Source organism: Triticum aestivum, chromosome 2B, assembly GCF_018294505.1.
Source record: "Triticum aestivum cultivar Chinese Spring chromosome 2B, IWGSC CS RefSeq v2.1, whole genome shotgun sequence".
Classification (NCBI taxonomy): Eukaryota; Viridiplantae; Streptophyta; class Magnoliopsida; order Poales; family Poaceae; genus Triticum; species Triticum aestivum.
Genome location: NC_057798.1, coordinates 367377496 through 367449584, shown reverse-complemented (window position 1 = coordinate 367449584; position 72089 = coordinate 367377496).

Below are 72089 nucleotides of genomic sequence, written 5' to 3'. Positions count from 1 at the left end.
TAGTTGTGACGCCCCCGATTCGATCGTACACTAATCATGCACGCAAATGTGTACGATCAACATCAGAACTCACGGGAAGATATCACAACATAACTCTAAAAGTAAAATAAGTCATACACGCATCATATTACAAGCCAGGGGCCTTGAGGGCTCGAATACAAGTGCTCGAACATAAATGAGTCAATGGAAGCAACAATATCTGAGTATAGACATAAGTTAAGCAAGTTGCCGCAAGATGGCTAGCACAAACTGGGATACAGATCGAAAGAGGTGCATGCCTCCTGCCTGGGATCCTCCTAAACTACTCCTAGTCATCGTCAGCGACCTGCACGTAGTAGTAGGCACCTTTAGTGTAGTAGGAGTCATCGTCGACGGTGGTGTCTAGCTCCTGGGTTCCAACGTCTGGTTGCGACATCCAAGAAGAAGTGGAAAAATGGGGAAAAGAGGGAGCAAAGCAACAGAGTACTCATCCAAAGTACTCGCAAGCAAGGATCTACACTACATATGCATGGGTATATGTGTAAAGAGGCAATATCGGTGGACTAAACTGCAAAATGCCAGAATAAGAGAGGGATAGCTAGTCCTATCGAAGACTACACTTTTGGCAACCTCCATCTTGCAGCATGTAGAAGAGAGTAGTTTGAAGCCCACCAGGTATCATCGCATAGCATAATCCTACCCAGCGATCCTCCCCTCGTCGCCCTGTGGGAAAGCGATCACCGATTGTCTCTGGAACTTGTATGGGTGTGTTTTATTAAGTATCTGGTTCTAGTTGTCATAAGGTTAAGGTACAACTCCAGGTCGTCGTATTATAGAGGGACACGGCTATTCGAATAGATAAACTTCCCTGCAAGGGTGCACCACATTTCCCAACATGCTCGATCCCTCTGGCCAGACACACTTTCCTGGGTCATGCCCGGCCTTGGAAGATCAACACGTAGCCACTCTACCTAGGCACAACAGAGAGGTCAGCACGCTGGTCTAAGTCCTATGCGCGCAGGGGTCTGGGCCCATCGCCCATTGCACACCTGCACGTTGCGTACGCGAACGGTGAGCAGACCTAGCAACCTCCATTACAAAGGAAGTTGCGTTACACGGTCCAACCCGGCGCGCCCCCCTCAATCACTGACGTCAACAAGGTTTCGGCTGATACCATGACGTCGAGTGCCGATAACTGTTTCCGCATAGTTGGTTAGTGCGTATAGGCCAGTGGCCAGACTCAGATCAAATACCAAGATCTCGTTAAGCTTGTTATTATGAAGTAACCGCGAGTGCCGACCAGGGCCAGTCCTACCTCTCGCCTAGGTGGTCTCAACCTGCCCTATCACTCCACCACAAAGATCCACACAGAGGGTTGTCGGGACAAATGTCCTTTCAGCCCCCAATCTGTGAATCACTCACGGGTACTCTATGAGCTGACCCAACTTTAGTCACCATCTGTATAGTATGTATGTATGTATAGTACATACCTGTGATCACCTCCGGAGTGATCACGGCCCGATAGTATAGCAAGGCGGACGGACAAGAATGTAGGGCCACAGATGATAAACTAGCATCCTATACTAAGCATTTAGGATTGCAGGTAAGGTGTCAACAACTGTAGCAACAATGACAGGCTATGCAATAGAATAAGATTAACCGAAACAGTAACATGCTACACTACTCTAATGCAAGTAGTAGGGGGAAGAATAGGCGATATCTGGTGATCAAGGGGGGGGGGGGGGTGAGGGAGTCCTGGATTAGGGGGTGTCCGGATGGCCGGACTATGACCTTTGGCCGGACTCCCAGACTATGAAGATACAAGATTGAAGACTCCGTCCCGTGTCCGGATGGGACTTTCCTTGGCGTGGAAGGCAAGCTTGGCGATATGACATGAAGATCTCCTCCCATTGTAACCGACTCTGTGTAACCCTAGCCCTCTCCGGTGTCTATATAAACCGGAGAGTTCTAGTCCGTAGGACGAACAACAATCATACCATAGGATAGATTCTAGGGTTTAGCCACTCCGATCTCGTGGTAGATCTACTCTTGTATTACCCATATCATCAATATTAATCAAGCAGGAGTAAGGTTTTACCTCCATCGAGAGGGCCCGAACCTGGGTAAAAACATCGTGTCCCTTGTCTCCTGTTACCATCCGCCTAGACGCACAGTTCAGGACCCCCTACCCGAGATCCGCCGGTTTTGACACCGACATTGGTGCTTTCATTGTGAGTTCCTTTGTGTCGTCGCCTTTTAGGCACGATGGCTTCTTCGCTCATCAATCGCGATGCGGTCCGGGATGAGACTTTTCTCCTCGGACAGATCTTCGTATTCGGCGGCTTCGCACTGCGGGCTGACTCGTTCGGCCATCTGGAGCAGATTGAGGGCTACGCCCCTGGCCATCAGGTCAGGTTTGGAAGCTTGAACTACACGGCCGACATCCGCGGGGACTTGATCTTCGATGGATTCGAGCCCCAACCAGGCACGCCGCACTGTCATGATGGGCACGATTTAGCTCTGTCATCGGACAAATGCCCAGAGCGTTGCTCAGGTGTCCACTCCGACCATTAGCTCGGAGCCCACTATGCCAGTCGGGGACGGACGGTTAGACGCCACCCCGAAAACTGCAATCTCTACGGCGATAGAGCCGGATACCAGCCTAGTCCCCCGCAGGGCCCGTGACTCCGAGGTGCCGGACTCCGATTCGGACTCCGTAAATCCCGCACCTCTCCCGGTTAAGCCCGATTGGGCTCCGGTTATGGAGTTCACCGCCGCGGATGTCTTTCAGCACTCACTTTTCGGCAACATCCTGAATTCGTTAAAGTCTCTCTCTTTGTCAGGAGAGCCCTGGCCGGACTACGGCCAACACGGTTGGGATACGGACGACGAAGAAATTCACAGCCGACCCACCACCCACTTCGTAGCCACTGTCGATGATTTAACCGACATGCTCGACTTTGACTCCGAAGACATCGACGGCATGGACGCCGATGAAGGAGACGATCAAGAACCAGTACATATATGGAACTGGAAAGCCACCTCGTCATATGACATGTACATGGTGGACACCCCTAAAGCGGGGGATGGCGAGGAGAGAACGGAGGATGACCCCTCCAAGAAGCAACCCAAGCGCCGACGTCAAGGGCGCTGCTCTAAGTCCCGCCAAAGCAAAAACGGCAATTCCGGCACCGGAGATAACAATATGCCGGACAGTGCCGAAGACAACCCCCTCCAGCAGGATTCAGTACAGAAGGACGAAGGAGCCAGCCCTCATGAGAGAGCGGCCGACAAAGAGGATGAGGATGACAATTACATGCCTCCCTCTGAAGACGAGGCAAGCCTCGACGACGATGAATTCATCGTGCCAGAGGATCCCGTCGAGCAAGAGCATTTCAAACGCAGACTCGTAGCCACGACAAGCAGCCTCAAGAAGAAATAGCAACAGCTTAGAGCTGACCAAGACTTGCTAGCCGACAGATGGACCGAAGTCTTGGCTGCCGAAGAGTATAAACTATAATGCCCATCCAAGAGCTACCCAAAGCGCAGGCTGCTTCCCCAATTTGAGGAGGAAGCAACTAAACCTACATCACCAGCGTACGATGCGCCCGATCGGCCACCCCGTGGCCGCGATAGAGAGGCCTTCAGGCCCTCGACCCAAGCCGCACCCCAACACCACTCAAAACATACCAGAGTACGGGGAGACGCAACAGACCTGCGAGACATCTTGGAGAATAAGGCAAGGCAAGCAAGATCGATCTACGGATCGCATGGGCGCCCCACTTCACGTGACGCTAGCCGTCACGCCGGACATAATAAGTATGGCCCGACCTGATACAACAGACCAAGCTCGTCCGAGCTGCGTCGCGATATTGCTCAGTACAGGGGCGCCGCACACCCACTATGCTTCACACACGAAGTAATGGATCATCAAATCCCCGAGGGCTTCAAACCCGTAAACATCGAATCATACGATGGCACAACAGATCCTGCGATATGGATCGAGGATTATCTCCTTCACATCCACATGGCCCGTGGCGATGATCTACACGCCATCAAATACCTCCCGCTCAAGCTTAAAGGACCAGCACGGCATTGGCTTAATAGCCTGCCAGCAGAGTCAATCAGTTGTTGGGAGGACCCGGAATCCGCATTTCTTGACAACTTCCAGGGCACATATGTGCGACCACCAGACGCCGATGACCTAAGCCACATAATCCAGCAACCAGAGGAATCGGCCAGACAATTCTGGACACGGTTCCTGACAAAGAAAAACCAAATAGTCGATTGTCCGGACGCCGAGGCCCTCGCAGCCTTCAGGCACAACATCCGAGATGAATGGCTTGCCCGGCACCTAGGACAGGAAAAGCCGAAGTCTATGGCAGCCCTCACGACACTCATGACCCGCTTCTGCGCGGGAGAAGACATCTAGCTAGCTTGTAGCAATAACATAAGCAAGAGCCCCGGCAATTCGGATACCAAGGATAACAACGGCAGGTCACACTACAACAAGCATAAGCGCCACATTAACGGTGACAATACTGAAGATATGACAGTCAATGCCGGATTCAGAGGCTCTAAACCGGGTCAGCGGAAGAAGCCATTCAAACGAAACCCTCAGGGCCCATCCAGCTTAGACTGGATACTTGATCGCTCGTGCCAGATACAAGGCACCCCCGAACAGCCAGCCAATCACACCAACAAGGATTGTTGGGTGTTCAAGCAGGCAGGCAAGATAAGCGCCGAGACCAGAGACAAGGGGCTACATAGCGATGACGAGGAGGGGCCCCGGCCGCCGAACAACAAAGGACAGAAGGGATTTCCCCCGCAAGTTCGGACGGTGAATATGATATACGCAACCCACATCCCCAAAAGGGAGCGGAAGCGTGCTCTCAAGGACGTCTATGCGCTGGAGCCAGTCGCCCCAAAGTTCAACCCATGGTCCTCCTGCCCGATCACTTTCGATCGACGGGACCATCCCACCAGCATCCGTCACGGCGGATTCGCCGCACTGGTCCTAGACCCAATTATCAACGGATTTCACCTTACTAGAGCCCTAATGGACGGCGACAGTAGCCTGAACCTGCTTTACCAAGACACAGTGCGAAAAATGGGCATCGATCCTTCAAGGATTAAACCCACAAAGACAACCTTCAAAGGTGTAATACCAGGGGTAGAAGCCAGCTGTACAGGCTCGGTCACACTCGAGGTGGTCTTTGGATCACTGGATAATTTCCGGAGCGAGGAGTTAATCTTCGACATAGTCCCATTCCGCAGCGGCTATCACGCCCTGCACGGACGAACCGCATTTGCAAAATTCAATGCGGTGCCGCACTATGCATATCTCAAGCTCAAGATGCCAGGACCTCGCGGAGTCATCACGGTAAACGGAAACACCGAAAACTCTCTCTGAACGGAGGAGCACACGGCGGCCCTGGCGGCGGAAGTACAGAGTAACTTCTCAAGGCAGTTCTCCAATCCAGGCGCCAAACGTCCGACAACGTCAAGCGAGCCCGAAGTAACTTACAAAAAATCCAGCTGGCATGTTCCGAGCAAGCATAGCAATGCGGCCCCAACCCTAGCCCCTGCCAAACGGCAATACTGGTACCACACGTACATAATTACGCCTTAAAGATACGATGGGCATAAGGGGAGGGGCACAACAACGGCATGCCTAGAATGCGGCTCAACCGCACTAGGGGGCTCCCTATTTCGCCGTTTTCCTTTTTCACACACTTTCAGGACCCAACTATTCGGAAGGCCTGTCCGGCAATACTCTCGCCGAACCAACGATGCAATAGCCAGGGAGGAAGCAAGCCACGTCAAAAGTCCAGGTGGTCTCTCTAACGAGTTTAATACATGTTTCTCTTGCAATCCTGCAGCTTGCCCCTGAAGGGGAATATGTCAAATACTCCCATCTCTTGCTTACCGCACTTTTTGTATCGTTCTGCTTTCGCAGCAGCCCTTTTTTTAATGAACAATATATAGCTCTTACCTATTATTGTATTTATATATTTTTATATATGCAAATATGTTCAGTCATGACACTATGCAACAGTACACTCTGGTACGGATAATACACCAGGGGCTTACAACACCCCATAACATGGTGTGAGAAGACCGAACACTCTAACAACTGCGGCACCCCGAACTTATAGCACTATATGCATCGGCTCCGAATCATGTCTTTGGTCAATAGTTGGGTTTGCCCGGCTCCCATGTTTTGGTACCTTACGTTCCGCATTGTTGGCTAAGGTAGCGCTGGGAGAACTACTGCGATTGTGCCCCAGTTGAGCTGGGTTAACACCTCAGTAGAGAAAGCTAAAACTGACTGTCATGATAGTGCGAGAGACCGGTCGCTGTTCGCGAGGTTTTTTCGAGTCCTTAAAGACTTATGCCGCTTCAAGCAAAGAACCGGACTTATCCGGCCTAGGCGTGGATAGCGCCCCGAACTTGGTCTTCCGAATACTAGGGGCTTCGCCGAAATTTAAAATTATAGAATTCTATGGCTAAGTGAGAGTGATAAAGCATTATAAGTCCGACGGCCTGGTTCATTGTGCTGAATGCCTCCCTAGACGGACCCAAGAATGGGAACAAGAGCGCTCAGGTTTATCCCGAACACCCCAACACTCGTGGCATGGGGGTCGAAGCCGACGACTTGCATCTCTCAGATTTGATAAACGGCCGCACAGAAGGTAATATTTAAAATTAACAAGCGTTGCTTAACGCATATGAACAAAGCTTCAGCATACAGGATAACAAATGCGAGTTTACTCATAAATTACATCTTTGGAACACTCATCCGCTATGCGGCGGGCACCCTTCAGAACGCCATTATAATACATCTCGGGCGTACGATACTCCTTGCCCGGCGGTGGTGCGTCCGTCAACAGCCTCTCCGCGTCTAGCTTGCCCCAGTGCACCTTAGCACGGGCAAGGGCCCAACGGGCACCTTCAATGCAAACGGAGTGCTTGACGACCTCAATCCACGGACACGCGTCCACCATCCGCCGCACCAGACCGAAGTAGCTCCCAGGCATGACTTCTCCAGGCCACAGCCGAGCTATGAGGCCCTTCATGGCCTGTTCGGCCACCTTGTGGAGCTCAACCAGCTGCTTCAGCTGGTCGCTCAGGGGCACCGGATGTTCGGCCTCAGCATACTGAGACCAGAACACTTTTTTCGTCGAGCTCCCCTCTTCGGCTCGGTAGTATGCGGCGGCATCAGACACACTACGGGGCAGATCGGCGAACGCTCCTGGAGAGCTCCGGATTCGGGTAAGTAGCAGATAATTAACTTTTATATTTTTGCTTTGCATAACGAATGCCTTACCCTCCGTTATATTCTTCATCGCCTCGATCTCCTGAAGGGCCTTCTGGGCTTCGGCCTTAGCGGTCTTGGCACTCTCAAGAGCCAAGGCAAGCTCGGACTCTCGAGTCTTCGAGTCACGCTCCAAACTCTCATGTTTTTCCACGAGAGCCTGGAGCTCTTGCCGCACCTCCGCCACCCGCGCCTCCTGCTTCTCTCGCTCGGCGCGCTCCAAGGCCACACTCTTTTCGGCCTTGGAGACCGCCTCTTTCAGGGTCGCTACCTAGGTCGTGGATCCTGCAACATTAAGGTTGGTCCTGTTATTATTATTATGCAACCAAGTATTTTTATATACATTTACAGGAGGTACTACGTACCCTCTTTATCCTCGAGCTGCTTCTTGGCACGGCCGAGCTTGCTCTCGGACCGCTTGAGGCTTTCCTTCAAGGCATTGACCTCCGCAGTCAGTGCGGCAGAGGTCAGCAGCGCAGCCTGCATTCCCATATTGACATATTTCTATTAGACTCCTGCGTATATCTTTTAAGATACTCAGTTCGGCTTTTCTTTCCGAACACCGAACTAAGCATCAGGGGCTACTGTCTATGCGGTAACATTTTTTATATATGCTTCTGAACACATACCTCAAAGCCCGTTAACAGGCTTGTGCAGGCTTCCGTCAGCCCGCTCTTGGCGGACTGAACCTTCTGAATCACCGCACTCATAATAGTGCGGTGTTCTTCGTTGATAGAGGCGCCGTTGAGCGCCTCCAGCAAATTGTCCGGCGCCTCCGGGTGGACGGAAGTCGCCGGTGTCGCGAACTTGCCCTTCTTGTTAAGGCGCCGCCTGTCGGGCTCTGGAACCACTGATGGTTCCGGAGCAGTGTCCGGCCCAGGGCCGGACTTAGATCCCTCCGGGGCTTTACCCCCTTTGGGCTGGGAGTCCGGAAGGTCGCCTTGCGGCGCTTCCAGGACCACCTCCTCCTGGTTTTGTCCCCTACGGGACTCCGCCTCAGCATCGTCTGTAGGGAGAGGGGAGGAGGCCGTCGGAAGTGAAGTGCTATTCACATCCGACGAATTCAGAGATCCGCTCGACGAATCGCCAAGCTGAGCTCTGGGCGGACTGCATGATTAGCTTCGGTGTTAGAAGCTATCAAATAATAAAGGAGTGCAATAATTCATTCGGGTAGCCGGACACTTACGACTTTGCCAGGGGCTTGACCCTGGATGGCCAGTCCTCCTCGCCGTCTTCGACGTCGGGGTCGTAGTCCGGCAGAAGGGGCTTCCCCTTCTTGGACCCTCCGGCTTCCCCAGTTGGGGCGGCCTTTCTCTTCTTTCCTCCCCCCACTGGAGGGGGAGAGGCATCTTCTTCTTCCTCCTCCTTATCTTCGGAGGCGGAGGGCACGTTGGGGCCGTCGGGCAAATCCGACGACACCGGGCGCCGGGAACTCCTTCGGGTCCCCGTGGCCTTCTCCTTGGCCTTCTTCTCCGGCACCACATGGGGTGCCAGAACCAGTAGCTTTGCTAAGTGTGCGTCTACTGGGCCTTCGGGCAAAGGGGCCGGACAGTCAAACTGTCCGGATGTCCTCTTCCAATCCTGTCAAAGGAACGGGAGTTTAGATCCCACATAAGGTCACACTATGAAATGCGGATATCCCGTAAGGGACTAAAGGTAAGCTTACTTCGGAAGCTTGACGTTTGGCGCAGAACCTGCGATCCTCGGTGACGGGAGGGGAGACCTCGGAGCTTTTGAAAAGCACCTTCCAGGCGTCCTCGTGCTTCGTTTCGAAGAGCCGGGATAGAGTCTGGTGCCGGGCCGGGTCGTACTCCCACAAATTGAAGTCCCGTCGTGGACACGGGAGGATCCAGCGGAAGAGCATGACCTGGACCACATTGACAAGTTTAACCTTCTTGGCCACCAGGTCTCGGACGCAAGTTTGAAGTCCGGTCACCTCTTCCAGATTGCCCCACGACAGGCCCGTCTCTTTCCAGGATGTGAGCCGGGTGGGGATGCCGGATCGAAATTCAGGGGCCGCTGGCCATTTGGGGTCGCGCGGCTCGGTAATATAAAACCACCCAGATTGCCACCCTTTGATGGTTTCCACGAAGGCACCCTCGAGCCAGGTGACGTTGGCTATTTTGCCCACCATGGCACCTCCGCATTCCGCCTGCCGGCCTTGCACGACCTTCGGCTTGACGCTGAAGATCTTCAGCCATAGGCCAAAGTGGGACTGGATGCGGAAGAAGGCCTCGCACACGACGATAAACGCCGAGATATTGAGGATGAAGTTCGGGGCCAGGTCGTGGAAGTCCAGGCCGTAGTAGAACATGAGCCCCCAGACGAACGGGTGAAGAGGAAAACCCAGTCCGTGGAGGAAATGGGGAAGAAAAACAACCCTCTCATGGGGCCTAGGGGTGGGAGTGAGTTGCCCCGCATCTGGGAGCTGGTGCGCGATGTTGTTAGACAAGTATCCGGCCTCCCTCAGGTTTTTGATTTGTCCCTCCGTGACGGAGGAGGCCATCCATCTACCTCCCTCTCCTGACATGGTTGGAGAAGGTTGAGGTGGGAAGTGCGGGCTTGGGCGCTGGAGCTTGAGCACGCAGGGACGGATAAGCAGAGGAGGAAGAGGGCGTGAATGGAAAGGGTGGATTCTTATCCCCTTATATGGGCGGCCAACACTACGAGCCCCCACCGGCCTAATAAAACTCGCTTATCCCCCAAGCACCGCGGTTAATGGCGTGGTTGGGTTACCCACACCCGTTTTAATGAGAATCCCGGAATAAGGGGACACGATCTCTGCTTTGACAAGACGTGCCAAGGAAACCGCCTCGCTAAACGCGCTGAGGTGGAACAATAAAATAAATAAAGAGCCTGGCTGTGGCATGATGTCACGCCACGGAATACGTCAGCAGACCCGATTAATACAAATATTATTCTCTCTACGAAGGAATGTGGAACTTATTTTGCAGAGCCGGACACTACCCTGGTGTTCAACATCTTCTATGAAATATTCGGAGGAGGAACCCGCCTTGCAATGCCGAAGACAACTTGCATGGCGGACTCGTCGTCATTGAAGCCTGGTTCAGGGGCTACTGAGGGAGTCCTGGATTAGGGGGTGTCCGGATGGCCGGACTATGACCTTTGGCCGGACTCCCAGACTATGAAGATACAGGATTGAAGACTCCGTCCCGTGTTCGGATGGGACTTTCCTTGGCGTGGAAGGCAAGCTTGGCGATACGACATGAAGATCTCCTCCCATTGTAACCGACTCTGTGTAACCCTAGCCCTCTCCGGTGTCTATATAAACCGGAGAGTTTTAGTCCGTAGGACGAACAATAATCATACCATAGGCTAGATTCTAGGGTTTAGCCACTCCGATCTCGTGGTAGATCTACTCTTGTACTACCCATATCATCAATATTAATCAAGCAGGAGTAGGGTTTTACCTCCATCGAGAGGGCCCGAACCTGGGTAAAAACATCGTGTCCCTTGTCTCCTGTTACCATCCGCCTAGACGCACAGTTCGGGACCCCCTACCCGAGATCCGCCAGTTTTGACACCGACAGGGGGCTTGCCCGGTTGCTTTGGCAAGAAGGAGGGGTCGTCAACTCCATAGTTGTACTAGGTAGCAGCGGCGTCGGTCTCGTAGTCTACCGGAGAGAAGAGGGGGAAGAAACAATAAATATAATGCAAACATAAGCATGACGATGCATGACATGACAATGAGCGGTGCTAGGTGTGCCCTAACATGGTAGTAGGTGATACCGGAGAAAGGGGGAAACATCTGGGAAAGTATCCACGGTGTTTCGCGTTTTCGATCAGATGAATCGGAGGTGAAATGTTGCAGGTTCGCTATTCTAGGGACGTGTGGCTGACAAATGGGCTGCATATTCGGATTCATCTCATCGTTCTGAGTAACTTTCATGTACAAACTATTTCATCCGAGCTACAGTTTATTTTATATTAATTTTTAATGTTTTAAATCTCTTTTAGAATTAACAGAATAAATTTAATTCGAAATTCAGTTTATGATGTCATCATGATGTCAGCATGACGTCAGCGGTCAACTCTGACCGTTGACCTGGTCAACCTGACAGGTGGGTCCCACCTGTCAGTGACTGTTTAGTTAATTAACTGTAGTTAATTAGGTTAATTAGTTATTAGGTCAATTAATCACAATTTATTAAGTTAATTAGTTTAGTTAATTGACTAATTAATTAATACTTTTATTTAATATTTTTTAGTTCTTTTTTAAAATGTTCAGGGTGTGGGCCCCCTGTCATTGGCCCAGGGGGCCTATCGGGCGGGGCAACAGTTAGCGGGCACTGGGCGCTGGGCGCCCGCTACGGCACGGTTGCGGGCGCGTGGGGGCCGGCCCCCGTGTGGAAACGGGCGTGCCGGTGCAGCGATGCGGGAGCGGGGCGGCTGCGGCAGAGCGCAGCAGCGCAGCGAGGCGCAGGGGGGCCAAGGCGGCGCGGCAGCGAGGAGGAGAGGGTGCGGGGCGGCAGACGCGGGTGCAGTGGAGGGGCGGCCCTGCCGCGGCCCGATGCGGCCTCCAGCGCGGCCGTGTGCGGCCAAGCAACAGGAGGGGCGGCGGGTGGCAACGGGCGGAGCTGGGCGCGGCCGTGGCGCGGGCCAGCGGCGGAGTAGCAGAGCCGACACACGGTGAGCGGGAGGTAGTGGCGACGGGCGCACGCGCTGGCGGCAACAGCTAAGCCGAGTAGCAACGGCCAGGAGCTTGAGCAGTAGCGCAACAGGGGGCAGCGACAGCAGCGCTAGGACGTTGTGGCAGGGATGTAGCGCCAGGGGGGCGTGGCCTGCGCAAGTGAGGCGCTCGGGCGAGCAGAAGCAGGGAGGAGAGGAGAGGGCGTGGCCCTCACCGGGGTTGTAGGGCACGGGGAAAGGGGGGTGTCGGTGTCAAAACCAGCGGATCTCGGGTAGGGGGTCCCGATCTGTGCGTCTAGGCTGATGGTAACAGGAGACAAGGGACACAATGTTTACCCAGGTTCGGGCCCTCTCGATGGAGGTAAAACCTTACTTCCTGCTTGATTAATATTGATGATACGAGTAGTACAAGAGTAGATCTACCACGAGATCGTAGAGGCTAAACCCTAGAAGCTAGCCTATGATGGTATGATTGTAATTGTGATCGGCCTTCTAAGGACCAACCTCTCCGGTTTATATAGACACCGGAGAGGGCTAGGGTTTACATGGAGTCGGTTACAAGGAAGGAAATATAATATCTGGATCGCCAAGCTTGCCTCCCACGCCAAGGAGAGTCCCATCCGGACACGAGACGAAGTCTTGAGCCTTGTATCTTCATGCTTCAATAGTCCAGATGATGTACATAGTCCGGCTATCCGGATACCCCCTAATCTAGGACTCCCTCAGTAGCCCCTGAACCAGTCTTCAATGACGATGTGTCCGACGTGCAGTCTTGTCTTCGGCATTGCAGGGCGGGTTCCTCCTACGAATACTCTGAAGTAATTATCGAACACTTAGATCGTGTCCGATCCGCGAGGTGATTCTCACACACCATTGTAGGGAACATAGCATAAATCTGATCTGCCGGCAATCTTCATACGTCGTGCCTTTGCATCATGGCCCGGTTCAACACGAACCGGTGTTTCTCGCTCCACCTCGACTCGCGTTGCGAGGCGGTTTTATTGGCACGTCCTATCAAGGCAGAGATCGTGTTCCTCTTATTACATGATCTTCCATTAATACGGGCGTGCGTTACCCCACGACGACCGTTGGCATGACTCCGTGTGCTGTTAGATAAGCCTCAAGTGGTCACCCTGAGGACTCTTGATATTCACCCCCTTTATAAAAGGGGCCGAGGCCTATGCCTCTTTTCCACCTCCCTCGCGCCTTCTCGCACCTCTAGTTCTAACACCCGAGACCTAAGCTCCAACACCCCATATCCTCCAATATGTCCGGATCCAACCCTCAAGGCCGGTGGGTGGCCTCCTCGATTCAAGAGGAGGACATTGCGTCGGATATCTGACCGCCGACATCCAGCATAGGCTTCCTGGTCCAGGGCAGGTCATCCCTTCAACGGAGCCCAATGATGTGTTTGTTCCTCACTTCCTCCGCGGCTTGGGCCTCTCCCTCGATCCCTTTGTGAGGGGGCTCACATTCTATTACGGGTTGGACTTTCATGATCTAGCTCCAGACACTATCCTCCATATCTCATCGTTCATCATTGCGTGCGAGGCTTTTCTCCACGTCACTCCACACTTCGGCTTATGGCTCAAGACCTTTAATGTGAAGCCGAAGATGATCGAGGGGCGATATGTGGAGTGCGGAGGTGCCATAATAAGCAGGAACGCTGATGCCCCATGGCCAGAGGGTTCTTTCCCAAAGGTATCCAATGTATGGCAACGGAGGTGGTTTTATGTCACGGCTCCCAGAGGCACAAAGTGGGTGGCCGCTCCCGAGTTCCGCTCGGGCCCTCCGTCACAACTAGCGTCTTGGACCGACGTAGGACGGAATTGGGGGGCCGCTGGTGATATACTAGTACTACAGAGCCGCATCCGGGAGCTTCTTGAGAGGGACATTAACCTTGTCAGCATAATGCAAGTGATGTTAATCCGACGGATGTTGCCGTGCCAACGCCGGCCTCTTCGGATGTGGGAGTTCAATCCAGAGGGTCCGCGGACTGTTAAGCACTTCTTCGGCCTGAAGCTCGAAGGGATGTGCAAATTATTCTTCGGACCACAAGTAGAGTGTCCGGACACCACCGAGGATGCGGGCCTAAGCTGCAATCGCCTAGATACCCAAGTAAGTAACCTTGACACCGGACACTTTGATTTATATTTGTCATAGTTGTTATTCTGAAAATCATCCGTGGCCAGGAATGGCTCAGCAAGGCGGAGAGAATCAGGTGTCCGATGCCACTTCCCGAAGGCTCGCCTGGTCCCACCATGGACAAGATGCTTGACCGGGTACTCAGCAGAATGCCCTCAGGGAAGGACAAGGGGAAGAACAAAGAAACCGAACTTCACACGCTGCGCATCCGAACCGGGGGAATTGTTACCTCCCCTGAGGGGGATAGTCGGGAAGGGGAGGCTAAAGCCTCCTCCCCACGCGGGAAGAAAAGGGCCGCCTCCAAAGACTTGGAGATGGAGATGCCCAAACCAGGGAAAAAGGTATCACCAGGGGGCTCTGCCCTGATGGACACCCTCACTGCGTCATGCCCACCAATGAGTCAGCCCTCCACCGAGCTGTAAGTTAATCGTTAATTCGAAGGTACTGCGTTTCTCCGAGACCAATAACCAGGATTCGTCTTTTGCAGTCTGGCTAGCAGCTCTTCTCAATAGAGTTCGTCTTCGAGGGATCTTCCTCCAGAGATGACGGAGAGCGAGACCCCACCCACCTCTCTGCCTCATGAAGCGGGCGACACCGAGGTGTCATCACGGAGGAGTCCGGATTTGCCGAAGCCGGAAGCCAATGCGTCAGCCACCCTGATCCCGGAGCGTTTGGCTCCCACGAGGGGTGATGAGAAGGGCCCGACACAGTTCAATGTCCGGCCGGACGTACTAACAGGCCTACTAGAGCGAGTTGCGCTCTTAGAGGAGCACCGCTCATTAATGAGCGCGGTGCTCAAGAAGATTTCATCCGCCATAAGCGGTTTGAATGAAGCATTTACAAGCCTGCTCAGAGGCTTTGAGGTATGTAGTAAAAAATGCACTATTTTTTGGCTGTGAGGCACGCGCTAGGTGTGCTCCATATGGATAGTAGCCCCTGAGACTCTGGTTGCCCGCCCTAGGCGGCAAACGGGGGATCATATACTAATGATGGTGCTGTGCATATGCACAGGTATCTAAGGGTCTGGAAGCCGACCAGTCCGTTGAAGTTGCCGAGCTAAGGAGGCAGATCGGATCTATTGATGCAGATATCACGCTGGTGAACAAGCGGCTGGATGATTCACAAGGTATGTGCTCTGCTTTCCTTATTATGTTGTATAGGAAAATATGAGAGGGGCATAATATTAATGCAATATGCTTGGACTGCGGATTGTGCTGCTGCCGTGGAGGCCCTGAGGGCGGAACTTGCCCAGGCCAAGGAACAATCTCGGGTTAGCAGTGCGGCTGCCCTAAAGGCGGCCGAAGAATTGAGAGACGAACATGCTGCTCATCGCAGAAGCAAGGAAAAGATAGCCGAAATGGCTATAGAGTTGAAAAATGCCGCCGACCGGTATGAACTCCTTGAAAAGGAGAATAAGGCTAGTTCGGCCGACCTGAACAAGGCACTTAATGCCACCAAGGAGATGCGGACCACGGTCAGGGGTGTGCGGGAGGAGCTTCAACAGGCCGGTAAAATCGCGGCTGGGGGCTCCTACGTACTGCGGACAAAGTTTTTGGATCCGAAGTATGCTCCCCTGGATGTACGCTGGAGTCCTGCAGATGCGTATGCGGAGTTGGCGAAGAGTACAGCTGATGCAGCCAAGTTTTTCGAGGATCAAGGTGATAAAGAAGTGGAGAAGCTTTTCTGGTCGCAATTCAATGCTCCCGCGCACCCGCTGCCGTTAAGTGAGAAGATGGTTGCTGCGGCGGAGCTTCACAGGTTGTCCGGGCTTGCAATGCGGTCTGTAATAGACCATCTTTGGCCAAAGGGGCCTAAGCCGGACAGTTACTTTGGTTTGGTGCAACAGTTCCTTGGGGCCGTGCCTCAGATCGATGCCATGAGGAGGTCGGCGTGCATAGAGGGTGCATGAATGGCTCTTGCTCGCGTTAAAGCATATTGGACAGATATGGAGGCCACCATTGTGGTGACCCAGAATCCGGAGGGAGGCCAATATCCGACCGAGCACTACTTGGCGCAGGTAATAGAAGGTGCCCGCTTAATAGAGGCGCAGTGCTCGAAGAATGTCTTGTTCGAGTGACAAATCAGATCATTGTAAAAACAAGGTTATTTTGGTTATAAGGCTATATTTATACTTTTTGCCTGAAAGTATTATTGTGTCTCCTGTGCGACCATTATATATATATATATGTAATCTGAAAGTTAACAGTCGTTGGCTTCAGCCCCCACGCATACAATGTGGGGGTGTTCGCGAAAAATATGCATAATCACAGTTGATCCAACGTCTTGGTCCATTAAGGAGGTGATCGCATGTTGAACTAGGCAACCGGACTATATAGCTGTAACACTTTCGCTTAGCCATGGGACTCTAACGGTGGGGCTACTATGTAGCCCCTGGTACCTTCGCATGCATCCGAATACAGGCGCGTGTGTACATGACCGGGAAACGGTCCTTCGTTAATGCGGAGGGATTCTAAAGATTCCGATAAGTCTTCGAGTGGTTGAACAGTCTCTTGCTGTATCATGACAGTCAGTTTTCGGCTTTCTCTACCGAGGTGCTCATCTGGAATAACCAGGGCACAATCGCAGTAGTTCTCCTTTGGCCACCTTAGACGATAAGAACGGAACGTAAGGCGGCAAACCCAGGAGCCAGGCAAACCCAACATTTGACCAAGGACATGATTCGGAGCTGATGCATATAAGGCCAAACTCATGACGCCAAACACTCCTGAAGGTATTCAGACTTTATAATAGAAAATGGGCTGAAGAAGGCCCATTCATTATAAACCTTGTAGTTCCAGGTACGTGCATTAGTCTGCCGTGGTGAAATGCCAATAACGGCAGTATCCTCTGTGGGTATGGAACCCATGGGATGTTTTAACAACAAGAGGCAGTAGAAAAGGTTTACACAGGGGCTTAATATAAAGAGAAACCTTTTGAGCGGGGCCCTGCTGCATGTCTGCGCCTTTGTCTCCGTTGTGCCGTATCCTGGAAGGGCATCGCACAAATGTTGTGTGTAAAGAAGAAAACTCATGTAGAAGAGTACAACGTAAGTATGTGATGAATAGTAAAAGTGTAAGATGTTGGCCTGCCAATAAGGTTGAGCCAAGTGTGGGGCTATACTAAATATCTATAGTCCCTGGTGTCCTCTATGGGATTACATATATGATGCCCTGGTTCAGTTTTATCCGGGCTGCCGGACTCGTCTAACCGTGTTTGTGGTCTTAATGACCAGTCATGCTTTCTGATATTGGAGGCCGCTTATAGTCCGACCGCTAGGGCCGTCGCGTGTTCCTCTACGTGTGAAGAGCGCTCTGTGTTTCCGTTAACGGTGATGACGCCATGTGGACCGGGCATCTTGAGTGTAAGGTAGGCATAGTGCGGTATTGCGTTTAAGCGGACGAAGGCCACTCTTCCAAGCAATGCATGATAGCTGCTTTGGAAGGGTGCGATGGTGAAGAGTAGTTCTTCGCTTCTGGAGTTGCCTGGGGAGCTGAATGTTACCTCCAGTACGATGGAGCCCCTGCCGTAGGCTTCAACGCCTGGTATCACCCCGTCAAAGGTGGTGTTGCTTTGGCTGATTCTGGATGGGTCTATCCCCATTCTGCGGACAGTGTCCTGGTATATTAAATTGAGACTACTGCCGCCGTCCATAAGGATGTGGGTGAGATGGTATCCGTCGATTATTGGGTCAAGCACCAAGGCCTCTGATCCTCCGTGCCGAATACTAGTCAGGCGGTCCGTGTGATCGAAGGTGATCGGACAAGCCATCCAGTAGTTAGGTGTGGGTATGATGGGCTCTATAGCGTACGCATCTTTGAGCGCGCGTTCGTGCCTTCTCATGGATGTGTGAGTCGCGTGGATCATGTTTACTGTTTTAACCTCTGGTGGGAATTTTTTCTGTCCCCCAGTGTTCGGCTGACGAGGTTCATCCTTGTCTTCACTTGGTGTTTCCCTTCCCTTGTGTTCGACATTTAATTTGCCGGCCTGTTTGAAGACCCAGCACTCTTTGTGCCTGTGGTTCGCAGGTTTGTTGGGGGTGCCGTGAATTTGGCATAGTCCGTCCAGAACTCTGTTCAGATCGGACGGTCCCTCTTTACTGCCTTTAAGTGGCTTCTTATGTTGATCGGGTCGAGAGCCCCTGAATCCGGCGTTTACCGTTGTGTTGTCCGGGCTCTCTTCCTTGTTTTGACGTTTGTTTTTATTACGCCGTGGCTTCCCGTTGCCATCCCTTATTTCGGATGTGCTGGGATCGCTGGTGCCTTTACGGGCCAGACAACTATCTTCACCCGCGCAAAAGCGGGTCCTAAGGCTTGTTAAGGATGCCATTGTCCTTGGCTTTTCTTGGCTGAGGTGTCTGGCTAGCCACTCGTCGCGGATGCTGTGTTTGAATGCCGCTAAGGCTTCGGCATCCAGACAGTCGACAATTTGATTCTTCTTAGTGAGGAATCTGTTCCAAAGCTTGCGGGCAGACTCTCCGGGTTGTTGGATTATGTGACTTAAATCGTCTGCATCCGGAGGCCGGACATAAGTCCCTTGAAAATTGGCCTAAAAGCGTCCTCGAGTTCCTCCCAACTCCCAACTGAATTTTCGGGGAGGCTTTTCAACCAGTGTCGAGCTGGTCCCTTTAACTTGACGGGAAGGTATTTGATGGCGTGGAGTCATCCCCATGAGCCATATGTATATGCAGGATAAAATCCTCGATCCAAACCCCTGGGTCTGTCATTCCGTCGTATGCCTCTATATTCACAGGTTTAAAACCCTGTGGAAATTCATGGTCCAGTACTTCTTCGGTAAAGCACAGGGGGTGAGCAGCCCCTCTGTATCTGGACGTGCTGTGGCATGCCGTTGGCTGCTGTTGTGTCCGGTGTTTATTCCGAACTGGTATTCGATTGGCATAATCGTTTTGGTGACCACAGTCCCTCGCCGGGGTGTGTCCTTTAGATCCGTAGATGGACCTGGCCGCGCCGGCTTTCTTATCCAGGTGCTCACGTAGATCATGCGCGGTGTCGGTAGCCTCTTTGTTGCGGTTATGAAGTGGTACGTCTGGCCTCCTGGGCGTGTTACTCTTTAGTGGAACGACCTCGTCGTTGAATTCTGGCAGTAGCTTGCGTTTTGGATAGCTCTTTGTATGGCGATCGTTGCCGTATCTTTCTTCAGTGTCTAGCACTTTATTCCATCTGCGATTGAGCATTTCCTGTGCGGCTTTGAGCCATTGCTTCTGCTTCTTTAGACTTCTTGCGGTGGCCATAAGCTTACTGTGGAGGTTATCTCGTTCCACGCGTGTTTCCGGGATGATGAATGCATCGTCATCCAGAATTTGTTCTTGTGCTGGTTCGGCTTGATAACCTCATCCATAGAGATCATTTCCATCGGGCGTCTGCTCCGAACTGTGTTCGGCGTGACCTGGCTCGTCCTACTCCATCGCTGGGTCCGTATGGTCGTTGTTGCCTTCGGGGTTGACTGGAGTATCGATCCTTCTGGCGCTCTTGCCGCTATTTTTACTGTTGCTGGACTTGGAACGGCGTCTGCGCCGTCGCTTTGGCTTTTGCCCGGGGGTTTAATCTTCCGGATTGTCGCCGTCGTCCTCCTTGGGTGTATCCACCATGTATGTGTCGTGTGACGAGGCAGAGGTCCAGTGCCCCATAGATTCTGAATCTTCTCCTGCATCGTCGTCCATACCGTTGATGCCTTCGGAGTCGAAGTCAAGCACGTCGGTTAAATCATCAACCGTGGCTATGAAGTGGGTGGTGGGTGGGTAACGAGTTTCTTCGTCGCCTCCTTCCCACTCGAGCCGGACATAGTTCGGCCCGGGGTTTCCTGTCAAAGAGAGAATTTTTAACGAGTTCAGCATGTCGCCAAAGGGTGAGTGCAGGAAGATATCCGCAGCGGTAAACTCCATTATCGGAGCCCAACCAGGCTCCGCGGGCTCGGGAGTGCGCGGACTGGAACCAACAACCGGATATGAATCCGGGGGTCCAGAGTCACAGGCCTCCACAGAGGTGAGACCTGTGTTCGGCTCCACCGCCGATGAGTGTGCGGCCTATGGGGCGGGGTCCATCCCTCCGTCGTTAGGCAACGCAACCTGCTCCGGATTTAGGTCCGGGGCTACTGCAGGGGTGATATCCCGAGTGTTGTCCGACAGCAGGTCTAAGCCGTGCTCGTCGCGACTGTCCGGTGCTCCTGGCATAGGCTCGAATCTGTCGAAGATCAACTCTCCGCGGATGTCAGCCGTGTAGTTCAGGTTTCCGAACTTGATCTGGTGGCCAGGGGCGTAGCTGTCGATCTGCTCCAGATGGCCAAGCGAATTAGCCCATAGTGCAAAGCTGCCGAACACAAAGATCTGTCCGGGGAGAAAAGTTTCACCCTGGACCGTGTCGTTGACGATGATTGAAGGAGCCATCGAGCCTTGCAGCTACGACACAGAGGAACTGTCAATGAAAGCACCAATGTCGGTGTCAAAACCGGCGGATCTCGGGTAGGGGGTCCTGATATGTGCGTCTAGGCTGATGGTAACAGGAGAGAAGGGACACAATGTTTACCCAGGTTCGGGCCCTCTCGATGGAGGTAAAACCCTACTTCCTACTTGATTAATATTGATGATACGAGTAGTACAAGAGTAGATCTACCACGAGATCATAGAGGCTAAACCCTAAAAGCTAGCCTATGATGGTATGATTGTAATTGTGATCGGCCTTCTAAGGACCAACCTCTCCGGTTTATATAGACACCGGAGAGGGCTAGGGTTTACATGGAGTCGGTTACAAGAAAGGAAATATAATATCTGGATCGCCAAGCTTGCCTCCCACGCCAAGGAGAGTCCCATCCGGACACGGGACGAAGTCTTGAGTGTTGTATCTTCACGCTTCAATAGTCCGGACGATGTACATAGTCTGGCTGTCCGGATACCCCCTAATCCAGGACTCCCTCAGGGGGCGAGGAGGAGGACGTAGATGACGGGGATGAAGAGGAAGTAGTCCGGCGAGGATGCTCCGGGCGGCGAGGTGGCCGCGGCGACGGGCGACGGGGGGAGATGGGATCGGCTCCTCCCAATCCAGATCCAGTCGAGGGAGTGGGGGAGTGGGGTGTGGGGCGACGGGGGAGTGGGTTACAGTTTCGGGGGGGGGGGGGTTATGGAGAGGGAGTGGGGCCGGATGGGCTGACTGAAGTGGCCAATTGGGCCGACCGTTGGGTCGGTTGGCCCAGGGGGGGTCTTTTCCTTTTTTTTGGTTTCGTTTAGTCTTTTTATTTTTATTTATTTTCTTTCATGTTTTCTGTTTTACTTATTTTAGAGCATTTTAGCATTTTCTAAACATGTCTTTTCTTCACTATAATTACCTATGCGATTTTTGGCACAAACCAAACATTTTTGTTTTAAAGTTTGAAAACTTTTGATTTTGCTGCTAATTTAAATTTAAATTTGAATCGTTTGAACTAACGCGTGATTAGCAACAGTAACCAGGGGTGACATGGCATCATTAGCACAGGTTTACTGTAGCATGATTATCCGGGCGTTAGAAATCTCCTCCAATACAATTAATCTCGTCCCGAGATTTAGGAGGTAGAAGGAAACAGTGCGGGGTATTCTTCACGCAGACGATCCTCTCGTTCCCAAGTGGCTTCATCTTCAGAATGGTGCGACCACTGAATTTCGAGGAACTTGATTGCCTTCTGACGTGTGCGGCGTTCAACTTGGTCAAGAATGCGGACCAGATGCTCTTTATAGGAGAGGTCCTGTTGCAACTCGAGCACTTTATGATCCACTGCTCGGATTGGGTCCTTGAAGCAGCGGCGGAGTTGTGACACATGGAACACATCGTGAACCTGAGAAAGGTTCAGCGGAAGCTCTAGTTGGTATGCCACTTTTCCACGCCTTGCCAGAATAGTGAAAGGACGAATATAGCGAGGAGCTAGCTTGCCCTTGATCCAGAAGCGGTGAGCACCCTTCATTGATGTGACTCGAAGATAAGCCTTTTCACCAGGTTGACAGACCATGTCCTTATGATGACAGTCATACTGACTCTTCTTATGTGACTGAGCAGTCTTGAGATTCTCGCGAATAATGCGGACTTGTTCTTCGGCATGTTGGATAATATCCAGACCGAAAAGTAAGTGTTCCCCGGTTTCTGACCAGTTCAGAGGGGTTCGACACTTTCATCCATATAACACTTTGTAGGAGGCCATCTTCAGACTAGCTTGATAGCTATTATTATAAGAGAATTCAGCATACGGGAGAGATTCCTCCCATTTCATGTCGAAGGAAATAATACAAGCTCGAAGCATGTCTGAGAGAACTTGGTTGATGCGTTTGTCGGATATCAGGTTCTGGCAAAACCCTTAAGCTTCGAACTCTGGGGTGCGCACGAAGTTCTTCTCCCTACCGATTTACGCACCAAAGCCTTGCCGCGATTCTAAGCTAGCACGATGAACAACACATGGGACATGAGATTTATACTGGTTTGGGCCACCGTTGTGGTGTAATACCCTAATCCAGTGTGTGGTGTGGTGGATTACCTCTGGGCTGATGGTGAACAGTACAAAGGAAGAACATCCTCGCGAGGGGTGTTCTTGTGGTGGTGTGCTTGGAGAGGAACTGATCCGTCTCCGTTGGCTCTAGATGAGATGATCCCCCTTTCTACTATGGTGGCTATCTCTATATATAGAGGCCCTGGTCCTCTTCCCAAATATTGAGCGGGAAGGGAGCCAACAATGGCCATTTTGAAAGGGGACAGCTCGTACAAGCTATTCTAACTAAAGGTGGTCTTCGACTGCCAAAGGCACTGGTGATGACGCCGCCTTGGGCTCCATGGTGACCTCCATCCAGCCGCTCTGCTGTCCTTGGTCTCATTGCACCGATATGGAAACCTTTGCTTGATGCCTTGGTACTCCACGCCTGCGCTTGCCCCCTTTGCACCAAAGTAGAAACGAGGACACTGCGCAGGCTGGCGCCCGCCTAGCGCCCACCTGGTCTTGATCGTCATGGCTTACGTCACGAGCACCTCGCGAGGTACTCCTTGCCTTGATCTCTCCGCCTCCTCGCGAGCCTGCCTGGTGAGGACGCCCCTGAGGAGGCCTTGCATCGTCCGCCCCGCGAGGCTTGGCCCCTCGTGAGGGTCTTGAACTTGGGTTAATGAAGCCGGGCCATACTGGGCCACTTCTGAGCCACGCCGCAGGCCGCCGGCAGGCAAGTCTGGGGACCCCCGTTCCCAGAAGGCCGACAGTAGCCCCCGGGCCCAAGGCGCGCTCGGACTTGGCTTAGCAGCGAAGCCAAAGGGCAAGTGCGGAGCGCCACGGGCCCCAACAGCCTACGGCCTTGGTCGCCACATGGCGGTTGATTGGACGTGGGTGTCTACGCTTCCCCATGCTGCCTCGGCAACTGCTCGATTTGACAAGTCCCTGCTGCATGCAAAAAGAGTCATGATACCTGCGATCGTGGAGGCCGACGGTTGGCCTCCTCTGGACTATAAGTACGGAGAGGTGTGAGCCCCCGTTGCCCATCTCTTCTTGCTCCGCCTGCTTCTTCTCCCTTGCTCCTCCTCTGCTCTCGATGCCAATGACACCAATCCGCCGGTTCTCAGCCGAAGAGAAAGGAAAGGCCCCCCGGGAAGGGCCTAACCCGCTCCCACCGAAGAAACGGCTGGTCCCTGGCCGCCGCGACGAGGTTGCGAGGCCAGAGATGACAAGGCCTTGGTACGAGCATCCGCCTCCTGGGTTTCCGCTACCCCTATACGCCCGGGCCGAGGACCCTGGAGAAAGGGACGACGAGCGACGCCGTCCGCTCTGCAGGCGAGGTCGACGAGCCATGGCGGTGTGCGCCGTTGCTCCTGGAGTCCACGCCGCGGACTCCTCTCGCGAGCTCGTGCTCCACGCAGTGATGCATCCGAGTGTTGACATCCGATTTTGGCACAATGTAAAAGAAAATGAGATGGCTTCGAGTGAAAGGGTTTTCAGCATGAAAAGTTTCACATCACCGAGTGGAACAACTTTGATGTTTAGGTTATCATCGCCCGACTCCATCTTAGGGGCCGAAATTGTATTCCGAGTGACATAATTCAATATTCCGAGTGGTTTTCGGCCGATCGTGCCTTCAAGACGACCTCGGATGAAGGAGTATTCTAAAGGAATTGTCTTCGTCTCGTCGAGGCGATTGATTTTGATATATAAATCATCTCAATCCGAGTTCATATGCAAAAGTTAGAGGCAATACACTGCAGATCGAAGCAGAATGGAAATATGGCGCGAAGTACCAGACACCCTGTCTGATGGGTCGCGCGAGCAATTCGGTCCTTAAGAAATCCTTGAATCGGAGAAACTTCAACACGAGGAAGTTTCGTCTCGTCGAGCTGATCGATTTTCATATATAATTCGTCTCAATCCGAAGTCGTATGAGACCTGGGGGGACAAATCAAGATCATGCTATGTTTTTGGTCGAGTGAAAGGCTTACCATCCGAGTGAAAACTCACCGGTCGAGTGAAAGCTTACCTTTCGGGTAAAAACTTACCGATCGAGTGAAAACTTACTTTTTGAGTGAAAACTTACCGATCAAGTAAAAGGTCAAGTGAAAACTTACCGATCGAGTAAAAGGTCGAGTGAAAACCTACCGATCGAGTAAAAGGTCGAGTGAAAACCTACCGATCGAGTAAAAGTTCGTGAAAACCTACCGATCGAGTCAAAGGTCGAGTGAAAACCTAACGATCGAGCAAAAGGTCGAGTGAAAACCTACCGATCGAGTAAAAGGTCGAGTGAAAACCTAAAGATCGAGTAAAAGGTCGAGTGAAAACTTATCGATCGAGTAAAAGTTTGTCTTCCGAGTGAAAATATAGTCATCCGAGTGAAAGATTGTTTTTCGAGTGAAAAGGTCGAGTCGGATGGTCTGAGTGGAAGTCTATAATATCCGAGTGGATGAGCTCGGATCCGAGTGAAATTGAACATGTGCCCGAAAGTTTATCAAGATGACCTCGGATGAAGAAGTGTTCAATACAGAAGTTGTGTGTATCATCAAGACGGTACACTTTGGTTTTGGAGTCATCATCATCAGAGATAGTATATGGCCTGCAAATTCACTACAAGACTCGGATAATTCAGTCTACTGCAAGACCGAGTCCGACTGGAAGGTAAAGACGACCTCGAAAAGTATTCAAGATGGCCTTATTTGAAAAAGTGATCAATATGAGAGTTGTTCGTATCGTCGAGGCGCACAAGTTTGTTATTTGGGCCACCTCGATCGGAGGTCATATGGAGGCTCGGCAGCCTGCACAAGGAGGAAGACAGAAGTTGGGCCAGATTCGGACTGAATCCGAGTTGGAATAGAACTAGGACTTTAGGACGCGAATTGATGTAATTTTTCTTGTAAGGAAAGCCTAGATGAATCTTTTACTTGTACGGGAAGTCCAGCCGCCTCTTATATATGTTGGGGGTGAAGGCCGATTGAACAACACACAATCGAACAAATCAATATACTACTTTTTCATCTACGTTTTATCTCTCCACCGTTTTTCTCTCTCGTTCTTCACTGTTCTTCGTGTTTGAGAGCTGCGAATCTCGAGGCTCTAGGGGTGAGCGAATCGACCTAGGGCAGCCCATAGCCGCCGCACTCCCTGACGGGGTCCCTCCCGGGGGTGTGGGGTTTTCGGGTCTACAAAAGCGCCCGTCGACTGTCTTGCGTACCGCGCTGTCGGTCGGGCCTCCTTCGACGTGAGCTGTGGTGCATCACCCCCGGCGTCGAGGGTACACGTGACGTGTTCGTGTGTCAACACACTTCTTGGCGACTCCGCTGGGGAAATAAGATCAATCATCATCATCCACCATGTCCGATCTTCCCAAGCCATCCGAGGTAGACGCCGATAACATCATTAAGCCCGGTCTTGATGAGATATCGGCCGATCATCGCCAAGTCTATGAGGAGTACAAGAAGGCGCGCGAGGAGAAGGACTTGCAGGAGTTCCTTGCGAAGTTCAAGAAGGATCGCCAAGGCAACATCACTCCGATTGAAGAAATCAAGTTCCCTCCTCTTCAAGCCGAGCAGGTTAAACCCTCTGTAAGTACTACCTTTTCTCCTGAGCAGTGGGCTGAGATTGAAAGTCGTATTGCTGATGGTAACAATCTAGTCTATCAAACTTTCATTGAAAATACTAATGCTCAGAAGAATACATCTCAATCGACTAGTGGTAATGATGGTGTAGCTGCTAGTGTGCAAAACCCTAATCTAGCTTTACCTATCTCATCGGTGCCTCCCGTGCCGATGACTTATTATCCTACCCAAACAAATCAGATTGTGGCTGCACCCATTAATCCTATTATGAGCATGCCAGGTTCGGTGGCAACACCGAACCCAACCCTACTTACAGCTACAACCACTCGACCACTACCAAATTATGGGTCGACATACATGCCACAGTTCCTACCTACAACTAGTAGTCCTACTCCTCCTATGCCACTGCCATCAGTTTCATCGTCCACTATGGATGATGGTCTAGCTAATCTTAGAGAGGAGATGGCTAAGATGCTTCGAGAGAATTTTGGGGTTGAGTTACCTCGGAATTGGATTTACCAAAAGCCATACCCCGAGTACTTTGATGCCATCCAGTGCCCTCCAGGATATGAAATTCCAGATTTTGTTAAGTTCAATGGAGAGGGTACAAAAACCACATGGGAGCATGTTAGTCAATACTTAGGACAATTAGGTGAGGCAGGCTCACTAAATGAGTTGAAAGTGCGTTTATTTCCTTTATCATTAACTGGTACCGCATTTTCATGGTTTTCTTCTTTACCACATGGTTCCATTCGAGTTTGGTCGCAGCTAGAGCAGAAATTTCATGATCACTTTTACAGCGGTGACAATGAGCTCAAGTTGTCACATCTAACATCGGTTAAACAGAAGCATGATGAATCGGTCTCCGATTACGTCAAGAGATTCAGAGAAACGAAAAACCGATGTTTTAGTTTGGTGATAACCGAGAGAGACTTGGCAGACCTAGTGCTGAGTGGTTTGAGAACTCCCATTAGAGAAAAGTTAGAAGGCTATGCATTCTTAAATATTAACCAAGTCTTACAAAGGGCTTTGGCTCAGGAAAGCCGAAGCAAAGATCTCAAAGAAGTGCATAGATACAAAGCCGATCGTCCAAAGATGAATATGGTGGAATATGATAGTGATCACTTGGACGATGAGGGTGATGTTTTTGCTACTGAATTTGTTTGGCCATCTAAGGCCAAACCCTTTACTTGCAATGATCTGAAACCGATTCATAAGAATCGTGATGAAGATATGAAGTTTACTTTTAACATTGCTAAGTGTGATAGAATATTTGATGCTTTGCTGCAGGCTAAGATTATTAGAATATCTCATACTTTACCGCCGTTTGAAGAGCTGAAACGGCGTGCTTATTGCAAATATCATAATTCTTTTTCTCATGCTACTAACGATTGCAATGTTTTTCGACGACAGATACAATCGGCCATTAATGATGGACGATTGAACTTTTCTGAGATGCAAGTTGATAAACAGCCCTTTCCAATGAACACCATGGATTTAGAAGGGAAGAAGCTGCTCATTCGGCCGGAGGTAGCCGAATCTGCTAATAAAGCTAATGTCATTGTTGGTGAGCCTAGGAAAGACAAGGAGGGCGACAAGGTTTTGGGGAGACATGTTGTGTTTGATAAGCAACCCGATGGCAAGTAAGTGATCAAGATCACCATCAAGAATCCTACACTCGGGGGGAAAACACAAGGGCAGCAGGACACTCGAGTTAAATTTGTCAAGCCTAAGAGTCCAGAAGTTGGCAAATGGAAGAGGAATGAAGCTAAAGTGCAACGCAAGCGGATCAAGCCAACTTTTGATATGTTGCTGTCCAAATATGCTAATCAGTCGGCTGGTTCCAGCTCTGACCGACCATCATACTTGAAACGACCAAGGTCACCATCAGATGATATATTCAGTCAGTATGTGAAACCGAGTGGCCCAAGGGCGCAGTTTTCAGAAGAGTAGAGGCAATCTGTGTGGAATCGACTTGATTACGCATATAATGGCCGACTGAACATTGGTGACTATCAGTCGGCTGGTCAACATATGCGACCGAGTGGAAACTATCCTAGTGTAAGAATGCACCCAGGTGGAAGCTATCCAAGTGAAAAAATGTGGCCAAGTAGATTCCGTCTGACTGAGTTCCATCCGAGTGGATTCCATCAGAGTGACGTCCATCCGAGTGGATTCCATCCGAGTAAAAAGGTGCGCCCGAGTGGAAATTTCATGCATCTGGAAAGTCGAAAAGAATGGCGTGTTAAGTCACCAAGTGTTGCAGCAGTTGAGTCAGAAAAAGGCAAGGAGAAAATGGATGTCGACTCACTTATCTTGGGCACCGAAACATTCCCCATACAGCAGCCGACTATGCATAACCACTCGACTGAGCCGATACTTGCTATCGCGCCAAAGCACTCGGCTAATGACCATGAAGCAAGCACCAGCCAAGTAAAGGTGAGAGATGCTAAATACACTCGACCAAAGTGGTGTCCTCCAGGGCTAAGAAAGACACAGAAGAGGAAACTACAGAGGTTAAGTAGTCAAGAGATGGCAGAGCAGGAGGCCGAGAAGCAAAGGGACAAGTTGTTCAATGACACTCGGCCCATGGTTCCAGCAAAACAAGTGTGGAGGCCTAAACAAATACAAGATACATCAGCTTCTACATCTATCACAGAAGTGCCTACACCACCCAAGGAGGACGATGCGACAACTATTACATCGTCTGCAACACTTCTTACTTCTCCTTCACTCGACCAGATTTCAGAATCGGTCGATCCACTTGAAGAAGAGGCTGATATGTTGGACTATGAGTCTACACCGGTCCATGAAGGTATGGATATCAATATGGTATATTACTTACCTGCTGAGTTTCGTGCTGTAGATGTGGAAGGGGAAGTGGCTCAACTGGATTTTGGCCCTAAAAACGCAATATTCGAAAAGCCAAAAGAACCAGTAACACATTTGAAACCGTTGTATCTCAGAGGTCATGTCAATGGATCGCCACTCAGTCGAATGCTTGTTGATGGTGGTGCTGTGGTAAATCTTATGCCCTATTCAGTCTTCAGAAAATTGGGTTTGCCTGATGAAGAATTGATCAAGACCAATATGGTGCTCAACGGGTTTGAAGGCAAAGAGAGAACTGAAGCCAAAGGTGTGATGTATATGGAGCTTACAGTCGGAAGCAAAACTTTGGCTACTGCATTCTTTGTCGCTGAGGTGCAAGGTAACTACAATGTTATACTAGGCCGTGATTGGGTTCATGCAAACCAGTGCGTGCCATCCACTATGCACCAGTTTTTGATTCAGTGGGTTGATGATGAAGTGGAAGTCATTCATGCGGATAACTCGGCCTGTGTTGCTTTGGCCGATGCATCGGTGGATTGGCAACATCCCAACTCTACTTGCTTGACGGGACGTGACTTATCAGAGTTTGATTTTCTTAGCGCGACCAAGAATGGTTTTGTGCCCGTGTCTTTAAAGCCGACTGAATGCAATCGGCTCCAAGGTATGATATGTTTAAATGGATCCTAATTCCGAGTGGTTACAAAAACGTCTTGTAAGATATCGGTCCAGTGAGGACGATATGTATGAGTCTATAGAGGAGTTGGATGACATGGATAAACTTGGACAAGGTTTTACGTCGGCTGATCCATTAGAAGAGATATATATTGGAGATGGTTCAGTCACTCGACCGACATTTATAAACAAAAATTTGAAAGCCGATTGTAAGGCTAAATTAATCGAGCTATTGAAAGAATATGTTTGTTGCTTTGCATGGGAATATCATGAGATGCCAGGGTTGAGCCGATAGCTAGTGGAGCATCGGTTGCCGATAAAGGCCGGTTTTAGACCTTATAAACAGTCGGCCAGAAAGTTCAATCCGAAAACATATGACCGGATCAAGGAAGAGATCGGTCGACTGCTTGAAGCTAATTTCATTCAACCTTGCAGGTATGCCGAGTGGATTTCTAACATTGTCCCAGTGGAGAAGAAGGGATCCGGCAAGTTGAGGGTGTGCATTGACTTCAGAGATTTGAATAGGGCTACACCCAAAGATGAGTATCCCATGCCAATAGCCGATGCTTATTAATGATGCTTCTGGACATAAGGTTATTAGCTTTCTAGATGGTAATGCCGGATACAATCAAATTTTTATGGCTGAAGAGGACATGTACAAAACAGCTTTCCGGAAAGTCCTGGTTTCCTTGGTTTATTCGAGTGGACAGTGATGACATTTGGATTAAAAAATGCTGGAGCCACATATCAAAGGGCTATGAATTTGATTTTTCATGATTTACTCGGTATCATACTTGAAGTTTATATTGATGATATTGCTGTCAAATCGGATGCTTTTGAATCTCACTTGGCCGATTTGCGTTTAGCTTTTGAAAGAATGAAAAAGTATGGACTGAAGATGAATCCTTCGAAGTGTGCATTCGGCGTGTCAGCTGGCAAATTTTTGGGTTTCATTATTCATGAAGATGGCATCAAAATTGATCCCAAAAAGATAGAGGCCATACAGAAAGTGGAGGCTCCAACATGCAAGAGAGATATGCAAAAGTTCCTTGGCAAGGTCAATTACTTGAGATGGTTCATAGCTAATCTGTCAGGGAAATTTGATGCATTTACTCCTATCCTTCGGTTAAAGAATGATGTTGATTTCACTTGGGGGGCTAAACAGCAAGAAGCCTTTGATATGATCAAGAATTATTTGTGCACTCCTCCGGTGATGAAAGCACCCAAGCATAGAGAGCCTTTTAAGCTTTATATCACAGCAGAGGAAGGTGTTATTGGTGCTGTTTTGACTCAAGATACCAAAGGAAAAGAGCATGCCATAACTTATTTGAGCAGACGCTTATTGGACGCCGAGACAAGGTATACATTTATTTAAAAACTATGTCTATGCTTATATTATGCTTGCACAAAATTGAGACATTACCTAGTGCCGAGTGCTTGTGTAGTAGCTTGTCAAACCGATGTCATTAAGTACATGTTGCATAGGCCAATTCTTAGTGGTAGAATTGGCAAGTGGGCTTATGCTTTGATTGAATATGATTTGGCTTATGAATCTCTAAAATCCATGAAAGGCCAAATTGTTGCTAATTTCATTGTTGAACATCGGATTAATGACAAGCATGATGTTGATATGAACCTTGTTTCATTAGTGCCATGGAGATTATACTTTGATGGTTCAGTTTGTAGCAATGGCCAAGGTGTTGGTATTGTTTATATATCTCCTCATGGTGCTATTTTTGAAGCCTCATGCCGCTTAGAATATTTTTGCACAAACAATCAAGCCGAATATGAAGCATTGTTATTCGGTTTAGAGATGTTACTTGCTATAGGTGTTACACACATTGAGGCTTACGGTGATTCGTTACTAGTGGTGCGGCAAATATCCAGAGTCTTTCAGTGTTTGGACGAATCACTTAATGTTTATCTTGATAAATGTCTAGATATAATTTCTACTTTGGATTGTTTTAGCATTGCACATATATCTAGACATGACAACTGGAAAGCAAATGAGTTGGCACAGCAAGCATCTGGATATCATGTTGATCATGGCATGTTTCATATCTCTCAAAGACCGATGTCTTGCCTTGCCAATATGGGAGAGGCCGAACCTGAACCCACTGATTCGGCCATTAACAAAAAATCTAGTGCAGGTGATAATTCCGACTGGAGAAAGCCCATTGTTGATTACTTGTGCAATCCGAGTGAAAGGGTGGACAGGGCTGTTCGGCGTATGGCTTTCAAGTATACAATGAGAGATGATGGTCTTTATCGCCGAACAGTCGATGATGTTCTTCTAAAATGTTTGGATGAGGACCAGGCAAGAGTTGCTATGGGGGAAGTACATGAAGGTATTTGTGGCACTCACCAGTCGGCTCCCAAGATGAAATGGTTATTGCGACGTGCTGGGTTTTATTGGCCGACTATGATTAACGATTGCTTCAGATATTATAAAGGGTGTGAAGCTTGTCAAAACTTTGGTGGTATTCAATTGGCTCCTGCTGCTATGTTACATCCTATTATCAAACCGTGGCCTTTCAGAGGTTGGGGTTTAGATTTCATTGGACAAATCCACCCATCTTCCTCAAAAGGGCATCGGTTCGTGTTGGTGGTAACTGATTATTTCACTAAATGGTCTGAAGCAGTACCTCTCAAGAACATGACACACACGGAGGCAATTCAATTCATAACCGAACATATTATTCATAGATTCGGTATTCCTCAAACATTAACTACAGATCAAAGTTCATCTTTTATGTCACACCAAGTCAGAGAGTTTGCCGAATCTTATAATATAAAGTTGCTCAATTCCTCTCCATATTATGCCCAAGCTAATGGACAAGCCGAGTCTAGCAATAAAATTTTAATCAAGCTCATCAAGAAGAAGATTGAGGATAATCCGAGGAGATGGCATGAGTTGTTATCTGAAGCTTTATGGGCACATAGAATTTCAAGGCATGGTGCTACGAAGGTAACTCCATATGAGCTAGTATATGGTCAAGAGGCCGTTTTACCAGTAGAAGTAAATTTGAATGCTTTGAGAATAGCCAAACAAAATGATTTATCGGCAGTAGACTTTTATAACTTGATGATGGACAATATTGATGAAGTTGCCGATAAACGTTTGGTTGCTTTGAAGTCCATAGAAATAGACAAGTTGAGGGTTGCAAGAGCTTACAATAAGAAAGTTAAGTTGAAGAATTTTCAAGTTGGTGATCTCGTCTGGAAAGTGATTCTGCCGATTGGTTCAAGAGATAGAAAATTCGGGAAGTGGTCTCCAAGTTGGGAAGGTCCTTTTAGGATTACGAGAATTGTTCCCGGAAATTCATATTTGGTGGAATCAATACAAGGGGCATTGTTACCCCGAGCTCTCAACGGAAAATATTTGAAGAAGTACCACCCGAGTGTGTGGCAAGAAGCCTAAGTAGGCAATGGCCGATATATGGTTATCGCCCTTAGCACAAACATGGCCGATACATAATTATCGCCCTAAGAAAATAAATGGCCGATAGAGTGTTGACATCGTCCTTAGAACAAACACCGTGCATATTATTTTTCGGCGTGCAAGCTTTGCCGAAAAACAGGGGGGCATGTGTTGACATCAGATTTTGGCACAGTGTAAAAGAAAATGAGATGGCTTCGAGCGAAAGGGTTTTCAGCATGAAAAGTTTCACATCACCGAGTAGAACAACTTTGATGTTTAGGTTATCATCGTCCGACTCCATCTTAGGGGCCGAAATTGTATTCCGAGTGACAGAATTCAATATTCCGAGTGGTTTTTGGCCGATCGTGACTTCAAGACGACCTCGGATGAAGGAGTATTCTAAAGGAATTGTGTTCGTCTCATCGAGGCGATCGATTTTGATATATAAATCATCTCAATCCGAGTTCATATGCAAAAGTTAGAGGCAATACACTGCAGACCGAAGCAGAATGGAAATATGGTGCGAAGTACCAGACACCCTGTCTGATGGGTCGCGCGAGCAGTTCGGTCCTTAAGAAATCCTTGAATCGGAAAAACTTCAACATGAGAAAGTTTCGTCTCGTCGAGCCGATCGATTTTCATATATAATTCGTCTCAATCCGAAGTCGTATGAGACCTGGGGGACAAATCAAGATCAGGCTATGTTTTTGGTCGAGTGAAAGGCTTACCATCCGAGTGAAAACTCACCGGTCGAGTGAAAGCTTACCTTTCGGGTAAAAACTTACCGATCGAGTGAAAACTTACTTTTTGAGTGAAAACTTACCGATCGAGTAAAAGGTCAAGTGAAAACTTACCGATCGAGTAAAAGGTCGAGTGAAAACCTACCGATCGAGTAAAAGGTCGAGTGAAAACCTACCGATCGAGTAAAAGTTTGTCAAAACCTACCGATCGAGTCAAAGGTCGAGTGAAAACCTAACGATCGAGCCAAAGGTCGAGTGAAAACCTACCGATCGAGTAAAAGGTCGAGTGAAAACCTAAAGATCGAGTAAAAGGTCGAGTGAAAACTTATCGATCGAGTAAAAGTTTGTCTTCCGAGTGAAAATATAGTCATCCAAGTGAAAGATTGTTTTCCGAGTGAAAAGGTCGAGTCGGATGGTCCGAGTGGAAGTCTATAATATCCGAGTGGATGAGCTCGGATCCGAGTGAAACTGAACATGTGCCCGAAAGTTTATCAAGATGACCTCGGATGAAGAAGTGTTCAATACAGAAGTTGTGCGTATCATCAAGACGGTAAACTTTGGTTTTGGAGTCATCATCATCAGAGATAGTATATGGCCTGCAAATTCACTACAAGACTCGGATAATTCAGTCTACTGCAAGACCGAGTCCGACTGGAAGGTAAAGACGACCTCGAAAAGTATTCAAGATGGCCTTATTTGAAAAAGTGATCAACATGAGAGTTGTTCGTATCGTCGAGGCGCACAAGTTTGATATTTGGGCCATCTCGATCGGAGGTCATATGGAGGCTCGGCGGCCTGCACAAGGAGGAAGACAGAAGTTGGGCCGGATTCAGACTGAATCCGAGTTGGAATAGAACTAGGACTTTAGGACGCGAATTGATGTAATTTTTCTTGTAAGGAAAGCCTAGATGAATCTTTTACTTGTACGGGAAGTCCAGCCGCCTCTTATATATGTTGGGGGTGACGGCCGATTGAACAACACACAATCGAACAAATTAATATACTACTTTTTCATCTATGTTTAATCTCTCCACCATTTTTCTCTCTCGTTCTTCGCTGTTCTTCGTGTTTGAGAGCTGCGAATCTCGAGGCTCTAGGGGCGAGCGAATCGACCTAGGGCAGCCCATAGCCGCCGCACTCCCTGACGGGGTCCCTCCCGGGGGTGTGGGGTTTTCGGGTCTGCAAAAGCGCTCGTCGACTGTCTTGCATACCACGCTGTCGGTCGGACCTCCTTCGACGTGAGCTGCGGTGCATCACCCCCGGCGTCGAGGGTACACGCGACGTGTTCGTGTGTCAACACCGAGCACCTGGATCCGTCTTCCTCCCTTCTTCGCCTTTGAGATGCCGCTGAGGGGGCCTCTCGAGCTCTGGCTGCAGCACGCCAACTGCGGTACTCCGGTGACCGAAGCGGAGGTTCAAGTCATCGCTCCGGGCAAGGTCTTCAAGACCCGAGGATAGGGCGAGATCGCTCGGGTTTGCCGATCAGGGGGTGCCCTCGTGATTCATTTCGAATACGATGATGCCTCCTTGATGCTCTTCAAGGTCTTTAACGTAGAAGGCCGCAGACTGGAGTGCTGCCCCAGAGGAGGCAGCCAGGACTTCGATGTGGCAAGGGCTAGGCCTGCCACCCGCTTCCCCAATGGCTCCTCTGGCAGCAGTGGCGATGCTTGGGAGTCCAGCGACTCTCCTGAGCTCTTCGCGACTCTGGAGACGAGCGACGACAGCTACGTGCCACCGAGCTCGCGTTGTGCCTGGAGCAAGGCGGCTGCATCAGGACGCCGACGCGGCTGATCTGGATGGTGTTGGTGCCGGCCTCCCCTAGCCCACTGTTGATGATGGCGTCGGCCATGGAGGCGCATGTAGTTAGGGCTCCTTAGGATTCACGTCTTTTATTCCCTGCGAGGAATCGAGGAAAACACCCCGTGGGGGCATGTAAAGGGTCCGTGATGTCTTTTTTTTATATTATCCTTATTATGAAGCGATGCAAATGCATGTCCTGTTCCGACTTGGCTCCCCCTTTCTAACCTCACGACGACTTGGTGCTCCATGTTGACAGGTCCCGGTCCCCAGGCAGGCTTCAGCCGTCGCTGGTATGCCAGGTCGCGATGCCGTGGTCAAGGCCAGGAGGTGAGCGGCCCGAGGTCCAGTAAGAGCCCCTGAGGCGCGATGCTCAGGAGGTCCCCTTTAGCGCTCAAGCAGCCGTCGAAAGATGAGAAAGGAAGGCGACGTCGCCGTTACAGAGCCGCATCAAGTGGAGGTTTTGTGTCGCATCAATTAGCTATTCCGGGTGCGGGACTTATCTCGAAAGCATGGAGTCGTTCCTTCTCGTTGCACCCGACTTGGCCATCGGCAGCTGGGGTGCAACTGGGTTAGGCCCTCGTGAACTTCCCTTCTGTTCCCCACGCTCTCCTTGGTGCTCTACGTCCTCAAGTCCCGGCCCTCGAGCGAGCTCAGCCGCCGCTGGTATGCCAGGTTGTGATGTCGTGGTCAAGGCCAAGGGCCGAGGGCTGGAGAGCCAGTAAGAGCTCCTGAGTCGCGATGCTCAGGAGCCCCCCTTTTTATGCGCAAGCAGATCGCGCGGGCAAGAGAGAGAGAGAGGGCTCGCGATGCCTCCCATTTAAGGCCTTAGGAAGTTCCTGTAAACCAAACATGAGAAAAGCACGGGTTGCCATTATGATTGCAGGTCGGCCATTGGTTGCTCCGAGAGTGTGGTGAGGGCACTGAGGGCCTGGTGAGGTGACGCTTGCGGGGCTGCCGCGGGCCAGAGCTCCGCCACTCAGATTTGTCGACATTGTAGGGACGGACCCATGCACAAGTGCCATGCCAGCGCGAGCGGCTCCAAGGGTAGGTGTCAATCGAGCAGGCGATTATCACAGGAAGCTTAAGCATGAGAGGCATATCAGCTTAGATAAAAGTAGGAGGGATACACGCCAATGGGTCAGGCCCGAGCGGCTTGGGGATGATGCAGCCCGAGGGGCGCCCCCAGCAAGGTAAACTAAAGACATAAGCAAAAGGGATACATGCCGCAGGGACATACCCACACGACCTGGGAATGATGCAGCCTTGGGGGCGCTCCCAGCAGTAATGAACTCAAAAGATGTCACCTGATACCATTGTAGAGGGGTGTTGGGGTAGCTGAAGGTGCACGGTGAAGAGACCGACCCTCACGAGCCACCGGAGTCTTGAGCCTCTGGAGGCTCTGGGGGTCTAGGCGGTTCCTCGAGGACCATCTCCATCTCAGCCAGGACCGCGTGATGCCTGGCCTCCTGAGCTGCCAGAATGCTCCGCAGATGGCGCTGGTGAGCGGCAGCCGCGTTCAGCAGGCTGAAAGGCATGCAAACGTAGCTGTATGGCGGACCCTCGCAACGTCCCACGCGCGAAGGCCAGAAGCGCTCCTGAGACGTGGCTTGGCTGAGCCCTGGGTAGTCAATGCAGATGCGCAGCCCGCCATCCTTGCCTGGATGGGGAGCTGCGCCAGGTAAACGGCGATCGCCACGTATGACTCTTGATTCCTGCAGCTCTTGAGTGGTATTGGTGATACTATCTGGTGAGTCACGAGGACTCAGCAATCTCATAACCCGCGAGATCAAGACTATTTAAGCTTATGGGTAGGAAGTGGTAATGATGTGGAGTTGCAGCAAGCACTAAGCAAATATGGTGGCTAACATATGCGAATAAGAGCGAGAAGAGAAGCAACGGAACGGTCGAGAAGCTAGAAGTGATCAAGAAGTGATCCTGAAACTACTTACGTCAAACATAACCCAAAATCGTGTTTACTTCCCGGACTCTGCCGAAAAGAGACCATCACGGCTACACACGCGGTTGATGCGTTTTAATTAAGTCAAGTGTCAAGTTCTCTACAACCAGATATTAACAAATTCCCATCTGCCACATAACCGCGGGCATGGCTCTCGAAAGTTTATACCCTGTAGGGGTGTCCCAACTTAGCCCATCACAAGCTCTCACGGTCAACGAAGGATATTCCTTCTCTCGGGAAGACCCGATCAATCTCGGAATCCTGATTTACAAGACATTTCAACAATGGTAAAACAAGACCAGCAAGACCACCCGCTGTGGCGACAAATTCCGATAGGAGCTTCACATATCTCATTCTCAGGGCACACCAGATAATCTAAGCGTACATGTACCAACATAACCCAAGTTGCCAAGGACGGTCCCGCACGGTGCTCTAGTTTGGATCAACACTCAGAGGAGCACTAGCCCGGGGGGTTAAAATAAAGATGACCCTTGAGTCTGCAGAACCCAAGGGAAAAAGGCTTAGGTGGCAAATGTTAAAACCAAGGTTGGGCCTTGCTGGAGGAGTTTTATTCAAAGCGAACTGTCAAGGGGGTCCCATAAATCACCCAACCGCGTAAGGAACGCAAAATCAAGGAACATAACATCGGTATGACGGAAACTAGGGCGGCAAGAGTGGAACAAAACACCAGGCATAAGGCTGAGCCTTCCACCCTTTACCAAATATATAGATGGATTAATTAAATAAGAGATATTGTGATATCCCAACATAATCATGTCCATCATGAAGCAATCTTAGACTTCACCTGCAACTAACAATGCTATAAGAGGGGCTGAGCAAAGCGGTAACATAGCCAAGAAAAGGTTTGCTAGGAAGGGTGAAAAAGGTTAGAGGCTGACATGGCAATTTGGGAGGCTTGATAAACAAGTGATAGGTAGCGCAGCATAGAGATAGAACGAAGCAACTAGCAAGCAAAGATACAAGTGATATCGAGGGTAATGGTCATCTTGCCTGAAATCCCGCAAGGAAGAAGAACGAGTCCATGAAGAAGACAAACGGACGTAGTCGAACGAATCCTCACAACTCCGGAACGAAACCGAAGCTAACGAGAGAAGCAAACTGGAAACAAGCAAACAACATGATAAACACACAAGCATAATCATGGCATGATGCACAATCAAGTATGATGCATGTCCGGTTTAAAGAGGCATGGCATGGCAAAGTGCAACGAACAATACTACAAATTAAGTGGAGCTCAATATGCAATGAGTTGCATATTGACGAAACACCACATCAATTATTTAGTTTCTCTCTCGGTTATGGTTCCAACAATATTAAATTTTATTAAACATGGCAAGGGGTGAAGCATAATTAAACTACCTATTTAGGCAAGTTTAAATGAGACCGGAAACAACAAACAACAATTCCGGAGATCCCCACATGTCATTTAGCAACTTAATGCAACAACAATTTTAAACATTTTAAATGTTGTTATCATGATGCGGATGCCATATACGAGTTATATGCAATTTTTATGAAAATGTTGACATGAGCATGTTATGAAGCATTTGGTCACCATGGCGGAATGAAAGGGGTGCCACGACAACAAATTCAAAAATGATGCCATGGCAACATATCGATCCTGATAACTTGATTGAGATACCGATGCAAATGAGAAGTGTGCGGATGTGTAGAACACGCAAGAGATGGTGGGGGTGATCCCGGTTACCGGGTTCCCATGTGACGGTGGCCTGGCAAAAGAGGGACGTGCGCGAAACAAACGGGCACGATGCAAACAAGTGGTACATCTCATACATGCAAGGGCATCTCATCGCGGTCGTCTCGGGATTATACCTTCGAAGCAAGCGTTTCAGAGCGGGTCGAGTTCAACGAAGGAAGTAGTGGTACACGGGCTGTAGTGGAAGTAGTCGTTCTCGTGGCCGTAGTGGAATTAGTGGTTCACGGACATCGTGGAAGTAGTCGTTCATGGAGATGGTAGAGGTACTCGCGATCTTGGCGACGGTAGTGGTACACGATTGCGTTGTGGAAGTAGTGGTTCACGTTCATTTCGGAGAGGTACTTGACGAATCCAATGTCTTCGGGCGACGATAGTGGTACACGTTATCTTGTGGAACTTCACGGTTCGTTGTGTAGTCATACACGGGTCCTTGCCGAAGATGGTCGCACACGCACATAGATGAACCATTCATCGACCTCCTGGTACTTGGTGAAAATCTCGAAGATGGCCTTGGCATTCCTGGTTCGGTGGTTGTGGAGGCAGTGCGGAGCCCCGACTAAAGGTGGTCTAGGCAGCGGAAAACCACGGCCAAGGTGCGGGAGATGCAGGTCTGCTGCAGGCAAAACAGAGGCGTTGTCTCGGTTGGCTGATGGTAGCCGCGACCATGGTGGTGGTCACCATGAAGCAGAGGAGGCCGGGACTTGCTACCGCTGACGAAGAGGCATGGCGAACGAGGAGGCCGGGGATGCGGATGACGGCGGGATCCGGCGAGGAGGCGTCGAAGATGGTCGGAGTCGGGCCAGCTCGGGTTGGGGAGGTGAGGTAGCAGGCCGGTGTCGGGGCTTGGCGTAGGGGAGGTCGAGGTCGCTGGCAGCAGAGGCTGCGCCGCGGCCGGGCTTCGGCCATCAACAACTCTGGTGGCCGGGATGGTCGATGGAGGAGGCGGACGACGGGTCGGGGACGAGGCCGGACATTGAGGACGAGGCGAGGACGAGCTGCAGGGGAGCGGCTGGAGATGGTGGTGGCGGCGCCATGGTTGCGAAGCTCAAGCAAGGCCGACGGAGGCGTGGGTCCACGAGGACGAGGTGTAGGTGTGGGATGAGGGAGCGATCAAGAGGAGGGAGGAGCGTGGGGATCTCCTTTCCCTGGTGCGATGCGTGTGATGCATGGTAGCGATGCAAGGGAATGAGGAGGAGGCATCGAGGGAGAGATGCTGAAGGGATCAGGCAGGAGGTTCGGGCTAGGGTTTAGGAGGGTTAGGTGGGCCTAGATGTCCTATTGGGTTGCTGGGCTCCCTTCTCCCTCTCTCTTATTTTCTAAAACAGAAAATAACAAAGAAGAAAAGAAGAAGAAGGAGGTGTTGGGGAAGAAGTTGGACAAGCAGATAGTTTTCCCGGACTCACAAAAATGTGCTTGTTCCGAGAAAATAGAAAAGGCCATGATTGAGAGATTTAAATCCAAACTCATTTGATTTAAATTCAAATGATTTTAATAGGAAGTGAGGGTTGGGAAGGTCCAAATTGGATTTTTTGGTGGAGCTCCAGAATATGATGAAAGAATATATGGCAAGGTTGGAGACCAAGAATTAAGATAACAAAGGCATTGGGATAAATTGCAAGTGTATTATGGTGATTTCCAAATTAAAGAAATATTTAATATAGCTCCCTAATATTGGGAGGATATGTTATAAAGACAAGTCACCCCGTGGATTCCCTCGATTTAAATGGATCGAAGATCCATACAATTTATTTAGATGAGTTTTTAAAATTAATGATATGATGGCATGATGACATGATGAAATGCAAGATATGGCATGATGAATGCACAAACAAAACAAATCACACGACAAAACTCAGAATAGCTGGAAGTCTTCTGGAGCGTCGGTCTCGGGGCATCACAACACTCCACCACTACAAGAGGATCTCGTCCCGAGATCTAGGATGGCACCGGAGAGAAACGGAAGAGGAAGAGAAGAGGTAAAACTAAGTTGCTTCTTCGACCAATGAGTGAAACCAAAGAACCTTGAGAGGTTGAAAAGTTGAAAGAAAGAACACAACAGAGTTGAACACAATCGAGAGCACTGCGGTAGAAAATAGAAACAAGGAACACCATGTGAACCTTGGAGGTTGCAAAGCTATGAATGACGGGTACAATGGACAAGAAGGAATTAGAACCACTCTGGTTGAAACGAGATAAACAAGGAACAAGGAAGATCAAATTCGGACAACACTTCGGTTGAAAAGAGATGCAAGGCTTGATAAGATGAAAAGAACTTGAATGAGAACACAACACTCCGGTTAAATGGATAAGCAAGAAAATAACATGATATTGACAAAACTGGATGATGGGTCAACGAGAGCAACATCACAATGCCTCCAGAAGAAAGAATAGAAGATAGACCATTGGAATAACAGAATGGAGAAGAAAATGCCAACTTCTGCCACAAATGAGCTTGGAAAGCACCCTTCCAAGAAGGTTATAACGGGGTTGTTGGAAAACCAACAACGAAACGAATAAGCTTCTAGTGGGCTTATGAAAAACATCTCAAAATTATGAGGTGACAACTGGCCACTAACTGAAACAATTGCTTGCTTGAGATCATCGAAGAGATGAAAACTGCTTTCACCGAGAGGATAGGAGAAAACTTGGATCCTTGATAAGCACCACAATATCAACATTGCTTAGGGAAGGCTTTAGGTAAAATAACCCAAGATAACTCCAACAAAGAAATTGCTGGGTTGAAAGGATCTCATGATCGAAGAGAAAAATGATGGTTTTTTAAAATATCTCATTCTTGACAACATATGAATCATGAAACATGAAGGAAATTGTCAAGAGTGACATAACACCACCTCAAAAGATAAGGTAGAAAGAATTACACTTTGGAATGCAAGATGAAGAATACTTGAACTCCCCAAAACAAAACATGTGTTGAACACCCTGTTTATTTTAGAGTATAGCTTCGCGGATCTTAACTTCAAGAGAAATCTTGAAGAACAATTGAAGAATGAAAGAATCCTTGATGAACCACCATGTAGAGCCTCCATGAAGAACTCCGGTAATAAAAGGATGATCGAACGAAAGGAGAGTTGAAAGCACAAGGTGAAGCCTTGCGATGATTTAGATGGAGCTTCGCGACGAGATAATGCGGAAAACTTGGAACTCCGGAAAAGAAAAGATGAAGCATCTCGAACCGAGAAAAATGACATGATGAACAACTCTGGAAAGAAGAAACTAGATTACTTGGATGAAACAATAATAAGAATTACGTTATGCATATCCTTCACCAATTTAAATTGATGACAAGCAACGGATTTGGCATACTACTTATTCCCGTAGAAAGGATTAAAAGGGATATAGCGTAAACTTGAGAAGGTATTAATGGAACCACCGGTGAGATTTGGAAACAACGAATAAATTGATATGATAAGGAAGGAAGAGAATTCTTGAACAAACCACCGGTCGGATTTGGAAATAATGAATTAATTGATATGATAACAAAGGAAGAGGAATGTTGAATGAACCACCGTAAAAATTGAAAGTGAAGGTAGCAAAGGCACAATTCACCAGGAAGAGTTGGAAAATGAATGAAGATACTTGAGGGGATTTAGATACATGAGAACGAAGAGATCATGAACTGATTAGATGATATTTGAACGATGCACCAGTAAGATTTGGAGAACGATAGCTACATGCTGAGAATAAAGAATTATGACATGATGGCCTTAGGAGGAAAGAAATGGAAACAACTCATGAAATGCTCTGGATGGGTGAAAAGAATTCTCACAATCAAAAACAATTATGAGGATGGCATCAAGCTTGAAGTACGCATCTTTGGAAGAATGGGTAAGGATTTAAGAGGAACTCTTCTTCGGTCTTCAGAAACCGTGAATGACGACGAGAAACACCACTATGAATTATTGAGACACTCCGGAAGGATTAAAAGAAAAATAGGTTGAGCCAAATATGAAAAGAATTTGAAAACGACCTTGGAGAAGGCATGTGACTGATGAAAATTCATTCTTACGTCAAACTTCGAAAAGAATTTGGGAATGGCTCCGGGAAAATTAGAAGAGTCAGGTAAGATCCTGGGAAAAGACCTGTTGGTTAGGGCCCACTCGAAAGAAACATCGTTGAAGGATTGCTTGAAATAGAGATTGCACCGGTAGAATTAAATAGCTTGAATGAGATAACAACCTCCAAATAGCTTGAATGGATTAAGAATGGAAACACAAATCTTCCGAGATAACTTCAACACTCCGGATATGAACTGGGAGAGGTGAATAAATAAGAGAGCCTTGGATAAGAAATTCACATGGGAAGATATGTGAAACAAAAGGAAGAGATATGATCAACATCAAAACTTGAAATTAATCCACCGGAAAAGAATACAAGAATGAAGAATGATGAACTTGAAGCTCCATTAGTATCTTCCTGAGAATCACCAGATAAGAACATTGACGAAAAAGAATGGAGAGACTTCCCATCAATAAAATGAATACCTGATTAATAAATCTGAGTCCTTGAAGAAAAAAAAGGGTGGGAGGGCGGGAAACAAAGGCAACTTGGGGCGGATGGAAGAAACACCGTTGAGAAAACTTAGAAATGATCTTGCAGATGGGGAGAATGATGGAATCATCTCGAAGAGAAGCGCACTGGTTGGAAATAGAATTGGGATGACAAACTTGGTAAACAAGAAGGATTAGTATTCACATAGGAATATGAGAACACCGCTTATAAAAGGTATGGATTCAACATTTTGACTTCTAAGCAACTCGAATACCACAAATAAAACAAAACAAAGGATTTGGCTTGCAGAATAAGCCGGAACAAACATATGATAGAGATTCCGTCCAAAGTTTTCGTGGTGGGGCGCACACGGGCTCGATCGTACAGCACCATCATGTACAAGGCAGTGCACATGACATACGGAGTGTCCCCAAACCAGCATAGCCATGGGTTCTTTAAGACACAACGAGACCACTGTAAAAAACGACCGTGGATAGGTGGACCACTAGACGTTGAACCCCAATCTCATATCATGCATCTGTCGGAAAGAGAAAAAAAAGCTAGAGCTACTTGAATTCCCACCTATAAAACTCCTGAAACTTTCTGGTTATGCAATCTGGTGTTGGGGATACAGGGGAGGCAATATATATCTCACCCAAAACTAACAATTCCTACATCCAAGCTGTATCCATCCTTCGACACATAACCAAGAAACCTTCGGAAATCGTGTACCTCAACCTTCGAAAAGCATCCAACGAGCTATAGCAATACTCCCGAACTCCCCAATACTGGGTGGCGTCGAGGTTATCTCACCAACAACTGCATAAAAGAGATTTTTGATGTCAGCAAAACTCAGGTATTCCAGAACTGCAACGATAAAATTATGACGACAACACCTCGGAGCTCAACTCCCCGGGACACTGCCACAACCCCTAAATGTCAGGAGGCACCAAGAACAATGTTCTCGTCATAAGAATATCGGAACGATCCCAAGATACACGTGTGATCCTAAATTTTTTTAGTGAAATTTGAGGAGAGGAAAGACAAAACATCTACGCCAGGAGGCCTCACCAGAGCGACGAAGGGATTGAGGAGTAAAAAGAATCTTACTCTCCGATATATATAATCCTAAGACTCAAAACATTTTTGTTCTAGACTCAACAACATCAGCGATTCAATCAAGCAGGGGGCTCCTAAGTCGGGGATGGCTCTGATTAGCAACTTGTAACACCCACGATGCGGCTATATCTCCCACGTGTTGAAGCACGACTTAGAGGCATAACCGCATTGTGGTTTTGCCGCAAGAAGGGTCATCTTCACACAATCCCATGTAATGAACAAGAAAGGGATAAAGAATTGGCTTACAACCGCCACTTCACACAATGAACATATAATTCATACATCATTCAGAGCACACACATAGTCCGACTACGGACGAAGCCCAAGAGAAAAGAAGATAACCCAACTGCTAGATCCCCGATCGTCCCAACTGGGCTCCACTACTGATCATCAAGAAACAAAACATAGCAACAACTAAGATCTTCGTTGAGCTCCCATCTGAGCTAGGTTGCATCACCTGCACTGGTATCACCGGCACCTGCAACTGTTGTGATAGTATCTGGTGAGTCACGAGGACTCAGCAATCTCATAACCCGTGAGATCAAGACTATTTAAGCTTATGGGTAGGAAGTGGTAATGAGGTGGAGTTGCAGCAAGCACTAAGCAAATATGGTGGCTAACATATGCGAATAAGAGCGAGAAGAGAAGCAACGGAACAGTCGAGAAGCTAGAAGTGATCAAGAACTGATCCTGAAACTACTTACGTCAAACATAACCCAAAACCGTGTTCACTTCCCGGACTCTGCCGAAAAGAGACCATCACGGCTACACACGCGGTTGATGCGTTTTAATTAAGTCAAGTGTCAAGTTCTCTACAACCGGATATTAACAAATTCCCATCTGCCACATAACCGCGAGCACAGCTCTCGAAAGTTTATACCCTGCAGGGGTGTCCCAACTTAGCCCATCACAAGCTCTCACGGTCAACGAAGGATATTCCTTCTCCCGGGAAGACCCGATCAGTCTCGGAATCCCGATTTACAAGACGTTTCGACAATGGTAAAACAAGACCAGCAAGACCACCCACTGTGCCGACAAATCCCGATAGGAGCTGCACATATCTCGTTCTCAGGGCACACCAGATAAGCTAACCGTACAGGTACCAACATAACCCAAGTTGCCAAGGGACGGTCCCGCACGGTGCTCTAGTTTGGACCAACACTCAGAGGAGCACTGGACTGGGGGGTTAAAATAAAGATGACCCTTGAGTCTACAGAACCCAAGGGAAAAAGGCTTAGGTGGCAAATGTTAAAACCAAGGTTGGACCTTGCTGGAGGAGTTTTATTCAAAGCAAACTGTCAAGGGGGTCCCATAAATCACCCAACCGCGTAAGGAACGCAAAATCAAGGAACATAACACTGGTATGACAGAAACTAGGGCGGCAAGAGTGGAACAAAACACCAGGCATAAGGCCAAGCCTTCCACCCTTTACCAAATATATAGATGGATTAATTAAATAAGAGATATTGTGATATCCCAACATAATCCTGTCCATCATGGATCAATCTTCGACTTCACCTGCAACTAACAACGCTATAAGAGGGGCTGAGCAAAGCGGTAACATAGCCAAGAAAAGGTTTGCTAGGAAGGGTGAAAAAGGTTAGAGGCTGACATGGCAATTTGGGAGGCTTGATAAATAAGTGATAGGTAGCGCAACATAGCGATAGAACGAAGCAACTAGCAAGCAAACATAGAAGTGATATCGAGGGTAATGGTCATCTTGCCTGAAATCCCGCAAGGAAGAAGAACGAGTCCATGAAGAAGACAAACAGACATAGTCGAACGAATCCTCACAACTCTGGAACGAAACCAAAGCTAACGAGAGAAGCAAACCGGAAAGAAGCAAACAACATGATAAACACACAAGCATAATCATGGCATGATGCACAATCAAGTATGATGCATGTCTGGTTTAAAGAGGCATGGCATGGCAAAGTGCAACAAACAATACTACAAATTAAGTGGAGCTCAATATGCAACGAGTTGCATATTGACGAAACACCACATCAATTATTTAGTTTCTCTCTCGGTTATGTACCCAACAATATTAAATGTTACTAAACATGGCAAGGGGTGAAGCGTAATTAAACTACCTATTTAGGCAAGTTTAAATGACGCCAGAAACAACAAACAACAATTCCGAACATCCCCACATGTTATTTAGCAACTTAATGCAACAAAAATTTTAAACATTTTAAATGTTGTTATCATGATGCGGATGACATATACGAGTTATATGCAATTTTTATGAAAATGTTGACATGAGCATGTTATGAAGCATTTGGTCACCATGGCGGAACGAAAGGGGTGCCACGGCAATGAATTCAAAAATGATGCCACGACAACATATCGATCCTGATAACTTGATTGAGATATCGATGCAAATGAGAAGTGTGCGGATGTGTAGAACACGCAAGAGATGGTGGGGGTGATCCCGGTTACCGGGTTCCCATGTGACGGTGGCCTGGCAAAAGAGGGACGTGCGCGAAACAAACGGGCACAATGCAAACAAGTGGTATATCTCATACATGCAAGGGCATCTCATCGCGGTCGTCTCAGGATTATACCTTCGAAGCATGCGTTTTGGAGCAGGTCGAGTTCAACAAAGGAAGTAGTGGTACACGGGCCGTAGTGGAAGTAGTCGTTCCCACGACCGTAGTGGAAGTAGTGGTTCACGGACGTTGTGGAAGTAGTCGTTCATGGCGACGGTAGAGGTACTCGTGATCTTGGCGACGGTAGTGGTACACGGTCGCGTTGTGGACGTAGTGGTTCACGTTCGTTTCGGAGAGGTACTTGACGAATCCAACGTCTTCGGACGACGGTAGTGGTACACGTTATCTGGTGGAACTTCACGGTTCGTTGTGTAGTCGTACACGGGTCCTTGCCGAAGATGGTCGCACACGCACGTAGATGAACCATTCATCGACCTCCTGGTACTTGGTGAAAATCTCGAAGATGGCCTTGGCGTTCTTGGTTCGGTGGTTGTGGAGGCAGTGCGGAGCCCCGGCTGAAGGTGGTCTAGGCAGCAGCAAGCCACGGCCAAGGTGTGGCAGATGCGGGTCTGCTGTAGGTAAAACAGAGTCGTTGTCTCGGGCAGGAGATGCCCGTGGCTGGAGCAGAGGCGGCGACCGACATCGTGCATGAGGCAAGGTCGAAGACGGCCAAGGAAGGGGGTGAGCCGCACGGTTGGCTGATGGTAGCCGCGACCATGGTGGTGGTCACCATGAAGCAGAGGAGGCCGGGACTTGCTACCGCTGACGAAGAGGCATGGCGAACGAGGAGGCCAGGGATGCGAATGACGGTGGGATCCAGCGAGGAGGCGTCAAAGATGGCTGGTTCCGGGCCAGCTCGGGGTGGGGAGGGGAGGTAGCAGGCCGGTGGCGGGGCTTGGCGCAGGGAAGGTCGAGGTCGCCGGCAGCAGAGGCTGCGACGCGGTCGGGCTTCGGCCGTCAACAGCTCTGGTGGCTGCGACGGTCGATGGAGGAGGCGGACGATGGGTCGGGGACGAGGCCGGACATTGAGTACAAGGCAAGGACGAGCTGCAGGGGAGCGGCTGGAGATGGTGGTGGCGACGCCATGGTTGCGAAGCTCAAGCAAGGCCGACGGAGGCGCGGGTCCATGAGGACGAGGTGTAGGTGCGGGATGAGGGAGAGAGCGAGAGGAGGGAGGAGCGTGGGGATCTCCTTTCCCTGGTGCGATGCGTGTGATGCATGGTGGCGGCGCGAGGGAATGAGGAGGAGGGATCGAGGGAGAGATGCTGAGGGGATCGGGCAGGAGGTTCGGGCTAGGGTTTAGGAGGGTTAGGTGGGCCTAGATGGCCTGTTGGGTTGCTGGGCTCCCTTCTCCCTCTCTCTTATTTTCTAAAACAGAAAATAACAAAGAAGAAAAGAAGAAGGAAGGAGGTGTTGGGGAAGAAGTTGGACACGCGGATAATTTTCCCGGACTCACGAAAATGTGCTTGTTCCGAGAAAATAGAAAAGGCCATGATTGAGAGATTTAAATCCAAACTCATTTGATTTAAATTCAAATGATTTGAATAGGAAGTGAGGGTTGGGAAGGTCCAAAAATGTTTGGATTTTTTGGTGGAGCTCCAGAATATGATGAAAGAATATATGGCAAGGTTGGAGACCAAGAATTAAGATAACAAAGGCATTGGGATAAATTGCATGTGTATTATGGTGATTTCCAAATTAAAGAAATATTTAATATAGCTCCCTAATATTGGGAGGATATGTTATAAAGAGAAGTCACCCTGTGGATTCCCTCGATTTAAATGGATCGAAGATCCATACAATTTATTTAGATGAGTTTTTAAAATTAATGATATGATGGCATGATGACATGATGAAATGCAAGATATGGCATGATGAATGCACAAACAAAACAAATCACACGACAAAACTCAGAATAGCTGGAAGTCTTCTGGAGCGTCGGTCTCAGGGCGTCACACCTTCCTAAGGGAAACGTGCTACGAGGCACACCTCCAACTGGTGCCCGAGCACCTCCCTCGTGATCTTGGCAAAGTCTGAGGCCCTCCAGAAGAGAGCCCCCGAGCCCTGCCCGAGGAGGGTGCCGGGCGCGCCTTCCTATGCGATGGAGGGAGGTGCCCCTTGCACGGGCGCGGATCCTGATGAGACACCTTTGGAGATGCCAACCTCCTGAGGCCTTGAGCTGGGCGATGTCTTCTTCTTCTTGGGAACTGCCTCAGGAGGGTTCTCGCTCTTGCTGTCTGGGTCCTCGATTGATGCAGCTTGAAAGGCGCGCTCTAGAGAGCACACCACATCCTTCTCTTTGCAGGGGACTATGATGATTCCGCCACTTCCCGGCATCTTGGGGACATTGTAGCTATGGTGGGTCACTGCCATGAACTTGGCCAGGGCTGGATACCCGAGGATGGCGTTGTATGGCAGGCAAATGTGGGCAATGTCGAAGTCGATGAGCTCGGTGCGGTAGTTCTTGCGCTGTCTGAAAGTGACAGGGAGGCGGACCTGCCCTATCGGGGTGGTGGAGCCATCAGTAACTCTTGAGAAAGGCTTGGTTGGCTGAAGTTGATCATATGGCACTTGAAGGTTGTTGAACGTCTCGACGGACAAAACGTTGAGTCCTGCGCCGCCATCGATGAGGGTCCTGGTAACTTGCACATTGCTGATGACTGGGGAACAAAGCACTGGGAGGATGCTGGCTGTGGCCGCACACTTGAGTTGATCTGCTGAGCTGAAGGTGATGGCACACGTGGACCACCTAAGCGGGCGCGTGGCCTCGAGCCTGGGAGGACTACATTCACCTCGCGAGCAAACTGCTTGAAGATGCGCTGAGAGGCTGGCGCCTGGGCACCGCCCAGGATGCAAGCGATAGCATGTGGCTCTTGGAAGCCCCTAGCCCCCTCGTCCTGGTGTTGGTCATCATTCCTTCTTGGCGGTGGTGGCAGAGGAGGAAGGCTTGCGTTGCCTTGCGGGTGATCCTCGCGAGGCTGATCCCTCCAAGCCCCCTTGTGAGGCTGGTCCTGCCAGCGATCCTCGCGAGGTCGGTCACGCCACTCCTGGCGAGGGCCTCGGTCATCCAATCGTCCTCCACCTCTTCCTCCTCCTTAGCTGTAGCCCCGGTCATTGCGCTCGGGGCGTCGACCAATGCGTCCTTCTAGAACGGCTCTGAGTTCCTGGCATTCGTTGGTGTTGTGGGTGTAGATGTTGTGGTAGGCGCAAAATCGGCTACCCTTGGACAACTCTGGCTGGTCCCTACCGCGCTTCGTGGGTGGTTCTGCCGCGAGTATAGCTGCTCCTTTGTGCTTCACGTCCTTGGCCTTGGCTTTCTTCTCTTCTGGGTTAGCAGCTGGAAGCTCGAGGAGAGAGAGGTGTCCCTCCTCGGCTCTTGCGCACTTGGTCGCTAGGTTGAACAACTCCAGAGATGTGCATATATCCTCGTGGATGGCAAGCTCCTCCTTCATCTTGACGTCGCAGACGCCATCGGAGAACGCTGAGATGATGGCCTCCCCAGTCACCTTGGGAATCTTAAGGCGAGCGCTGTTGAAGCGCTGGGTGTACTTCTACAGGGTCTCTCCAGGCTGCTGCTTGATGCGGTGCAGGTCACCCATGACTGGAGGACGGTCGCGAGTACCCTGGAAGTTGGCGATGAAACGGATGTGCATCTCATCCCAAGAGGAGATCGAGCTGGGAGGCAGGTTCAGGAGCCAGGTGCGGGCACCATCCTTGAGTGCCATGGGAAACCAGTTCGCCATGACCTTTTCATCTCCACTGTCCGCCTCGATGCCCAGCTCATAGAGCTGCAGGAACTCCGCGGAGTCGGCAGTGCCGTCGTAGTGAGGAGGTAGATTCGGCTTGAACTTGCCTGGCCAAGCGATGCTGCATAGCTCGATAGTGAAGGCGCGGCAGCCTGCGGTGGCCATCGGAGCCCTTTGCAGTCGCGGTGCCTGCTCTTGATGGTTCCCCCGTGCCGCCGCCAGGGGTAGCACGGGGTCTTGGCGTGCTGGTGCAGGGATGTGGTCTTGCCGTGCTGGAGCAGGGAGCACGCGAGCGCCTTCTTGAGGCCGAGGGATTTCTTGGCAGCTCCTTTCGTGTCGCGCGGGCGCTGGACGCGGTGGGTCTCGTCTAGGGGCCGTGCGCCTTGGAGCCAGGGCGCCTTCTTGGGGAGGAGGTGGCGGAGGCACCCCCTGAGCCGCATCACCATGTAGGACGGAGGGCGAGGCAGCAAGAGGGGCGGCACAGGAGAGCCCCCTGCAGCGCTGACGAGCTCGGTGATGCGAGCGAGCCACTCCTCGTAGAGGTCGTCGACGGGACGGTAGTGCAGGAGCTCACGTGCCAGGAGCAACGCGGCCTGCATGTCCGTGGGGGCACGACGAGCATGAGACGATGAACCAGCTGGGGTCAGCGACGGAGTGGTGGTGCGGCCTTCCCGATGCATGGAGGGATGCAAAGCGACGATGCTTGCTGCTTTTTCCCCGCCGGGCTGGTGGCGGCGTTGGCAGTAGGTGACGGAGAACGACGAGGAGGCCCACCGAATGGAGCCGTCTGGACGATGCGGGCGGCGAGAGCAGCCCGGCACTCGACGCGAGCTCGGCGAGCGTCTGCCATGGATGCGACGAAGTGATGGAACACAGACCAGCGGAAAGAAGATTCCGGCGCACCCCTACCTGGCGCGCCAAATGTCGGATATCAGGTTCCGGCAAAACCCTTAAGGTTCGAACTCTGTGGTGCGCAGGAAGATCTTCTCCCTACCGATTCATGCCCCAAAGCCTTGCCGCGATTCTAAGCTAGCACGATGAACTACACAGGGGACACGAGATTTATACTGGTTCGGGCCGCTGTTGTGGTGTAATACCCTAATCCAGTGTGTGGTGTGGTGGATTGTCTCTGGGGCTGATGATGAACAGTATAGAGGAAGAACAGCCTTGCATGGGGTGTTCTTGTGGTGGTGTGCTTGGAGAGGAACTGATCCATCTTCGTTGGCTCTAGATGAGATGACCCCACTTTCTACTGTGGTGGCTATCTCTATATATAGAGGCCCTGGTCCTCTTCCAAAATTTGAGCGGGAAGGGAGCCAACAATGGCCATTTTGAAAGGGGACAGCTAGTACAAGCTATCCTGACTAAAGGTGGTCTTCGACTGCCAAAGGTACTGGTGATGACGCCTCCTTGGGCTCCATGGTGACCTCCATCCCGCCGCTCTGCTGGCCTTGGTCTCGTTGCACCGATATGGAAAGCTTTGTTTGATGCCTTGGTACTCCACGCCTGCGCTTGCCCCTTTGCACCAAAGAGGAAACGAGGACACTGGGCAGGCTGGCGCCCGCCTGGTCTTGATCGTCATGGCTTACATCACGAGCACCTCGCGAGGTACTCCTTGCCTTGATCTCTCTGCCTCCTCGCGGGCCTGCCTGGTGAGGCTGCCCCTGAGGAGGTCTTGCCTCGTCCACCCCGCGGGGCTTGGCCCCTCGCGAGGGAATTGAACTTGGGTTGATGAAGATGGGCCATACTGGGCCACTACTGAGCCATGCCGCAGGCCGCAAGCATGCAAGTCTGGGGACCCCCGTTCCCAGAACACCGACAGTGTTCAACTTGCCCTTGCGACTCAGGATGAAAAGCAATGCTCAAAGACAGATGAGTCCCCATAGCTTCTTGGAAACTTGCCCAGAACCTTGAAGTGAATAAGCTGCCACGGTCTAAACTGATTACCAGTGGAATACCGTGAAGTGAAACAATTTTGGCCATGTAGAGGGTTGCCAGCTGACTAGTAGTGATTGTTTCTTTGACAGCCAGAAATGTGCAACTTTAGAAAGCCGGTCAATGACGACAAGAATAACATCATTACCTTTCTGCAATTTGGGAAACCCAGTGACGAAGTCCATTTCAACATGGTCCCATTTCCATTCAGGCATAGAGATAGGTTGCAGAGTTCCAGCAGGCCTTTGATGTTCTGCTTTGATACGACGGCAAATGTTACACTCAGCAACATAACGAGCAATGTCTTGCTTCATATTAGACCACCAGATTCTCTGACAAATGTCTTTGTACATCTTGGTGTTACCGGGATGAATAGACAGAGGTGTATCATGAGCTTCTTTCACAACCCTTGGAGTCAGATTCAGGTTTTCCCTCGCACATGGCACCACTAGGCGGCCTTTGAAGTACAAGGCGCCATCATCGGCAATAGTGAAGAATGAGGGATTTCCTTCTGCGAGATAGCGTTAAACTTCTCGACTTCAGAGTCATAATGTTGAATAGTCTTGATATCGCCCACGAGATCTGGCATGAAAGCGAGGGTATTTAGAGAACCCTCAGGAACAACACGAAGATTCATCTTTTGGAACTCTGGGGGAGGGGGAGCGAGTGCACCAGGAGGAACAATATGGAGGTTCAGCTTTCTGAATTCTTCAACAAGCGATGGCTGAACTTTGTGAACCTGGAGGTGGTTGCAGTAAGATTTGTGGCTCAAGGCATCGGCCATTACATTAGCTTTGCCTGGAGTATAGGAGATACCCAAGTTAAAATCTGCTATAGTCTCCATCCATCTCTATTGATGGAGGTTCAGGTCTAGTTGAGTAAACAGATACTTTAGACTTTGGTGGTCAGCAGCAGCAAGCTCGAGGTCATGAACTGGATAGTTCTCTTCGTGAGGGTGTAATTGACGAGAGGCATAAGCAATCACTTTGCACTCCTACATTAGGACAGTGCCTAAGCCTTGACGTGAAGCATCACAATAAATGACAAAATCCTTCTTAGTATCTGGAGGAGCAAGCACTAATGTAGAAGTCAGCTTGTCTTTGAGTGCCTGGAAACTTTCCTGACACTTTTCTATCCACTGAAACTTGACGCCCTTATGCAACAGGTTAGTCAGAGGTTGAGAAATATTGGAGAAGTTCTCGATGAATCAACGACAATAGCTGGCGATTCCAAGAAAACTTCTGAATTGCTTGACATTCTTCGGAGGAGTCCAATCGAGAATAGCCTGAACTCGCTCGGGGTTGATGGCAATACCATCCTTGGAGATGACATGCCCAAGGTAGGTTACTTTAGGAAGCCAGAATTCACACTTGGAGAACTTGGCATAGAGTTGATGCTCTCCAAGCTTTTTTAGAACAAGAGGAAGATGTTCAACATGTTCTTCTTCATTCTTGGAATATACAAGGATATCATCTAGATAAACCACGAAAAATTTGTCGAGGTATTCCATAAAGAAAAAGTTCATTAGACGAGACAAGGTGGCTGGAGCATTGGTTAATCCAAAAGACATGACAGTGTACTCGTATGAACCATAGCGAATCACAAATGTGGTCTTTGGGATATCCTCTTCACGAACACGGATCTGGTGGTAACCCAACCTCAAGTCGAGTTTAGAGAACACTGACGAACCAGCCAGTTGATCATATAGATCATTGATCCGAGGAAGAGGATATTTGTACTGAGTGGTAGCTTGGTTAATAGGGCGGTAGTCTTGGACAAATCAATTTGTCCCATCCTTCTTCTTGACAAAGAGAGACGATGCTCCCCAAGGAGAGCAACTTGGGCGAATGAAACCACTTCGTAGAGATTTGTCGATTTCCTCCTTAAGCTCAATGAGTTCATGCGATGGCATCTTGTAGGGACATTTGGCTATAGGAGTGGTGCCTGGTTTCAAGTCGATGATGAATTGGATAGCTCTAGCAGGGGGAATCCCTGGAAGCTCTTCAGGAAAGACATCGAGGAAACCGCGCACAACGGGAATGTTTTCAATGCCCTCTAGTGGTGTAGCATTCAATGCATTCAATGCATAAAGCCTTGCCTCGACATTCTAAACCAGACGAGCATTGTAGCTACTTATTTCATCAGAAGGGTGTAGCAGATGGACGGTCTTAGTGGTGCAAACTATAGAAGCAGTATGCGCTTTCAACCAATCCATACCCAGGATGAGGTCGATGTTAGACAACTTCAAGATAATGGGAGAGGCATAGAATTCCAACCCTTCGATTCAACGGGAACATTATGACTAACCATAGAGGTTTGACATTGGCCGGTGCGGTTTTTTACCACTAGTGGAGTGTTGATGACCTCACATTTAAGGTCGTGCTTGTATGCAAAATCTTCTGACATGAATGAATGCGATGCTCCTGTATCAAATAAAATGGATGTTGGTACTGAATTTACGAGGAGTGTACCCATCATAGTAACAGGCTGGTCCTGAGCTTCATTCAGATCAACGTGGTTGGCATGAACACGACCATAAGACTTGGCATTGTTGTTGCGAGGCTGGTTGCTTCCACGGCCAGCTGCTAGAAGGGCCAGTTGATCCTGGTTCTGAAATTAGTTCCTAGCAAGGTGACCTGGTTGACCACACTTGTAGCACAGACCATTATTGGGAGTGGGAACAGGAGCTCGGGGAGGTGGAGCTGGAAGCCTTGGCTGCTTAGATGGTGGAGGAGGCGGACGAGGTGCAGCTTAGGACTGCCTTGGAGCAGGTGCAGTTGGATGGTACATGCTGTTGGGAATCCAGATCCTACGCTTCTGCGAGGGCGGGCCCGAAGATGAGCCCATGCCATGGTTGCGCCTGTGAGAGCTCTGGTGTTCCTGCAGACCAGTTTCAACATTGATGGCCTTGTTCACCAAGGTGGCGAAATCGGTAAAGTCATGCACTAGCAATGTGAGCTTGGTGTCAGCTTGTAGTCATCACGGAACTTCTCCTGTCTGCGTGCATCAGTTGGAATGTCTTCTTCAGCATAGAGGGATAAGTCCAGAAACTCCCGCTGATAAGCTTCCACAGTTTTGTTGCCCTGGGTGAGGTTGCGAAACTCACGCTTCTTCCTGTCCATGATTCCCTGAGGAATGAAGTGGGCACGAAAGGCAGCTTGAAAGTCTAGCCAGGTGATGATTGTCCCAACTAGCAGAGTACGCCTGTGGCTGTCCCACCATTGAGCTGTGGGTCCCTTCAGGAAGAAGGAAGCAAAGGTGACATAGCTGGCAGGGGCTACATTAGCAGACTCCATCTTATAGGTGATGTCATGGAGCCAGTCATCAGCATCCAGAGGCTGAGTTGAGTTGCGGTAGATGGTTGGGTTGAGGCGCATGAAATCCTGTAGAGTTACTCGGGTTGGCTGCTGGTTCACATTGGGGCAAGGAAACTGAGCCATCATATTCTCCATGAACTGACGGTTCAGCTTCACTGTTGGATCATACCAGCCATGTACTCAGGCAGTGGTGGGGCGTTCCCACCACGACCACGACCACCTGGTCTAACCATCCTGCTAGTAATAACATGGGTAGTTCAGCATTGAGAAATTTGCATAGACAAGAATCATTCATGATGAAACATGCATAAAGAAAGGAAAACGATAGATACTACATAGTAGTCGGCATAACTTACAAAAGGGGTCGGACATAGAGTTCAGTACACACAGTTCATTACACAGACTATGTCATCATAGGTGGCACACAGGCTCGCGGCGAATGCATGTAATACTAATAAGCAAGACTACATCAGTCCCAGGAGGAACTGTGGAGGTAGTCGTAGCCGGACAACTGGTAGTGACACGAGGATAGTCCTCTACGTTAGCAGCCTGTGGTCCGCAGATACTCTGGTGTTGAACCCGACACTCAGGTGGCAGAAGAGGACCAAGTGCGGGAGTGTAGCCTCCCACCTCTGGCCAACCGACACTATGGGGCATCACGGTCCTGGCTCGGTAGATCGCATAACACAGCAGCTGTCCAGATCAGACAAAGGGGCGCAACAGCGTCAGAGCACTATAAAGGTGCTGACGGGTGGTGTACAACTCGTGGCGAAGAGCTCGGTTAGCTCGATTCAGCCCATCAGCATGCAGAATCAAGTTCTGATGGTGGAAGGGCTCTCGGGTGACGGTGGAGTAGGCAGCAGAGTAGTATCCCTCTGCACCAACGTCGGATGCAATAGCAATGTGCCTGAAAGGGGAAGTATCCAACGGCCGATACTCTCCACGGAGACGTGTTAGAGCAGCATAAGCATCATCATGGACTGCCATCTCGATGGTCACTCCAACACCATGAGCGGTGTGCAACACAGTAGTGGGGTCATACTCCCGAGAGTAGAGGTGGACGATGGCACGGTACTGCTCCTCGCTAAAGTCCTGGAACTGCTCGTACACGGTGTACTCAGGGTGCTAGCAAAAACCCAGATAGGTCATCATCTCAGCTAGCACAACAGGTGATCCTAAGGCACCATTGGCCGTCGTGTGGTGCATGACCTGCCTCGTGGGTTCCATCTGAAAACAAAGATGTTTCAATGGAGTCAAAAGACAATGTGGGTATTATTCAAAATACTATTCTAAGAATAACTATGGCTTATCCAACTTTGGGGTGAATGTGGTCACGAGATCCTAATGTTAGAGTTAGTAAATTCGTTTAACCCGAGTAGAAGAGAGTTCAGAGCCCCAGAGTAAAGATCGAGGAGTAAAAGATCCTAACACCACTGAAATGGGGATGTGGGCCCGTAAGACACACATCCATGTTAGTAAAAGTTTTGTAGCGACTAGACTCGACTTCGGCCAAGGAGTGTGGAAGGGGGATTCCAACAGGCAGTCAGCTCTGATACCAACTTGTGACACCCCCGATTCAATCGTACACTAATCATGCATGCAAATGTGTACGATCAAGATGAGGGACTCACGGGAAGATATTACAACACAACTCTAAAAGTAAAATAAGTCATGCAAGCATCATATTACAAACCAGGGGCGTCGAGGGCTTGAATACAAGTGCTCGAACATAAAAGAGTCAGCAGAAGCAACAATATCTGAGTACAAACATAAGTTAAACAAGTTGCCATAAGATGGCTAGCACAAACTAGGATACAGATCGAAAGAGGCGCAACGCAAGATCTTTGGTCTTCCCCTGGAACCGATGAAAAAAAGTGGATCGCTTCTTATGTACTTGCTCAGAATGATTCTTCTCTATCTATAGTTCATGGCCTATTAGAAGTAGAAGGTGCTCTGGTGCAATCCTTACCGACAGAAAAGGATTGTAGTCAGGTTGATAATAGTCGAGTGACATTACTTCATTGGTGCGAACTAAGGAATCTGTTAGAAATGTTTTGAAATGGATATTGTTCTCTCTTTGATCAGGGATTGCTATATGAAAAGAAGTGGAGTTTCAAAAAGGGAACGGAATGCTCAAACCGGAACTGCTAGAGGAACGATTTCTATTAAGGATTTTTCGCGGTCTTATTTCTTTCACTCTTGCTCGAGCCAGATGATGATAAATTCTCATGTCCGGTTCCTTTGGGGGATGGATCCTAAAGAGTTCGCCTATCCCAATAACAAAGAAACCAGACTTAAATGATCCTATATTAAAAGCTGAATTAGCTAAAGGGATGGGACATAATTGTTACAGGGAACCCACATGTCCCAACGATCTTTCATATATTTTTCCAGTAGTAATTCTAGGTACTGTTGCATGTAATGTAGGTTTAGTGGTTCTCGAGCCATCAATGATTGGTGAACCGGCAGATCCGTTTGGTTTAGATCCATCTTAACCTGATGATTGCTCATCATGAAGTCTTTCTATTTTCTATTAAATCGAGGAAAACACGAATTTAGTTGCGAAATAACTTCACAAGAAATCCGGACACTACCAATCCTTAAACATTTCTGGAAACCACACTAGATCAATATCGCAGTGCTTGTCAATCATTTAATCCCCTACAATATCGACAAGTCCATAAGCTTTGGCTTCGTCTGCTAACATAAAAACATCCCTTTCCATGTCTTCTGATACAACCAGTGGGTTCTCATCCTTCAGAGACTACCAGTGTAATAGGAGCATCCGTTGACAAAAGGATCATCCTAAGATGATCATCTCATGGCTATTGGGAATGAATCAAATCAGATGGTTCTATTTCTAAACCTTTCTGACTTGCTCCTACGAAACCAAGGTCGAAAGGATTGAAAAAGTCAGTCATTCACAACCATTGATGAAGGATTCCTCGAAAAGTTAAGGATTAGTAGTTCTTTTTTGAAATCGATTTCGAAAAAGAATGGATTCAGTCTTATACATACGCGAGGAAGGTAATCAAAAAAGAGAGAAGACGAGTTCTTCTTTCTTTTATCACTTAGGAGTGGCCTGCGTGTAGTAGTAGGCACCTCCAATGTAGTAGGAGTCATCGTCGATGATGGCGTCTGGCTCCTGGGCTCCAATGTCTGGTTGCGGCATCCGAGAAGAAGAGGAAAAAGGGGGAAAAGAGGGAGCAAAGCAACCATGAGTACTCATCCAAAGTACTCGTAAGCAAGGATCTACACTACATATGCATGGGTATATGTGTAAAGAGGCAATATCATTGGACTGAACTGCAGAATGCCAGAATAAGAGAGGGATAGCTAGTTCTATCAAAGACTACGCTTCTGGCAGCCTCCATCTTGCAGCATGTAGAAGAGAGTAGATTGAAGTCCACCGGGTATCATCACATAGCATAATCCTACCCGTCGATCCTCCCCTCGTCGCCCTGTGGGAAAGCGATCACCGGGTTGTCTCTGGAACTTGTCTGGGTGTGTTTTATTAAGTATTCAGTTCTAGTTGTCATAAGGTCAAGGTACAACTCCGGGTCGTCCTTTTACCGAGGGACACAGCTATTCGAATAGATAAACTTCCCTGTAGGGGTGCACCACATTTTCGAACATGCTCGATCCCTTTGGCCGGACACACTTTCCTGGGTCATGCCCGGCCTCGGATGATCAACACGTCGCCGCCCTACCTAGGCACAACAGAGAGGTCAACACGCCGATCTAAATCCTATGCATGCAGGGATCTGGGCCCATCGCCCATTGCACACCTGCACGTTGCATACGCGGCCGATAAGCAAACCTAGCGACCTCCATTACAAAGGAAGTTGCATTACACGGTCGAACCCGGTGCGCGTCGCTCAGTCGCTAACGTCAAGAAGGCTTCGGCTGATACCACAATGTCGAGTGCCCATAACTATTCCCGCGTAGTTGGTTAGTGCGTATAGGCCAGTGGACAGACTCAGATCAAATACCTAGATCTCTTAAGCGTGTGATTATGAAGTAACCGCGAACGCCGACCAGGGCCAGGCCCACCTCTCACCTAGGTGGTCTCAACCTACCCCGTCGCTCCGCCACAAAGATCCACAAAGAGGGCCGTCGGGACAAATGTCCTTTTAGCCCCCAATCCGTGAATCACTCGCGGGTACTCTACGAGCCGACCCGACTTTAGTCATCATGTGTATAGTATGTATGTATGTACAATATATACCCGTGATCACCTCCCGAGTGATCACGGCCCGATAGTATAGCAAGGCAGACGGACAAGAATGTAGGGCCATAGATGATAAACTAGCATCCTATACTAAGCATTTAGGATTGCAGGTAATGTACCAACAACTGTAGCAACAATGACAGGCTATGCAACAGAATAGGATTAACCGAAACAGTAACATGCTACACTACTCTAATGCAAGTAGTAGAGGGAAGAATAGGTGATATCTAGTGATCAAAGGGGGGCTTGCCTGGTTGCTCTGGCAAGAAGGAGGGGTCGTCAACTCTCTAGTCGTACTGGGTAGCAGCGGCGTCGGTCTTGTAGTCTACCGAAGAGAAGAGGGGGAAGAAACAATAAATATAATGCTAAAAAAGCACGACGATGCATGACATGACAATTAGCGGTGCTAGGTGTGACCTGACGCGGTAGTAGGTGATACCGACAAAAGGGGGAAACATCCGGGAAAGTATCCCTGGTGTTTCACGTTTTCAGATATATGATCCGGAGGTGAAATGTTGCAGGTTCGCTACGCTAGGGACGTGTGGCTGACGAACGGGCTGCGTATTCAGATTCGTCTCGTTGTTTTGAGTAACTTTCATGTACAAAGTATTTTCATCCGAGCTACGATGTACTTTATATTAATTTTTAAAGTTTTAAATCTCTTTTAGAATTAACAGAATTAATTTAATTTTAAATTCAGTTTATGAAGTCATCATGATGTCAGCAGTCAACTCTCACCGTTGACCTGGTCAACCTGACAGGTGGGTCCCACCTATCAGCGACTGTTTAGTTAATTAGGATAATTAATCACAATTTATTAAGTTAATTAATTTAGTTAATTAACTAATATTTTTATTTGATATTTTTTAATTCTTTTTTTAAACGTTCAGGGTATGGGCCCCCCTATCATTGGTCCAGGGGGCCTAATGGGTGGGGCAGCAGTTAGCTAGCACTGGGCACTGAGCGCCCGCTACGGCGCGGTTGCGGGCGTCGCGGGGGTCGATGCCCGTATGGAAACGGGTGCGCTGGTGCGGCAGCGGGACAGCTGTGGCAGAGTGCAGCAGCGCAGCGAGGCGCATGGGGGGCCAAGGTGGCACGGCAGCAAGGAGGACAGGGCGCGAGGCGGCGGGCACTGGTGCAGGGGAGGGGCGGCCCCGGCACGGCCGAGTGCTGGCACGCAACGGGAGGGGCCGCGGGTGGCGACGGGCGGAGGTGGGCGCGGTCATGGTGCGGGCGAGCGGCGGAGCAGCAGAGCCGGCGCACGGCGAGTGGGAGGCAGTGGCGACGGGCACACGCGCGGGCGGCAGCAGCGGCCAGGAGCTTGAGCAGCAGCGCAACAGGGGTCAGTGACAGCAGTGCTAGGAGGCTGCTGCGGCAATGTAGCATCTAGCCGGACGCGACCTGTGTGAGCGAGGCGCTCGGGCGAGCAGAAGCAGGGAGGAGAGGAGAGGGCATGGCCCTCACCGGGGTTGTTGGGCATCGGGCAACGGGGGGCGATGAGGAGGACGGAGATGACGAGGACGGAGAGGAAGCAGTCCGGTGAGGATGCTCCGGGCGGTGAGGTGGCCGCGGCGGCAGGCGATGGGGGGTGATGGGATCGGGCTCCTCCCGATCTAGATCCAGTCGAGGGACTGGGGGAGTGGGGTGTGGGGCGATGGGGGAGTGGGGTAGCGTTTCGGGGGGGGGGGGGGGGTTATGGAGGGGGAGTGGGGCCGGATGGGCCGACTGAAGTGGTCAACAGGGCCGGCCATTGGGTCGGTTGGCCCCCGGGGGGGGGGGGTCTTTTCCTTTTTTTGATTTCGTTTAGTCTTTTTCTTTTTATTTATTTTCTTTCATGTTTTCTGTTTTATTTATTTTAGAGCATTTTAGCATTTTCTAAACATGTGTTTTCTTCACTATAATTACCTATGCGATTTTTGGCACAAACCGAACATTTTTGTTTTAAAGTTTGAAAACTTTTGATGTTTGCCGCTAATTTAAATTTGAATTTGAATCGTTTGAACTAAGTGTGATTAGCAAGAGTAACCAAGCGTGACGTGGCATCATTAGCACAGGTTTACTATAGCATGATTATCCAGGCGTTACACTAGTGTGCTTGACACGCCGACTGTGGACTGTAGCCGACGCACCTTCTCGCGTAAGCCATAGGCGTACTATAATCCGACGGTGCTCTAAGATATTTTGTACTACATCTCACACAGTTCGTGATTATAAACTGTGGGCGATCTACTTGATTTTTCATCTTGATTTGAATTACATAATGGGGTCACAACGACAATGGAGGGTGTTTGAATTTCTAGAACTTTTATCTGTAATGAACAAGCAACTATATGTGTGTCGTAAAAAATGGAATTATTCAGAGTTCGTTTGGACATTTTATACATTAAATTGGTTTTCTAGCCATTTCAGGTGCACAATTAAAATTAAACTACATGGACATGCTCCGATGCACCAACATGGGTTGTAAAATCATATATATGTCCATGGGTTTATGCTTCTGTCCCATGCAAGAAATGGGGATGAATTTCGAACACCACGACACCGTGGCTCTCCGGCAAACGTTGAGGTACTTGTTTTTGTAATTCTAGTAAATCCAAAACCCTCTGAAATTCATGAACCTTGGCATGCTATCATGGAATGGCATCAACATGCTGGGGTAAAAAATATTGTCCCATTTGGGGCAGGTTATGGTATAAGCTTCTCACAAACCAGAGCTTGTCATAAGAAGCCTCATGGTTCCGTTAGGGAAATGTGTCACCTTTGTGGACAAAACGATATTCGTCACCTCTTCTTGCTTTCAATTTGTTTTCCTGGTGGCAACATAGAACAACAGGAGTGTCTTGTTAAATTTTGGAATTTTTCGAGGATCGTTTGGACATTTTTATACTTTAGCCAAGTTTTCTAGGCATTTATGTGCATAATTCAAAATTGAACTACATGCACATGCTCCAGTCCATAAAAATGGGTTGCAAAATCAAATGTGTGTCCTTGGTTGCAAGCTTAGGTCACATGCAAGAAATGAGAATGAATGGCAAACACCTTGACACTGTTGCTCGGCCACAAACGTTGAGATACAAGGTTTTAAAATTCTAGTAAATCGAAAACTCATATGAAATTCATGAAACTTGACATGATATCATGGAATGGCATCGACATGTCGTGGTAAAAATATTGTCCCATTTGGGTCAGGTTTGGGTATAAGCTTCTCGCAAAACCAGAGCTTCTCTCACAACAAGCCTAATGGTTTCGGTAGGGAACGTGCCACCTTGGGGGACAAAACGGTATATGTTGCCTCTTCTTACTTTCAATTTTTTTTCTCATGTCTACATAGAACAACAGGAGTGTTATGTCAATTTTTGGGATATTTTGGGGTTCGCTTGGACATTTTTTACATTAACTGAATTTTTTATGCATTTATGTGCATAATTCAAATTTGAACTACATGCACATGCTCTCGTGCATATAAATGGGTTCAAAATTGAAATGTGTGTCCTTGGTTGCATGCTTAAGTCCCATGCAAGAAATGAGAATGAATTTCAAACACCTTGCCACCGTCGCTCGGTCGCTAACATTCAGATACATGGTTTTTAAATTCTAGTAAATCGAAAACACGTCTGAAATTTATGAAACTTGACATGCTAGCATTGAACGGCATCAACATGCCATGGTAAAAATATTATCCCATTTGGGGCAGATTGGGGTATAAGCTTCTCACAAACCAGAGCTTCTCACAACAAGCCTCATGGTTACGGTAGGGAACATTTCACCTTTCTGGACGAAACGATATCCGTTCTTGATTTCAAATTTTTTTCTAGTGTCAACATAGAACAACATGAGTGTTGTGTTAATTTTAGGAATTTTTTGAGGTTCGTTTGGACATTTTTATACATTAACCGAGTTTTCTATGCATTTATGTGCATAATTCAAATTTGAACTACATGCACTTGCTCCAGTGCAAGTAAATTGTCTGAAAAATCAAATCTGTGTCCTTGGGTGCATGCTTAGGTCCCATGCAAGAAATGGGAATGAATGTCAAACACCTTGCCACCGTTGCTCGGCCGCAAACATTGAGATACATGGTTTTTGAATTCTAGTAAATCCAAAACTCGTGTGAAGTTCATGAAACTTGGCATGCTATCATGGAGCGGCATCAACATGTTGTGATAAAAAATTTGTCCCATTTGGGGAAGGTTTGGGTATAAGGTTCTCGCAAACCAGAGCTTCTCACAACAAGCCTGATAGTTTCGGTAGGGAACATGCCAGCCTTGGGGATGAAACGATATCCATTGCCTCTTGTTGCTTTGAAAATTTTCTAGTGTCAACATAGAACGACAGGAGTGTTGTGTCAATTTTTGGGATATTTTGGGGTTCGCTTGGACATTTTTATACATTAGCTGGGTTTTCTAGGCATTTTATGTGCATAATTCAAATTTGAACTGCATGCACATGCTCCAGTGTAGAAAAATGGGTTGACATATGAAATGTGCGTGCTTGTGTGCATGCTTAGGTCCCATGCAAGAAATGAGAATGAATTCCAAACACCAGGGCAGTGTTGATTGCCGGCAAAACATTGAGATACTTTGTTTTTAAATTCTAGTAAATCCAAAACTCCTGTGAAATTCATGAAACTTGGCATGCTATCATGCAATGTCACCCAACATGCTATGGTATTTTTCGTGTCCATTTTGAGAGAAGGCGCACTCGAATAATAACCAACAAAAGCATTTTGAAAAAAAATACCTGCCACTTTAACGTCTCAAACATTTGTATAATTTAAATCATGTGCATTTTGTTAACCATTCACGTGACGCCACATGTATGGCATTTAATGGCTATAGGAGGTGCCCTGCGGACAGCTGCTTGACTGAATGGGAGGTGAAAGGACATGCAGTGCCCCCATGTGTGGTTTTGGTAATTGATGACAATCTCTATGGACTAATGGTTGCCTTGAGTTATATTTGAAGGGTTTGTCCATAGGCTTTTCTTGGAATCCATTTGTTGGTTTCAAGGAGAGTTTGTGATGACCAAGGTGCTATTAAGGAATTATCCAAAGATTGGTCGTATGAGTGTTGAGCTTATAGCAAGCATGTTTTGAAGAAGAAGAGTGTGTGATCATTCATGTTTACCTTCAAGACATCATCCAAATGAAGAGAGTTGGAAAGATTCAAGGTTGATCAAGACTAAGTCAAAGAGTGAATCAAGTTGATCAACACACAAAGCGTAGAAGATGTACCGAGAGGGATCAAGCGATCCCACGGTATGGTAAGCATTGTCAATTACGCTTTGTGTACTAACCCATGATCTTCGTGAGAGTTCTTTGTGGGGTTAGGTTGTGGTGTGCAAGTTCAAGTGAAGCATCATGAAGAGATCAAATGCTTGAAGCTTGTCGTCCATTATGGTGACAATGGACTTGTGAAGATGTGCGGAAGAGTGGCTCACCCATAGTGGAGTATGGGGGAGCAATCAACTAGTCACCATCGAGCCAATGCAATCAAGAAAGGTGGTCCAACTTGAGGGAGTCAAGATCGTCATCATCTAGCTCAAGTGGACCATGTGCAAGGCAAAGGTTTGCCCTTGATAGGTTTTCTAATTTACCGGTCTCATGATGGTAGTTGGGAGACCATGTTTTAGGATCGATTGCCGTACTATCAAGGGGGGATATTGATGAGTAACTTGATCATATCATTCGTAGAGAGCTCAAACCATTGCATCCTTGCATCATCTTTATTGGTTCTTGTTTGGTTCTTCTCCTTGTGAGATTTGGAGCTTATGGTCATTTTCTTGACAAGCTCGAGTTCATCGAAAACGGAGTTCACATGCATCTTCTATGATGTTTTCGATGTTGGAGGTTCTGTCGGTTCTTCTTTGTTGGAGGTTTCTCTCCTATTTTTGTTAGGCATACCTCCCCTGCCTCTTCTTACTATAACCAGCCGCTGTTTTGATGCTACTCATTGTCTTGTATCCAACAAGCTTGAGTTTGCTCAATTCGGAGCTCATATGAAGAAGTTATGGCAGTTCTACTTTTCTCCCTGCGGTAGTACCGCAGAGCCAGCGGTAGTACCGCTTGTAGCATCAAGCGGTAGTACCGCTCCAGTGCCGCTCTACTACCGCCTTGTTTTTGGGTCTACTCTTTTCGTGTCAGGTTTAGTAGTAGTTGCACGGCAGTAAGGCATGGCAGCTCCGCCTATAAGCGGTAGTACCGCCCCGATTGGGCGGTAGTACCGCCTATAAGCGGTAGTACCACTCCGGTCGGGCGGTAGTACTGCTACTGCATTACTGCCGCCGTACTCTGCTCTGCCATGCCTCGTTTTGTCCCGTGCTCTGCTCCTCCAGCGGTACTACCGCTGGGGTGACCGGTAGTACCACTTATAAGCGGTACTACCGCCCCAAGGTTCATGTTTTGTTGCTCCTTTTCCCTCCTTCTTCCACCCGAGCGGTAGTACCGCTCGTGGAGCGGTAGTACCGCTCGTGTGCGGGTTGAGCACATAACGGTTGGATTTTCCCCCTCCTATAAAGGGGGTCTTCTTCCCCAATGAACCTGATCCTTTGAGCTCATGTTCTTCCCCCATTGTTGACCTTCTTCGAGCTTGCTAACTCTCAATCCCTCCATGGATTCTTGCTAGTTTTTGAGGAAAAAGAGAGAGGAGATCTAGATCCACATTTGCACCAATCACTTTCTCCTCTATGTGAGGGGAACCCCTTGGATCTAGATCTTGGAGTTCTTCGTGTTCTCCTTCTTGTTATTCCTCTCATCTTCCTCCTTAGCATTAGTTGCTTCTGTGGGATTTGAGATAGAAGGACTTGGGCACTCCGTGTGTCCTTGCCATTGCATTTGGTGCATCGGTTTGAGTTCTCCATGTGATACGTGGAAGTTACAAGTTGAGAAGCTTATTACTCTTGGGTGCTTGGTACCCTTGAGCTTGTTACTCTTGGGTGTTTTGGACACCCTAGAGCTTGTTCCTCTTGGATGCGTTGGCACCCTAGACGGTTGGTGTTGTTCGAAGCTCAATCATTGTGGTGAAAAGCTCCGGGCAAGCGTCCGGGTCTCCAATTAGGTTGTGGAGATCTCCCCGAGCAATTTGACGGGTACCGGTGACCGCCCCCAAGGGTTGCCAAAGTGTACGGGTTCGGTGACCGCCCCCAAGGGTCGCCATTTGTACGGGTTCGGTGACCGCCCTCAAGGGTCCCTTAGTGGAATCACGGCATCTTGCATTGTGCGAGGGCGTGAGGAGATTATGGTGGCCCTAGTGGCTTCTTGGGGAGCATTGTGCCTCCACACCGCTCCAAATGGAGATTAGCATCCGCAAGGGTGTGAACTTCGGGATACATCATCGTCTCCGTGTGCCTCGGTTATCTCTTACCCGAGCCCTTTCTTATGCACTTTACTTTGTGATAGCCATATTGTTATTTGTCATATATCTTGCTATCACATAGTTGCTTATCTTGCTTAGCATTAGTTGTTGGTGCACATAGGTGAGCATAGTTGTTTTAGGTTTTGTGCTCGACAAATTAACCGCTAGGTTTATTCCGCATTTGTTCAAGCCTAAACCGTAATTTTTTTAAAGCGCCTATTCACCCCCCTCTAGGCGACATTCTCGATCTTTCAGGAGGCGTGCGAGTGCAGCCGATGCGCAGGCTGACCGAGAGGCGTGCAAGCAGTCCTCCAATGTGCAGGCTCACCAGGAAGTGTGCGAGCTGTACGTTGTGCAGGCTCACTAGGAAGCGAGCCCTTTGACTTCCATGGCCGTCCGCCTTGCTCACATCCTCTCCATTAATAGCGCCCGAGCCGCTGTTTAATATGGGCGGCCTTACTATTTGCCTCCCATACCCCTCGCTTTCGTAGACCTCCACTAATGCCATGGTGCAAAAGGATCATCTGCCACTACTCTTCAAGTTTGGTGAAGTTGACTCCGAGCCGGAGGAGATAGAAAATAAGGAGGAATGGGGCCTCATGGGCATGGCCCTGAACGAGCTGGCCGTGGCGGTTACTGCCTCGTGCCCGTCCCAGCTCCCATCCCCGCATTTGCGCCAGCGACCATCCCCGTAGCATTCCCGGGCTGGTCGCCGAGCACTATCACTGAGATGGAAGCCACGGGCGTCAGGAAGGTCTCCGGCGGACCCGCACGAGCTCGTGTACATGCCAGCACTAGCGCCCATGCCTGTGCGCGCCCCTCCACCCACCGTGGAGCTGGTCCCCCTGTGTTTTCCTGCACCCGCCGCGCCCGTGCCCATGCGCGTGCCCCCCTCAGCGGCATGGGACACCACCGTCGACCGCTACCTTGCAGCACCGCCAGTTGTCGTCCTCCCATGCCCCGCCCGTCGATCGCGCGATGACGTGATGTTTAATTTCCAAGTGAAGAACATTTTATGCTACCTTGAAGACTTCAACAATGGCATCCCGGAGGACGATAGCGACAACGCCGGCGCGGCATGCCGCCTCTGCCGCCGCTGGAAATAGTTTTTTTGGTTTAATACAGTATCTCAATCATATGAATATAAATTCGCAGTGTGACTGAATGAAAGATAAGGTTTGAACGAACTTGTGTTTTTCTATCTTAATGTACAGACTTACCAAATGATTTTCTTTTGAAAAAATGTCAATAGTTTTTAAATATAAAACACTCATCGCAAATGTTTTAGTTAGAACACCCGTATGTATCGCCCAAGATGCGGTTCTATCCCACTCACGTGATGAATTCATGATCGGGGCACAACCGCATTTCGAGCGCATAGCAAGGTGGATATCATTACAACATACCATGTACTTAATAGATGAGAATACAAGATAAATGCTTACACTTGCCACAAGTTACAACATACATACAACAATACATCAATATGTAGCATTCATGGAGTAGAAGAGCAAGATCCGACTACGGATGAAATCAAACGAAAAAGAAGAACGACATCCACCCTGCTAGCCCAGGCTCCCGACCTGGAACCTATATCCCTTGATCGAAGAAGAAGCATAAGAAGAACTCCAAGCAAGCAAGCATCACACTCACGTCAGATCATCGCATTACCTGTACCTACAACTGTTGTTGTAGTAATCTGTGAGCCAAGAGGACTCTCCAATCCCATTACCATGGGTATCCAGACTAGCAAAGCTTAATGGGTATTGAATGGATAAGTGGTGAGGTTGCAACAGCACTAAGCATTGTATGGTGGCTAACTTGCGATTATAAGAATAAGATGATAAGCTACGCAAATGGTCACAAACTAGTACTCATCAAGAAGTGATCCTGAACTACATACGTCCAAACATAATCCCACCATGTTCTCTTCTTGACTTACTCGAAAAGAGACAGTCACGGTTACACATGCGGTTGGTGTATTTTAAATTTGGATCTAGTGTCAAGTTCTCTACAACCGGATACTAAAAACTCCCATCTGCCACATAACCGCGGGCACGGCTCTCTAAAGTTTAAACCCTGCAGGGGTGTCCCAACTTAGCCCATTACAAGCTCATGATCCACGGAGACAATCCTCCATCGCGGGACATCCGATCAGACTCGAGATCCTAGTGCACAAGACATTTCGACAATGGTAAAACAAAACCAGCAAGACCTCCCAACATGCCGACACCCTGATAGTAGCCGCGCGTATTTCATCTCAGGCCACTATGGATGAGCAACGTGTATAGGTGCCAAAATAACCCACGTTGCCTTGGGGTGGCCCCGCACAGTGCTCTAGTTTGGACCAACACTCATGAGGCGCACTGACCCGGGGGTTTATTAAGAGTCCTCGGTTGTTAGCCGTTCCCTATGCAAGTTTTTAGTTGTTATTAGGCAAAGGTAAAACCAATGTTGGGCCTTGCTGGAAGGGTTTTATTAAAAGCAAACTGTCAAGAGGGGCCCATAAACCCTCATTGTGTTAGGGACGCAAAATCAAGGAACATAACACCGGTATGACGGAAACTAGGGCGGCAAGAGTGGAATAAAACACCAGGAAAAAGTCCGGGCCTTCCACCCTTTACCAAGTATATAGATGCATTAATTGAATAATAGATATTGTGATATCCCAAGATCCATGATATCCATGTCCCAACAAGGAACAACTTGCAACTGCACCTGCAAATAGCAACACTATAAGAGGGGCTGAGCAGAGCAGTAACATAGCCAAACAACAGTTTGCTGGGATGATGAAAAAGGTTAGAGTCTATTCATGGCATAATGGGAGGCTTGATAACAAGTAGTAGGAAGCGCGACATAGTGATATCATTGTGACAACTAGCATAGCAATTATAGTAGTGAGATCCAAGGTAACGGTCATCTTGCCTGAAATCCCGCTAGGAAGAAGACTGAATCCATGAAGTAGACGAACCAACATAGTCGAACGGATCCTCACAATCGCAACGTAACCAGGAACTATCAAGAAGAAGCAACACCGGAAAGAAGCAAACAACACGGTAAACAACCGTCACATAAACATGGCATGATGCATAATAAGGTATGATGCATGTCCAGTTTAATGAGGCATGGCATGGCAAAGTGCAACAAACAACACTACAAATTAAGTGGGGCTCAATATGCAACGAGTTGCATATTGACGAAACACCAGATCCAAGTATTTAGTTCGTAAGCTACTCAACAATATTGAATTTTGTTAAACATGGGAAGAGGTGAGGCATAATAAAACTACCTATGTAGGCAAGTATAAATGAGGCTGGAAACAACAAACAACAATCCCGGAAAATCCTCAGATGCAATTTTCGAATTTGGTATTGTTCTGCCCTAAACCATATTTTAGAGTTGTTAAACATGCAAAGTAATGCTACCATGATAAACTATGCATTTTTCTACCCCATTTACACATACAGTTTATTTAATTCGGAGCTACGACTATTTAGTTATGAAATAAACCATTTTAATATGACATTTGAGCAAATTTAATCAAACAACATTTTAAATAATTCAAACATGGATGAAAGTTGTATATTATGAAACTAGATGAAATTCTAAGCATTTTACATGTTTAAAACATTTTAATCCGATGCACGGTTATGAGTTATTAAATGCATGAAGAACAGGGTTTTTTTGTAAAACTGTAACTCTTGGGATAAAAGCTAACTTCAGCCAGAGGAAAAAATGATGCGGGCCGAATCTGGCTGGACCAAAAGTGCACAGGAGAGGGGGCGGGGCTCATCACCCTCGGCCAAGGCCCGGTTGGTGGAAGAGGCAGGCTGGCGGTGCGCTGGCTGGGCCTTGGGAAGCGAGGCAGTGGGTGATGGGCCCGATGACGGTGTCCTGGACTAGGGGGTACTCACCACGTCATCTCCCGATCTGTTAGATTGGGACGAGGACCCCCATGGCCGTATATTCATGGGCCAGTTCGGACAGCTGCCGCATACGAGGAAGATTCCACAAGACTTGGTGATCAAGACAAGGACTCCTACCCACCGACGTGTTCGGCTAGGACTCTTGTTATCCTAGGCCTCTGGTGCATTATATAAACCAAGGCCA